The 69,854-nt window shown below is 50.3% G+C and overlaps 1 protein-coding gene across 1 annotated transcript; it reads left to right on the top strand.

Annotated features, from left to right (window-relative positions):
• The first annotated feature begins 9,946 nt into the window (after window positions 1-9,946).
• On the top strand, window positions 9,947-13,013 carry LOC147413645 (acrosin-like). Its single transcript, XM_086478443.1, has 5 exons — window positions 9,947-10,044; window positions 10,936-11,124; window positions 11,463-11,743; window positions 12,022-12,161; window positions 12,654-13,013. Exons 1-5 carry the CDS (start codon window positions 9,947-9,949, stop codon window positions 13,011-13,013), a joined length of 1,068 nt encoding a protein of 355 aa, XP_086334569.1.
• The last annotated feature ends 56,841 nt before the right edge of the window (window positions 13,014-69,854 follow it).

Below are 69,854 nucleotides of genomic sequence, written 5' to 3'. Positions count from 1 at the left end.
ACTCCCTCCAGGTTCATTCTGATCTCGTGCAACAGACTGCTCAAATGAATGGTTTTCCATGTCATTTTAGGGGGCGATAAAGCAAATGAATCTCCAACAACAGCCGCAAAAGGAAGGACTTAGAAACGAAATCCTGAAGATGCGGGAAAATAAGAACCCCAATGTTGTTAACTATTTAGACAGGTAATTAGTGCTGGTACTATCATGTGAATGTTCATTTACGTACTGCAAGCCAAAGATTTAAAAACTTCTGGTCTCTGGCAGAACATAGACCTCTCTATTATTTATCTACTCATGTACAATTTGTGGGAGAAGATTGTGTTTTGTCTGCATTAATCTTTTCTGGCATATATAGTTTGAAGAATATTTTCAAAAGCCTGGATCAGCCATAGCTTACCAAAACAACAGCCTGTAAATTCATTACCTCTGTGTTGTTTTGTTGGGGTTTTTTGGTTGGTTTTTTTTTTTCCCAGTCGATCATATTTTCTGTGTCCTGTGATAAGTGCTGAGAAATCATCGTAGAAATTATTTCTGTTGGGCTGTTCCCACTGTGTTCCATCACTGTGGATGCCAGGAAGACGAGGCTCTTGTTTCCAGAAACATGTCCTTTGCCAGTTTTTAAATTGTTTTCCTGTCTCTGCGTGTATTTTCTGTAAGGTTTTCCAAACTGTGGACCAATTTCTGTCCTCAGTGGTGCACCCCCGCTTACCATGGACATCTGTGAAAGTTGTGTTGCCTTGTTTCTGGAGTTAATCCTGGGATTGATGCGTTAAGATGATGAACCAGATGATGTGCTATGTCCTGGTTGCAGATTTATCTTTGCTGTTAGTAAACTGCATTTTCCCTTGCTTGCCATCTAAGACATCTGATTTTTCACTCTCCTGCCTTTCTCGTTTAGGCTGCACAGATTCTAAGTTCTGTATAGCCTAGAAGGAACGTCTCGTCATTTTATTCTGTCTTCATTTAAAAATGACCTGGAAACAAAAGCCACCGGCAGCCTTTTCCATGAGGTAATTTAGCTGTGCCTGTTCATCTCAGTGCCCTTGTTTTCTTCTTTCAGCCACCTGGTCGGTGACGAGCTCTGGGTGGTGACGGAATACGTGGCCGGAGGCGCTTTAGCCGAAGATGTTACCCGGTTTTGTATGGAGGAAGGGCAGATGGCAGCTGTCTGTAGGGAGGTGAGGGATCCCGCGTGTGCTTCCTCTGCCTCGGACAGGATGGTACTGGTGAACAGGTGGTAAGAACATGAGGGATTTCATCTTGAGAGCTTTGTTTCTGCGTTGCTTTATGATACGGAGAAGAAAGAGCACCTTAAGTGAACTGCCTGCCAGTGTTACTGCACTTACTGTCCTCTGTCATTACACTCTTCAACACTGTTATTGTGTTATCTCTATCTTTTTTTAGTTGTACTCTTCTCAACATCTGCCTGGAGCATGTCTGTACTGCATTCCTTGCCTGTAAAAGCAAACATGCTGGTGGCAGAATTTTAAAAGAACAGCAAAGAAAAACAGAGACTCATTTGTCAGAGTCTCAGCTTAAAAGGATAGCATTCCACCCAAAATGGTGTTTGCTCCTGAAAAATGACTAAGGTGCTCTTTCCAAACATGCTGTAGAGCCTGACCATAAAATCTTTGTCCTGCGACCTCGCACCCAACACTGATCCACTTCACACCGAAGGAAGGGACTTTCTCATTTCTGGCAAACAATACTTTGTCACATGGATGGAGATAGCACACCGATTGCGGCAGCAGCCATCCTGCCTGTGCTTTCAGGGGCTAGTCTGTGACAGTAATGGACATTCCTCTTCCCAAACCTGATATGCCTTCGTTTGGAAAGTTGTTAGTTTAATAGTGTTGAAGCAGCAGCTGTTCCTCTTGACAGCGCAATATTCGGGCATTGCTCGCAGTTCATCTAGAAATTAAATCTTTTAGAGGCATTTCCTTCTCGTGTGATGAAATCAGGTCATTAATTTTTACCCTCATGTTTGTTTTTCTTCTGTCAGTGCCTGCAAGCCCTGGATTTCCTTCATTCAAAGCAAGTGATTCACAGGGACATCAATAGCGACAACATTCTGCTTGGCGTGGATGGGTCTGTCGAATTGGGTGGGTATTCTTGGTCAGGCGCAGCCTTCCCAGGCTGTGGCATGGGGCTGCTTTTGACTGACAGCCAGTTGCCCAGAAGGGATGCCTGTGGCAGTGCGCTGACCTCTGCTGCCAGCTCCGAGCACAGTTCCAACGTGCAGAGAGGCAGAGAAAGGAGAAAGGTGTCAAGAGTGGCTTTGGTTTGTGTGTGGCCCTCCCAGAGGGAGGCAGTTACACTCTAACGGTTCAAGTCAACAAAAGCCACTGCAGGAAACTTGAGGGGGGGTTTAAGTGGCCAATTCAACAATATTTCCGTGGCTACAGCACTGAGCAAACAGAGCACGGCTGCTTTTCCAGATAGATTCCACACTGTGTTCTCGGGCACAGAGTGGGGATTTCTTTTGCTCGCTTTCCTAATCCAAGCTGCCTTTAACACCACTTGTTTTTCTCCTCAGCTGATTTTGGCGTCTGTGCTCGGCTCAGCCCTGAGCAGAGTCGATGGAGCACAGTGGTCGGGTGTCCATACTGGCTGGCACCAGAAGTGGTGACGAAAGAAGCCTACGGCCCCAAGGTGGACATCTGGTTGCTTGGGGTCGTGGCAATAGAGATGGCGGAAGGACAGCCTCCTTACCTTGATGAAGATCCTCTCAGGGTAAGGTGCACATAAAATCAGATGCCAGTGTCTTTCAAATCAATCCCGTTAGTCCCCTGTGAGGGAAAAACCCAGCCGCACCAGCTGGAACCAGTTCCCCCATGGCCCGCTTCTAAAGCTGTCACTGCAGCACAGCAGCATCTCCTGTAGCTTTGGTGACGTCAAGGGGAAGACCTCCAAAGAGAAGTGACTTGTAGCCAGCTCAGAGATGTGCCATCTCTGCCTTCAACGGGGCTTGAAATACCTGGTATGTTTTTTGAACTCTCTTTGAGCTGTATCTCTGAGTGACAGTGATTTTTTCAGCGGCAAGTTTCTCCAGTTGGGGAATTTTTCTGAAAAGCATTCCGGCTGTGTCTGCAGGCAGAGAAGTCTTTTCAAACTGGGGTCAGTGCCGATGGCTTACCTGAGCCTCTCAGGAAGTGTCGCTGCTTGTACAAATGCCCTATTTACTCATTAGCAAATGACTTTCTAAATATGTGTTTTGGCACAGAAACTTGTAGTGAACGAATGTATTTTTAATGTTTTGAAGTATTCCGTTTCATCCTCATTCCTTACAATGAAATGACCAGCTCTTATCCCAAATGAGTGTGTGATAGTGAAGGCATGTACACCAAGATAAAACGTCATGACTGGTAGCTGGAACAAAGTTAGGTGCTGCACAGTGAATTCCTGATAGGGATGCAGGAATGTATGAGGAAATGAATTGTGACCATGTGTATAGATAGATCATTTGTGTTAAGGCTGGAATTAAAATAGAGCATGACGTGTAGCTTTTCTCATAGCAATAAGGCTGTGCTCTCTCTGGTCTATGGCACCCAGACTGTGTGCTGCAGGCTGAGAGAAGCAACAGCAGAAGGGTCAGGACATACCCCCAGGCAGGCTGCTTAAGAAAGGAATATAACAACTACAGCAGTGTCAGTCCTCCGCTCTGTTTGAACAAAGGTTCCTGAGTTCTCTTGGAAGGCTTGTTTTGGTTTGGTAGGTGCCCGGGGTTTTTGGTTCCAGTGCACACAGGAGGAGCGGTGTGCACTGTGCCACCTCCTGAGGGGGGAGAAGAAGTAAAGAGGTTTGGGTTCAGCCTGATGCTGAGTCAGCCGAGTGCACCGCAGCTGGCAGGGTGGCAGTAGGCCTGTGTCCCTGGTTTGGAGGCTGAAAATTCCCAGCTTCCTTAACCTCAAAGGTTGCTTAGGGCTCCTTGAGAAGCCTCAGGTCAACTGTGAGGCAGGGAACTGGATTTTTTTCTCTCTGATCAAATTCATATTCAGCGATTCCTGCCCTTGCCCAGATTACTAGAGATGCTCTTTTTCTCCATACATGCCTCGTCTGCTGTGGGAGTTGAGATCAGCTTGAGCACTTGGAGCTTCACGGTGTCTTCAGGTGCCTGAGGAAAACTGCAGGAGGTTAAAATCAGGCACCTGGAGTTGGTCCCGTCTGTGTTCACTTCCTGGGCTCTTGGGCAGGGGCTGTTGCCCCTGAGCTGGGAACAGTGAACAGCTTGTGATGGACCGCCTGAAGTTCCCCAGCTCCCAGCTGGTTTTATGAAGGTGAATCATCCCCGACAGGGACAGGATCCTTCTGCTGTTGTGTGTGGAATCACAGAGTGCAGCGAGAGCTCTCAGCTGCATCCAGACGGGAGAGCTGATAAGCAAGACCTGTGTTTGCAGGTCAGGTTTTTAGCTGATGGCACACAGTAGCTGTTGGGTTTAATAGTCACATTTAGACCCCATCCAGGGAGTTCTGCGAAGCCTGGAAACCAAAGGATGCTCTTTCACATTTTTGTGAATGCTTGTTTTAATAGTGCAAGGCACGCAGCAGCTTCCGTTACTGACAGGAGTTGAAATACCTACGTGTACTATAAGGGCATTAAAGGATCATTGATCGTAGAGTTAACACCAGTCTGAATGTAGATATGATTGTTGTTTTCCACGTGTGGAGCAAATGCATCCCCTGTTGCTCACGTTCTTTCCAGCCGATGCAGAACTCACAGGAACGAGGCAATTTCCAGCCAAGAGTGTCCTGGATCTTTCTGTGACGGTGTTTGTTTTCTCTCACTGTGATTTCCTTCCAGCAGGCATATGCCTGGGGCCTGAGGGACAAGTATTGGTGCGATAAATGCCCTTTGAAACGCTGGTTGGACCTCCCCAGTTTCAGTTTTAGAAATACCCAACAAACCAAATCCTAGGCATTTCTGTTTGCTTTTTCATTTGTTAACCAGAGTGCATCAGTTTTCTTCAAAACTAGAGCATGTTTTCCAAATGCTGCGGATCTTCTACAGTTTCAGGCTGCTCAATCATCTGTATGTTGTTCTGTCATGTATCGGGGTGCCCTGGATAACTTGAGGGTCTCATTTTCACAGACTGCAGCGGCAGCTGTATGCCAAATCCCTTCTGGTTTCTGGGTACATTAAAGAAATCGATGAGCTTATTGCCCCTTTGCAGCTACTGCAAACACTCATTTCCTTTGGACTGTACTTGCTTTTCTCTGCCAGCTGGATCACAGGAAAGCAAAAGAGACGTGACAAGAAGGTACTTGAGCTTCCCTTAGAGCTTTTTCTGTGGTCGCAGAACTATTTAAAAGGTGCGGTACCCAGCTAAAGATGACTCTCATGATTGGTGTTCTGTGAAGAAAGGAGCAGCTGAAAGAGCTCCCTTTGTCCCGGGACTCCTGTTTCACAGCCAGGCGAACGTGCCGGAATAAAATTCCCAAGGCTGACATGGGTGCTGTGTTCCTTTACCGCAGGAGAAGAGACGTCCCTGGGGCAGCACCATTTAACCGCAGTGAGGACAGGCCCTCCGGCTCACCGCTGCGCCTGGTGCCTGAGGGCAGCTGCAGATGGGTGGGACAAGGCTGATTTTGTGACACTTCTCTTGTGGGAAGAGTAGAGAAACTTCCTTTTATTGTTTTTGCTCTAGGATAGTTCATTTGCCTTTTTAGGCCTGGAAATTTTCCTCTGCGTTTAAGAGGGTAAGAGCAAAGTCCCTTTGGCCACTGTCTCTTTAAATGCCAGTAGCGCAGAGCTGTTCTTGTCATGGCAGACAATTGTATGGAAGACTCCTAGGCCTATTTCTATTATTATTGCTGTATATTTGGGACACATTCTGCAAGTTTAGGTTCGAACAGGTCAAAACATTTGTCTTGCCTTTCTGAAGAACATCTTGCAAAAGCAGAATGAACTCATCTGTCCAGCTTGTCCACGTGTTAGACCTTGGTTCCAAGTGAACCGCCCTGGATAAAGCTCGCCCGATGTTTTGCAAAATTACGTTCTAATTCCTTGGCATGAGGTCTGTCAGGAAGACTTGCTGATCTGGAATTTGGAGACTGCTGAAAGACAGAGTTGCGGGTGGCTCCTGTCTGCCCAGTTATGTGTTTTCTCCATAATATATTTGTGCACGCAGCTAACATGTCTGTGTTGGAAATGAGGCTCCAAATGTTTCCGTTTAGCCAAGGAATAAGCTGATGGTTCTACTTTTTTTTCCTCTAGTTACCATTTTTATCTAAAACAGAGCGAAAATCGGGACTACCTGTCTTTTAAGGAAGCTGTACTTTAGGGAGCAGTGAGCACTGCAGGGATGCATTTTATGTCAGAATCATTTGAAATAACACAGCTGGACCAAGTTCACTCTTTAAAATAGCCGGTAAAGCTGGTGTTGACGCACAAAGAAGCCAAATGTGCTTTTGCTGATGGACTTCCTACTCACTAGGTCAGCCATTGCAATCAGCTGTCGAGACAAGATCACGTTGATGTTGGAGTAGCTTTGGCTGCATCAGGGTTTTTTTGTAGGTATAGAAAAATCATCTCTAACCCTCTGCTAGGGAGGAAAGTGGCACTGGAGGCTGGGCCTTAAAAACTGGGCTCTCTGTGAGCAGTTCTGGGTAAGAAAGAAACAGGTGGAGTCTCGTGTTTCTTGTCTCTCTAGGCGATGGATCTGATAGCGACCAACGGGACACCAGAGCCGCAGAACCGCGAGCAACTGTCTGCTGAGTTTCGGGCCTTTTGGAGCTGCTGCCTGGAGGTGGACGCGGGCAGGCGAGGGTCTGCCAAGGACCTTCTGCAGGTAAAAGGCGAAGCGGCTGCAGGTGAAAGAGCTGCGCTGTGTCATGGTTTTGTCATCAGCTGAACTCGAAGGCATCAGATGGAGCCCCCTCGCGTTAGTCTCCAGTCTCGGTGCTTTTCAGGTGAAAAATCAGTGGGATCATACAGTGGTTTGGGCTGGAAGGGCCCATTAGAGGCCATCTAGTCCAGCCCCCCTGCAGTGAGCAGGGACATCTTTAGCTGCATCAGGTTGCTCAGAGCCGCATCCAGCCTGACCTTGGATGTCTCCAGGGATGGGGCTTCTGCCACCTCTCTGGGCAGCCTGTGCCAGTGTTTCTCCACCCTCAGTGTAATAAATTTCTTCCTCATATCTAGTCCGAATCTGGCCTCTTTAGTTTTAAACCGTTAGCCCCTGTCCTATTGCGACAGGCCCTGCTAAAAAGTCTGTCCCCATCTTTCTTATAGGCCCCCTTTCAGCACTGGAAGGGCGCTAGAAGGTCTCCCCGGAGCCTTCTCTTCTCCAGGCTGAACAACCACAACTCGCTCAGCTTGTGCTCACAGGGGAGGTGTTCCATCCCTCCGGTCATTTTTGTGGCCCTATTTTGTGTTCTGGTAGGACGTTCCGTTTTACAGGGTGGCGAAATAACTGCAGTGGAACGACAGCAGGTGCAGAGGCCTGAGATGGCGTCGGGGACTGGTGTATGCCGAGAGATGAGCAGGGAGGAACGCAGTGAAGTCAGTCCCAGCCAAGCGGTCAGAGGTTTGGCAGTGGGAAGGAAGGGGCTGCGGGTGCTCCCTGTGAGCATCAGAGGGGCCCCGGCCCCGGCTTGTCCCTCCTGCCCCACTCTTAAAGGTTTCTGCTGCTGAGCCCCACTTTTAGAGGTTTCTGCCAGCGAAACGGGGACGGCTGAGCAGGACTTGTCACAGCTCCTTCTGTTGCCTGGCATAGTCGAGTAGATGAAAACTGCCGCAGGTTTGGTGCCAGGTTTTGTGGCAGGCAGGGAGTGGCACCATGTGCCCCTTGGCTGTCCCTGCTGTGAAGGTGCCAGATAGCGCAGGAGGGGCAGGGCATGGGGTGGTAGACACTGCTGTCCCTGCAACCCAGAGCTGAGTGCATCAGCGCTCTGACACTTGTCTCCCTGCTCTTCTCTCGACCTCAGAGGCCTTCAGAAGAACACATGGGCCTAAATATTGCTGGGATAAACATTTCCTAGAGGTACCGGAGTTCCTTGAGGAATGGCTTGTGCCCCTCATCTTTTCTGACCACTAGAAGAGCCCGTGTCTGTAGAAAACAGGAACCTAAGTGAGCATTTTGAGGTTCCTGAGAGGAACAAGGCCCTGGGACAGCAAGCAGCATTCCCAGAGCACTGGCAGGGCAAAATTGCCAGCAAGCTGAAGACACCTTGAGAAATGGATTAATCGAATGATGGGCCATGGTGGCCTGTGATAGCAAGGGACTGGACTTGCAGATGCAGGTGCAGGCGGTCCCCTCAGTCCCATTTCTGCATATGCCTGGTAACCAGCAGGATACTGCTTGAGCCCGTGAGTAACTGAGTTTGGAAAGTAATGGTTCATTTCTGTTTTTTTTTTTTCCTGTGGGCAGCATCCATTTTTAAAGAAAGCCCAGCCTCTGTCCAGCCTGATGCCTGTGTTCGTTGCAGCAAAGGAAGCGATTCGGAACAGCAGCTGCTAGAACTTCAGGGGGGCTTTCTCCCATGCCAGCTCAGCGCAGGAGTGAGAACCAAAACTCTAACTTAACCCCTAACCCTAACCCAACCCAGTCCCTTGAGTAAAAATGTATGGTTTGTCTTCTTCCTGCTTTCTGGCTCCTTCCTTCATTTTTAAGATGAATGACGGCTTAAGACAGAGAGGTAATGACCGAAAATGCTTTGCTGCCTCATCCGTTTCCAAGGTAAAGCAAACTGAGTTGGAAGATTCTCTTCCTTCTCACCCTGTGAATAAGCTGTACATTCACTTTTAAATTGTCACTTGTTTCTTAGAGACGGAAAGTCCCTTTGACGGTTGGTTAATTTTTGGTACGGTTTGGAAATGGAGAAGGGTCTCCTGCATTCCTAAGCTGCCAACTGCACTGCCTTTTCAGTACATACTCGCTGGTATGTGCCCAGTCGTGGTCCTTCTAGAGGAGGAAGAAAGTGAAACTGCATTTCCAACCAACAGGGAATGAGGGGTGGGACAGGCAAGAGCTCCTGTGGAGAGACAGGCTTTCAGCTGTGACCATACAGTGTTTCGTTCTTGACAGTGTGGTTTGTGTCACTAACTGCAATCTTTTTGCCTGGGTGAGAGTCTCCCTGAGCTGAAAGAGCAGAAAGATCAGTCCGTGTGCTCAGAAAGGGCTCGTCTGATGCAAAGCTGCCAGAGGAACGTGAAGTGAGAGCGGGCCCAGCCTTGCTTGGTGCTGAGCCCCAGCAGAGCCCTCGCAGAGCCCAGAGCAGCCTCAGCATCCGCAGAGCCAGGCGGGAAGAAGGCGCTCGGGGAGGCAAGCAGCAGCAGACCGGCCCTGAATGGGTAAGCTTGGCCTGGGGAGGGAGTCGCTGCCTCCCTTTGGTGCATAAGCTCCAAGAGCCCAGGGCCTGTCACCTGAAGTCCCTGCTTGCGCTGAGGGCTCCCGGGTACTTGGGGCTGGTGTGACACCATTGCAAACGTCAGGCAATAGTGGCAGGTTGTGTTTGGAAAGTCAGGCCCTTTTGCTGCTGCCCGTTGCGTGTGTCATTGGTCCAGCCCAGCCGTAGGCTCAGGGATTGGCTACAGGCACTGCTGCTGCTGCCACGGAGGTCGGGGAGAATGGGGTTGTTGGCCTCCACGGCAGCACAGCCGGTTGCTTAAGAAGCGGGTGCTGATAATGCCGTGGGTAGGGGGGCTGGGGGTTCCCTCGTCTGAGCGGGTGGAAGGGAGCTGCCCGCTGTCCTTCTTCTGAAAAAAACAGGACCAGGCTTTGAGAAAGGAACTCTTGCTGACAGACCACTTGGTCCATCAGACAGAACAATAGGCCATGGATCTTGGGAAAACTCAAGGTTTGCAATTCCTATGAGAATTTTGTGAAAAACAAGGCCGAAAACCAAAGCCAAACACCAGGGCCAGACCTGGGAAAGCAAAGGAAGGAAAAACTCCATCACTAACGAGAGAAAAAGAAGGATAAACCACTTCCTTTGCTTGCCGTACATGAGATGCGCGTGGAGGCCCCGGCTGCAGCCGCCGCCTCTGGAGCCCGCGCGGTCCCGGAACTGCCCGCGCAGCTTGCCGACCGTGGCTGAGACCGGGTTGGCTCTTCTGCCCCCAAACAGGCGCGTACTGCCTATAGCGGTGATCTTCCCTGATGTACGTGTTTTGGGAAGGACCTGGTGGCAAATGGCTGTGGAGAGCAGGGTGGCAGTGAACTTCCCAAAGAGGCCGTGATGCCACGCTTGTTTTTTTCCTGCTGGCTGTGAGCAGGCAGCGCTCGGAGGCAGGCGCCGCTGCCTGCCACGAGGCCTGCACGCCCTCGTCCCGCAGGCAGAGTGTTCAGCAGGGGTTTATCAGGGCTGTCTGATCCCAGCTTCCGCCGCCTCTCCTGCTTGGAAAGCCCTCATGTGGCTGACACCCCCACCTCCACCCCCCCTTGAGAGGCCACCGTGCCCCACGCCCAGAAACGGCGGCTCTGTGACATCAGCCCCAGGGCCAAGGGCATCAGAGGCAGCGAGACTGCTGCGGGCAGTACGTCGGCGGCTGCGCTGGAGGCAACCAGACCTCCTTCTTGCAGCTGACGCTGACACGTGCCGCTGGCAGCAATGAAAGTGCTCGCCCTCCTCGTCCTGCTGGCCGTGTGCCGGCCCGCGCACGGCATGTGGGACAGCTGTGGGTAAGTGGGCCGAGGCTCTGGGAGGGAGCTTGGGCAGCCCTTGACGGGCTTCACTGGAGGGGGCCCGCATGTCCCCTGTGGCCACCCCACAGCTTCCCAAACCCCCTGTGGGAGCCACAGCTCCTTGCCAGCACCCAGGCTGCTGGCACAACCCATCTACGGGGCTAAAGTGGACAGAGGGCTGGAGGCACAGACACGGGGTTCCCTGGCCCTGCTGTCCATTCAGCCCCTCGGGGGGAGGGAAGACAGCTGACCTTCAGCCTCAACAGCAGCGCAGCCATCCAGCAGCACACTCACGAGTTTCTTCTTACAGCGGGACCTGCGGGCTCCGGCCCATGGCGGATCCCTCCAGCACGTTGCGCGTCGTGGGTGGCACGGATGCCCAGCCAGGGGCCTGGCCCTGGATCGTCAGCATCCAGAGCCCCTGGGGCCACGTGTGCGGAGGGTCCCTCTTCGGCCCGCAGTGGGTCCTCACAGCAGCCCACTGCTTCAACGCAGCCAGGTAAGGAGGGCCAGGGAAGGGGGCTGTCCCCACAGCACCAGCAGGCGCCCTGTCCGCAGCCCCACGAGCTCCTGCCATCCCGCTGCCTTGCAGTACGCCCGGTGCCGGGGCACTGGCGAGCCCAGCTGAGAGACTGCTCCGCAGAGGGCTGGGCTTGTGCCACTGCTTCCTAGCAGCCTCCAGCTCCACGTTCCTGGTGCCCAAGGCATGCTAGGGCAGTGGCACCCTCCGCAGCGCTGCTTTCCTCCCTGCCTTGGGAAGCAGAAGGCAGGGAACTGCGGGGCTGCTGCAGCATGTGGCTCCGCTCCCTCTGAGCCCTCTCTGCATCTGCCTTCCAGGCGCCTCAGGATGTGGCGCGTGGTGATCGGGGCCACCCACTTGGCTCAGCCGGGCCCTGAGACCCAAGTGCGCAGTATTAATCGGCTGATACGTCACGAACACTACAATTACATCACGGAGAGGAACGACATCGCCTTGCTAGAACTGGACCAGCCTGTCCAGTGCGGCTACTACGTACAGCTGGCCTGCGTGCCCGATGGCTCAGTGAGAGTGTCAGAGCTGACAAACTGCTACGTCAGCGGTTGGGGTGCCACCACGGCAAGATGTGAGTTCCCAAAGAGTACTCGTGTGCCGAGGGCAAGCTCGGCACGCTGGGGAGGCGGGCTGGGCTTCCTGGCAGCGGCGGCGGCGAAAGCCAGAGTTGGGCTGCGGGGACGTACGGCCACGGAGAGATGGGCCCGAGCCATTAGCCAAAGCGAGACGGAAGGGCAAGCCCAGCACAAGGCCTCTGCAGGGGCAAAGGCGAGCCCTAGGGAAGGGCTTTGCCCTCACAGGGGAGGAGAAGTGGGAACAGAAGGGCTGCTCCTGAGAACTCCTTTCTGTGCTTCACAGCTGCAGGATCGACTGCTGTCCTGCAGGAGGCCCAGGTCCTCCTCATCGATGTCAATCTCTGCAACAGCAGCCGCTGGTACAGAGGGGCCATCCACCCCCACAACCTGTGTGCCGGCTATCCGCAGGGCGGCATCGACACCTGCCAGGTAGGAGCGTGCTCCGCGCCAGCCCCCAGCAGCACAGGCAGCCCTGTCGCCAGCGCCCAAATGTCCCCCGGCACGCGCTGCACCTGGCGAGTCGCCCTCCTGCCGCTGGGTCCTCACCGCTGTCGAGGCTTGCCTCCCCTTCCCCGTCTGCAGGACCTTGCCCAGCACCCCTCTTGTCCCGGAGCCCCGGCACTCTGCCCAGAAAGGCCACCCAGTGCTCTTGCCCCAGCCCAGAGGTCCTGATCCCAGTCCTGGAACGTCCCCCTTCCACACCTCCAGAATCAGCGGGCAGAGAGGAGAGAGCGCCCTACCTTGCAGGCCCACCACCCCCTCCAAGACAAGGTCCTGCAGGCTCCAGCACCTGAGCAGAGCCTTTCTGGGCAGTGGGTACAGCTCTGGCAGGTGCCGGGAGAGAGAAGGGGCCAGCCACAGTGCTGACAGGGGCCACCCAACACCACCAGAACCCTCTGACTCTCCTCCGCTCCGCTGCAGGGTGACAGCGGTGGTCCTCTGGTCTGTCAAGACAAACACGCCGACTACTTCTGGCTCGTGGGGGTGACCAGCTGGGGGATAGGCTGCGCGAGAGCCAGGCGGCCCGGAGTCTACACCTCTACGCAGCACTTTTACTACTGGATCCATGTCCAGATGGGACCGCAGCCAGAAGTACGGGCTGCTCCAACGAAGCGGGCATGGAGTCACTTTCTCACCGCCTCCACCCCCGTGCAGAGGCCAAGGCCGATCCCAACACAGTCAGGCACGTTTAGCTCCTGCCCATTCCCACTCCAGAAGCTGGTGGAGTTCTTTACTCGGGTGCAGGAGCTCCTGCAGGCGCTAAGGGGGAAAAAGGCTTGAGCAGCAAGAGGAAGAGGATCCAGTGCAGGCTGCAGAGTAGCACCACCGTTTCCTCCTGGGGCGATGCCCGCTGAGATCCAGAGGCAGCCTCAGTGCCAGTGGCCTGCCCTGTCCTGCCCACGCTCCTCTCAGGGCACACACAACTGCTGCTGTTGACTTAGTTCTTGAAATAAAGTTGACGATTTTCACAGCTAACCCTGCTTCAGTCCAGTCTCCTGTGCAAGGCAAGGACTTCCACGCCCAGCACCTGCAGAACGAGGCTGCAGGCAGACAAGTCGGTCACACGGGCAAGGAGTCACTCCAAAAGCTGAAACCATGCCCGGTCTGAGACGAGGGTGCTCAGAGCCACCGTGGGGTGGAGAAGACTGGCTAGATGGAGGCTAGCAAGAGGAGAGGAGGAAATGATGTGACACGCAGCCAGCGTTGGAGGTATGCCTTAAGGGACGCAAGCCGAAGGTTAGGGCCTGCCGTGAGCCTTCGCTTACTGAACACATTGTGGGAGATGCCTGAGCATGGCAAGAGCTATTGCTGCCTGTAGCAAAGCGAGTGCGAAGCTGACGGGAGTTAGAGTGCCATGAGGAAGAGCCGGATTTCACAGGTAGCTAAGGGGGATTGGTGTGGGAGGTGGCCACACTTGACAGATAACTGAAGGAAGAGCTGGGGTGGTTTTGGGGAGAGCAGTCTGGCAGGGACAGCAGTACCCAGGAAAAAACTGCATCAGTAATGCTGTGGAAGTCCAAGGTGACCCAGCTAACAGCGCCTGAAACACCAAACCTGTGGACGGCTGTGGCAAACCTGGGAGCAAGGGGGAAAAAATACCCGCGGGGAGGTCCCTTGCTTGGGAAGAGACAGGGTCAGAGAAAAGGGGGAGTCAAGGCATTTGAGGGGCATGTATAGGCATGGAAAAACGAGGGGAGGAGGGGGATCAAGGAGCCAGCCACACAGAGGCAAAGTGCTGGGCGATTGGCTTGTTTGACTGAGCCCTGCAGGTGATCACCGCAGTGCGTCCTACCTCCTCTGGGAGAGCGATTCCCACTCCTTTGTGTGTGGCCCTGCTCTGCACCCAGGGCGCAGGTGGGTCCAGAGGCCTGGCTGCCAGCAAGGGCAGAAGGGAACACAGGCCACAGGGACCCAGCGGTGGGAAAGAGCGAGTGTCTCGGGCCAGCTACTGGTGGGAGCGCTGTGTGTGTGTGCAATTCACTAGGGAACCTGAAGCTGGACTAGCTCACGAGCAGAGGAGAGAGACCCTTGCAGTCGTGCGGATGGCCTCTGGTTGCAGCCCACCCGCTTTGTTGAGCTGCCCGGTGGTGCCGATCCTGGGGAAGGCTCAAGAAACAGGGCGGCTGCCTGTACCTGCAGGCGGGCAGTGGAGTGTGCACAGCGGGAGCCAGCGGTGGTTTGTGCGGCTGTTGAACGGGTTTGGGCTTTCAATGTGCCCAGCCCGGTACGCCTGGTTCCTTTCTCCTTGCAGGTTGTATTCAGAGCTTTAATGCTATTTTTTTAAAAAAGCAAAAGCAAAAGCAACCAGCAAACAAAAAACCAGCTGGGCAATTCGACCCGCAACGGGTTGTCTCCCCCGGCCCTGCCCACCCTGCCAGGCGACATTCACCACCACCAGCAGGGTGCAGGAGCGGGCCCGGGGCAGGGCTTTCACAGGCCGCCCCTATTTTGAGGCTCCTGGCCGTGCAGTTCCTGGGCAGTGCTCAAGCAATGGCAGCAGTTGCCCACAGCCAGTATTTTTGGTCTTACTGCCTTTCTCTCAGGCTCTGGCTCCCTGGTTTCCAGCTGTTCCCTTTCTGCCCTGCAGCCTGTTGCGCTGCTTCTCTTCCTCTTCCTCTTCCTCACTCTGGCTCCTCGTCCCCATCTTTTTTAGCCTCCTGCCTGCCTGCCCCAGCCCCTCGTGCTCCCCCTGCTCCCCCACCCCGGAAGCCATGGCTGCTCGGTCCCTCTCTGCCGCCCTGCCCCACACTCCCCCCTCCCGCTGGCCCTCAGGCTCTGGGGGCTGTTTGCCGCCCTGCTCTGGGCCTGTGCCCCGGGGAGGGGCCATGGGGCCCGCGGGGGCGGGGCCGGGCCGGGGGAAGTGTCCCTGCAGGGGCAGGCAGCAGGAAGAAGCCCCGGGGCATGCTGGGAGCTGTAGTCCTGGGGCAGGGGCTGCTGGGCGGCCATGTTGGTGCCGGGAGGTGCAGGCTCTGCTCCAGCCGTGGCCCGGCTGAGGTGAGGGCTGGGGCTGCCCCTCAGGTGAGTGAGGCCCTTGGGCGGGCGAGGGAGTGTCTCCTGCCTGCTGGCTGCCTGGGGGTGGTGGGTGGGAGCTCCAAGCGTCCTGAGAGCTGGGCAGAGGAAGGAGAAGGGAGACAGACCCCCCAGCACAGGCACTGGGCACCCCGACTCCCAGAGCCCCCCTGAGCCACCTCAGCCCCGCTTAACCCCAGCAGCTGCCCCGTCCCCAGCCCCTCCCCTGAGGCCAGTCCCGCAGCCCCAGGCTGCCCCACGGCCTGTCCTGGCAGCAGCGAGCGGGGCCTCGGGCAGGCCCAGGGCTCTGTTAACCCAGGGGCCTTCAGCAGCAGTGCGGGGAAGGAGCGGGGTCTGCAGGAGCGGCTGCAGCAGGAGGGGCTCCGGCCTGGGGCCGGCTGAGACAGTCAGGGTTCTTTCCCTCTGCCAGAGGCCGTGCCAGGGGCTCGGTTGTCTGTTCCTGCCCTGGGGATGTCGTCAGCTGCATCCAGCTCAGGCTGGAGCTGAAGAGATGGGCAAAAGGAAAAGCGGCTGGAGAAGGACATGAAGGGGATCCGGCTGCGAGCTGCCCCCAGCTGCAGACAAGAGACAGCCGGCCTCTCCGCGTGAGGAAGGGTCCCTGTGAGTAGTCCTCAGCAGAGCTGGTCACCAACATGCACCGCGGGGTCTGTGTGCGTAACCAAAGCACGGTACAGCCATGTAGTGTGTGTGTGTGTGTGCGCACGTGAGGCTGTGTATGTAGGAAGCCTCATATTGTAAGAGCTGAGAGAGGCAGAGACAGAAGTGTCTGAACAGTAAGATCCTCCCAGCAGCACCAAGAGCGGGAACTGCAGTGAGTCCTGGGCCCTTGGGGCCGTGTCACCCCTCTTCTGCATCCGGGTCCCTCCCTGTGCCTGTGCCCTCCCTCCTTCCATCACTGGTGTCACTCTTTTGCTTCCCTATACCTTTCTTCTTCTGTCTGTTCTCGTACCTGCTCCCTGTTCGTCCCTCTCTGGTTTCCAAGCCCCTCTCTTGTTCTGCTATTCTACCTGCCCCTTTGGTTTTTCTTGCTCTCCCTCTGTCCTGCTCCCTGCCCCTCTTTGTTCCTTCCTCTGTCTCTGTCCTGCAGCACATGGCTGCTTTTTCGTTCACTGCCTCTTTGTCCCGATCTGCATCCCTCCTTGTTTTTCACAATCTCTCTGGCTTCTTGCCTGACCTGCTTTTCCTTTCTCTGCCTGTACGTCCCACTCCCTGCCCCTGTCCTCCTCTCTCTCCTTCATAGAATCCTAGAATGTATTGGGTTGGAAGGGACCTCTAAAGGCCGTCTAGTCCAAGCCCCCTACAACAAGCAGGGACATCTCTAACGAGGTCGGGTTGCTTAGAGCCCCGTCAGGCCTGACCTTGAATGTTTGCAGGGATGGGGCTTCCGGTACCTCTCTGGGCAACCTGTTCCAGTGACCCACCACCCTCATATTAAAGAACTTTTTCCTCATGTCCAACCTAAATCTACCCTTTTGTAGCTCAAAACCATTACCTCTCGTCCTATCGCTACAAACCCTCGCAAATTGTTCTTCCCCTGCCTTCTTAGAGTGTGGGAGCGTAGCTCGCTGAAAACAGGCATGGAATGCTAGAGGGCCTGCACAGGGAAAACTCTGTTGAACAGTTTGTCTAAACTAATATAGTAGGCCTCAAGGACGCTTCGACCTTGAGGGTCAGAATAGAAGAATTAGAAGCTAACATCCGTATGAGGCGGAATTAATAGTAAAGTGATAGGTAGAAGTAGATGACTGATGTATGTATAGCACAACTAGAGTTTATGAAAAACTGCAAGTCATGATGACTTTGGAAAATTATGCTATATAAGAAAGTGCATCTGCACAATAAAACGAGTTTCCTGATATAACTCATATTGAGTCTTTTGTGGATTCTCCAACTCCCGTCTCCGCAAGTGGCGCCCGAACAGGGACCCGAAGAATGAGCAGGACTCACGTTTGGGGAAATTAAGGAAAAAGCTCACCTCTGCAGCAGAGTTGGAGCTCGGCGGAGAAAAGGAAAAAAGAAAACAGGCGGCCCATCAGGGAAAGCTGGAGAAAACAGGCGGCCCGTCACGGAAAGCTGGAGAAAACAGGCGGCCCATCAGGGAAAGCCGGAAAAAAGAAAACAGGCGGCCCATCAGGGAAAGCTGGGAGGAAAAAAAAAAAAAAAAAAAAAAGAAACTTGACACCACGGTAAGATAATGGAAAAAGAAGTAACTTTATCACTATTGGAAAGCTTTCTGGGAAAGCTGGGTGTAAATATTGGAAAAAAGACTTTAATATCTCTTTATACTTTGGGATATGTAAAAGGACATTTCTCGGACTCAAGCACATTGTTTGATGTGTCCGAGTGGCGTAGATGTGGGGACTCGTTATGGGATGCGGTTATTGATAAGGACCGAACGGCAGAAAGGCTGGGGGCGCCGTGGCGGGAAGTAACTAACTGTTTGAAAAAGTATAAAATGGAACTATTGGTGGCGGCTGCTGCCGTGAGACGACTTAATGCGGTCGAGAGTTCGTCGGTATTTACGAAACCCCAGATGTCTCCCGGGTCTGAGGTCTTCCCGCTTGCGCCGCCATTTCCACACACACCCCCCCCCCCCCCCCCCCCCCGATGGGCAGTACCCTGCAGGGGGGTCGAGCACACCGCCGGAGGAAAAGTGGTGACTCACATGGTTACCAGGCAGGAGGAGAGAAAAGGAAGGTGCGCGCCTCGTCGTGAAACGACTACGGAATCTCACCCCGATCAGACACAGAGCGCGAGTTCGGGGGCTAGTGGGGCCTCCGCGGGGACTGCACCCTCGGAGGAGGAGGTGCGCCATAACGGCGCCGACCCGATCGCAGTAATAAGGGACTCGGCGGAGAACGCAGAAAAACTACAAGAGGGCGTGGGCAAAGGAAAGGGACAAGTACGTGAACCAGTAGAATCCCGCCTTTATCCCCGACGTCACAACAACCCGCCTAGAATCCCGCCTTTATCCCCGATGTCACAACGACCCGCCTACAGGAAGACTCTCTTTCTCCAGGGATCATGTCAAAACAAAAGCAGAAAGAGGAACTGTTTGATGAAGTCCTACAGCAACTCATAAACAAACTATCGGAACTCAATACCGCAGCGGACAGCAACAAGAAGAATCCAGAAAACGCTGCGACTCATAATCCTTTTGCTGTACCGTCATCACTATCAGTGCCTTTGTCGCAAATGCCTGTGCCAACTACTTCATTGTCAAATACACTATTAAATGAACAAGAAGCAGGACGAAGATGGAAAGGAGTTATTCGTGATGCCCTAATTGAAGGAAATTTTCTTCCTTCTGCCTTTCCTATCGTTACAGATCAGGCAGGAGGTAGAAAATGGGAACCATTTGACTGGAAAATCCTTGAAAAAGCGCGTTTAGCAGAATCACAATATGGGCTTCAATCTAATTATACTCAGCAATTATTACAATCTATTTTTACAGCAGGTGTTTTGTTACCACTTGATTCACAACAGATTGCTAACATTCTTTTGTCCCCTTCTCAGCAGCTTATGTTCTCCAAGGCCTGGCAACAACTCTGTGACCAGGAGGCTGCATGACCAAGGCAGCAAGGGGATCCATTGTATGGGGTACAAGCACAAATGCTAACAGGCCAAGGTCCTTTTGAGAGCGTGGTTTTACAACAAGGTTTTATAGGAGAGGTATTACAATTGTCACAGCGGTTAGCTTACCAAGCAATAATTTCAATCAGGGAACCAGGAAAGGTATATTCCTTTGCCACTATTAAGCAGGGTCCACAAGAAAGTTTTCCTTCTTTTATTGATTGTTTATATCAGGTTATTAGAAGTCATCCAGATTTGGATGAGGGAATAAAGGAAAAGGGTTTTAAAATGTTTGCCTTTGAGAATGCTAATGATACAACAAAAAGAGCTTTAAGTACCCTACCCAGAGATGCACAAGTAGCTGATATGCTTAAAGTTATAGAACGCATCAATGGTATCGCGTTCTTACTTGCTGCTGCTGTATACAGTGCTGTTCAACTCCTCATAGATAGAAAGGAGAGAGGCAAGCAAAAGAGATGTTTCAATTACGGGACAATGGGTCACTTTATGAGCCAATGTAAACTCATTTCAGTCCCTCTGTAAATCAAACCTCCGCAGTTACACGGCATACCAAATTCTAATCGCGCTGTAGGAGCCAAGCAGTCCATGCCAAATAAAAACTGAGATCTCAAACACCCTAGCAGCCTTCTTCCACTGGATTCCCAGAGGAGCTTTTCCCACCACTGGAGTTCCAGAGGACAAGAGCTACCTCCCTACCACTGGACCTTCGGAGGAAGACCAGACTCTTTTACCTGATTGCTGCTTCCACAGAACTACATCCATCACTTCAGGAGGACTGCAGCCAGCATCTTATCGGACTGCTACTGCCACCCTAACAGGCTGTCAGGTTGTATTCCTGACTCTGTCAGTGTAAACCAGTGGGTTGTTTGTTTTTTCCCTGCCTTGTGTTATATATATATATATATTAGTAAAGAACTGTTATTCCTATTCCCCATATCTTTGCCTGAAGGCCCGTTAATTTCAAAATTATAATAATTTGGAGGGAAGGGGGTTGCACTTTCCATTTCAAGGGAGGCTCCTGCCTTCCTCCACAGACACCTGTCTTTCAAACCAAGACAGATTTTGGCGCCCAACGTGGGGCCCGAGGGCATCGAGAGAAAAAGGAATAACAGTTCTTGTGCGTTGGATATAGATTCCTCGTTAGGTGGCATCATGTGAGCTAGCTTATCCTGGTTCGTGTGGCATGTGGTGGTGGCTGTATTTCTCCCATTTGCAGGCCCTTGTCTAAACATGGGTCCTATAACTAAGGCTACTGTGACTGTTATCCAGTTTGTTTTATGGATTAATAAGGTGAGGAATTCATGGCTTATTAACATCCTCTGGAAGGCGGGCACATGGATTCAGAGCTATCACACACTGACTATATGTTTTTGGGGTTACTGCTGCCTTCGGAGGCGTGGCGACCTGGCTCAGGAACGGCACAGCGGCCTTCCCCGGGCCGCTTGGGCCATCAGCTCACTCACACCAACGTGGTGGACGGTAAATGGCGTTTATTGCTGGGTGACACGGCATTATATAGCTTAGGTTTATGACCTCATTTACGTCTGCTTACATCATAAACTAGGCACTATTGGCTGTCAGGAGGCGGGGGGCCCTATGTTTCCGTACAGCACGATATCTTCCGGCCGCCAGATCCTAACTATCTACATTTCCCCCCTCCCTATGGATAATTAAATTTGTTAAATATAACAACCATTAAAGAATAAAAACCATCTTAAGATATATATCAATAACTTGGATAGAAAATATAAGGCAATCTAGAAAAGAAGTAATTGGGGGATAATCGGGGGTAACGGGGTGTAATTTGGAATAGCAAGAAAAAACATTCTTAAAGGAGTTGTTGACGTTCTATCAACATGATGTTAACATTCTCTAGCCAGCTCTTAACGAACGACGTTGCTTACGGGGTTTGGCGTAACAGGGTTTGGCGTTGGGGTCAGAAGAATCAAACGCGTTGGGGTTTGGTGTTGGGGTCAGAAGAAGCAAATGTGTTGGGGTTTGGCGTTGGGGTTTGGCGTTGGGGTCAGAAGAAGCAAACGCGTTGGGGTTTGGCGTTGGGGTTTGGCGTTGGGTTTGGCGTTGGGGTTTGGCGTTGGGGTCAGAAGAAGCAAGCGCGTTGGAGATTAGCGTTGGGGTTTGGCGTTGGGGCAGAAGAAGCAAACGCGTTGGGGTTTGGCGTTGGGGTTTGGCGTTGGGGTCAGAAAAAGAAAAACGCGTTGGGGTTTGGCGCTGGGGTTTGCGTTGGGGTCAGAAGACGGAAATGCATTCGGGTTTGGCGTTGGAGTTTGGCGTTGGGGTCAGAAGACTCAAACGCGTTGGGGTTTGGCGTTGGGGTCAGAAGACGCAAACGTGTTGGGGTTTGGCGTTGGGGTTTGGCGCTGGGGTTTGGCGTTGGGGTCAGAAGAAGCAATCGCATTGGGGTTTGGCGTTCGAGTTTGACGTTGGGGTCAGAAGACTCAAACGGTTTGGGGTTTGGCGTTGGGGTTTGGCGTTGGGGTCAGAAGATGCAAACGCGTTGGGGTTTGGCCTTGGGGTTTGGCGTTGGGGTCAGAAGACGCAAAGTCGTTGGGGTTTGGCGTTGGGGTTTGGTGTTGTGTTTTGGCGTTCGGGTTTGGCGCTGGCGTCAGAAGACGCAAACGCGTTGGGGTTTGGCGTTGGGGTTTGGCGTTTGGGTATGGCGTTGCGGTTTGGCGTTGGGGTTTGGCATTGGGTTCAGAAGACACAAACGCCTTGGGGTTTTGCGTTGTCATTTGGACTTGGGGTCAGTAGAAGCAAATGCGTTAAGGTTTGGCGTTGGGGTTTGGCCTTGGGGTTTGGCGTTGGGGTTAGAAAAAGCAAACGCGTTGGGGTTTGGCGCTGGGTTTTGGTGTTGGGGTTGGAAGACGGAAACGCATAGGGGTTTGGCGTTGGAGTTTGGCGTTGGGGTCAGAAGACTCAAACGCCTTGGGTTTTGGCGTTGGGGTTTGGTGTTGGGGTTTGGCGCTGGGGTTTGGCGTTGTGGTCAGAAGTTGCGAACGCTTTGGTGCTTGATGTTGGGGTTTGGTGTTGGGGTCAGAAGATGCAAATGTGTTGGGGTTTGGCGTTGAGGTCAGGAGTCGCAAACGCGTTGGGGTTTGGCGTTGGCGTATGGCGTGGGGTCAGAAGACGCAAACACGTTGAGGTTTGGCACTGGAGTTTCGCGTTGGGGTCAGAAGACGCAAACGCGTTGAGGTTAGGCATTAGGGTTTCGCATTGGGGTCAGAAGAGGCAAACGCGTTGGGGTTTGGCATTGGGGTTTGGCGTTGGGGTTTGGCGCTGGGGTTTGGCGTTTGGTTCAGAAGATGCAAACGCATTGTGGTTTGGCATTGGGGTTTGGCCTTGGGGTTTGGCGTTGGGGTCAGAAGGTTCAAACGGTTTGGGGTTTGGCGCTGGGGTTTGGCGCTGGGGTTTGGCATTGGGGTCAGAAGACGGAAACGCATTGGGGTTTGGCGTTTGAGTTTGGCGGGGTCAGAAGACTGAAACGCTTTCGGGTTTGGCGTTGGGGTTTGGCGTTGTGGTTTGGCGCTGGGGTTTGGCGTTGTGGTCAGAAGTTGCAAACGCGTTGGGGCTTTTTGTTGGGGTTTGGCGTTGGGGTCAGAACATGCAAACGTGTTGGGGTTTGGTGTTGAGGTCAGAAGACGAAAAGGCATTGGGGTTTGGCTTTGGGGTTTTGCGTTGGGGCCAGAAGAAGCAAACACTTTGGGGTTTGGCGCTGGGTTTTGGCGTTGGGTTCGGAAGACACAAATGCGTTGGGGTTTGGCGTTGGTGTCAGAAGACACAAACGCGTTGGGGTTTGGCCTTGGGGTTTGGCGTTGGGGTCAGAAAACGCAAACGTGTTGGGGTTTGGCTTTCGGGTTTGGCGTTGGGGTCAGAAGACGCAATCGCACTGGGGTTTGGCGTTGGGGTTTGGAGTTGGTGTCAGAAGACGCAAACGCGTTTGGGTTTGGCGTTGGGGTCAGGAGACGCAAACACGTTGGGGTTGGCGCTAGATTTTCGTGTTGGGGTCAGAAGACGCAAACGCGTTGATGTTAGGCATTAGGGTTTCGCGTTGGGGTCAGAAGAGGCAAACACGTTGGTGTTTGGCATTGGGGTCTGGCGTTCGGTTTTGGCGCTGGGGTTTGGCGCTGTGGTCAGAAGTTACAAACGCGTAGGGTTTTGGTGTTGGAGTTTGGTGTTGGGGTCAGAAGAAGCAAACGTGTTGGGGTTTGGCTTTGGGGTTTGGCGTTGGGGTCAGAAGACGCAAAGACGTTGGGGTTTGGCGTTGGGGGCTTTGCGTTTGGGTCAGAAGAGGGAAACGCGTTGGGGTTTAGCGTTGGGGGTAGGCGCTGGGTTTTGGCGCTGGGTTTTGGCGTTGGGGTCAGAAGATGCAAAGACGTTGGGGTTTGGCGTTGGGGTTTGGCGTTGGGGTCAGAAGACGCAAACGCGTTGGAGTTTGGCGTTGGGGTTTGGCGTTGGGGTCAGAAGACGCAAACGTGTTGAGTTTTGGCGTTGGGGTTTGGCGTTGGTTTTTGGCGTTGGGGTTTGGCATTGGGGTCAGAAGACGCAAATACTTTTGGGTTCGGCGTTGGCATATGGCGTTGGGGTTAGAAGACGCAAACACGTTGGGGTTTGGCGCTGGAGTTTTGCGTTGGGGTCAGAAGACGCAAACGCGTTGAGGTTAGGCATTAGGGTTTCGCGTTGGGGTCGGAAGAGGCAAACGCGTTGTTGTTTGGCATTGGGGTTTGGTGTTCGGGTTTGGCGCTGGGGTTTGGCGTTGTGTTCGAAGATGCAAACGCGTAGGGTTTTGGCGTTGGGGTTTGGCGTTGGCGTCAGAAGACGCAAACGCGTTGGGGTTTGGCGTTGGGGTTTGGCGTTGGGGTTTGGCGTTGGGGTTTGGCGTTGGTGTTTGGTGTTGGGGTTTGGCGTTGGGGTTTGGCGTTGGAGTCAGAAGAAGAAAACGCGTTGTGGTTTGGCTTTGGTGTTTGGCATTGGTGTTAGGCATTGTATTTTGGCGTTGAGATTTGGTGTTGGGTTCAGAAGACTCAAACACTTTGGGGTTTTGCGTTGTGATTTGGCGTTGGGGTCTGAAGAAGCAAACGCGTCAAGGTTTGGCGTTGGAGTTTGGCGTTGGGATTTGGCATTGGGATCAGAAGATTCAAACGCGTTGGGGTTTGGCGTTGGGGTTAGAAGACACAAACGCGTTGGGGTTTGGCCTTGGGGTTTGGCGTTGGGTTCAGAAAAAGCAAACGCGTTGGGGTTTGGCGCTGGGGTTTGCGTTGGGGTCAGAAGACGGAAATGCATTGGGGTTGTGCGTTGAAGTTTGGCGTTGGGGTCAGAAGACTCAAAAGCGTTGGGGTTTGGCGTTGGGGTCAGAAGAAGCAATCGCATTGGGGTTTGGCGTTCGAGTTTGGCGTTGGGGTCAGAAGACTCAAACGGTTTGGGGTTTGGCGTTGGGGTTTGGCGTTGGGGTCAGAAGATGCAAACGCTTTGGGGTTTGGTATTGGGGTTTGGCGTTGGGGTCAGAAGACGGAAACTCGTTGGGGTTTGGCGTTGGGGTTTGGTGTTGGGTTTTGGCGTTCGGGTTTTGGCGTTCAGGTTTGGCGTTGGCGTCAGAAGACGCAAATGCGTTGGGGTTTGGCGTTGGGTTCAGAAAACACAAACGCGTTGGGGTTTTGCGTTGTGATTTGGCGTTGGGGTCAGAAGAAGCAAATGCGTTAAGGTTTGGCGTTGGGGTTTGGCGTTGGGATTTGGCGTTGGGATCAGAAGATGCAAACGCGTTGGGGTTTGGCGTTGGGGTCAGAAGACACAAACGTGTTGGGGTTTAGCCTTGGGGTTTGGCGTTGGGGATAGAAAAAGCAAACGCGTTGGGGATTGGCGCTGGGGTTTGGCGTTGGGGTCAGAAGACGGAAACGCATTGGCGTTTGGCGTTGGAGTTTGGCGTTGGGGTCAGAAGACTCAAATGCGTTGGGGTTTGGCGTTGGGGTTTGGCGCTGGGGTTTGGCGTTGTGGTCAGAAGTTGCAAATGCGTTCAGGTTTGGCGTTGGGGTTTGGTGTTGGGGTCAGAAGATGCAAACGTGTTGGGGTTTGGCGTTGAGGTCAGAAGACGAAAAGGCGTTGGGGTTAGGCTTTGGGGTTTTGCGTTGGGGTCAGAAGAAGCAAACGCGTTGGGGTTTGGCGCTGGGTTTTGGCATTGGGTTCAGAAGACACAAATGCGTTGGGGTTTGGCATTGGGGTCAGAAGAAGCAAACGCGTTGGGTTTCGGCGCTGGTGTTTGGCGTTGGGGTCAGAAGATGCAATCGTATTGGGGTTTGGCGTTGGGGTTTGGCGTTGGTGTCAGAAGACTCCAACGCTTTGGGGTTTGGCGTTGGGGTTTTGCGTTGGTGTCAGAAGACGCAAACGCTTTTGGGTTTGTCGTGTGGGTTTGGCGTTGGGGTTTGGTGCTAGGGTGTGCAGTGGGGTCAGAAAACGCAAACGCGTTGGGGTTTCGCGCTGGGGTTTGTCGTTGTTGTTTGGCGTTGGGGTTTTACATTGGGGTCAGAAGATGGAAACGCTTTGGGGTTTGGTATTGGGGTTTGGCGTTGAGGTCAGAAGACGCAAACGCGTTGGGGTTTGGCGTTGGGGTTTGGCGTTGGGGTCAGAAGACGCAAACGCTTTGGGGTTTGGCATTGCGGTTTGGCGTTCAGTTTTGGCGATGAAGTCAGAAGACGCAAACGCATTGGGGTTTGGCGTTGGGGTTTGGCGTTGGGGATTGGCGATGGGGTTTGGCGTTGGGGTCAGAAGACGCAAACGCATTGGGGTTTGATATTGGGGTTTGGCGTTGGGGTCAGAAGACGCAAACGCTTTGGGGTTTGTTGTTGGGGTTTGGCGTTGGGGTCAGAAGATGCAAATCCGTTGGTGTTTGGCGTTGGGGTTTAGCATTGGGGTCAGAAGACTCAAACACGTTGGTGTTTGGCGCTGAGGTTTGGCGTTGGGGTTTGGCATTGGGGTCAGAAGACGCTAACGCATTGGGGTTTGGCGCTGGGGTTTGGCATTGGGGTCAGAAGACGCAAACGTGTTGGGGTTTGTTGTTGCGGTTTGGCGTTGGGGTCAGAAGACGCAAACGCATTGGAGTTTGACGTTGGGGTTTGGCGTTTCGGTCAGGAGACGCAAACGCGTTGGGCTTTGGCATTGGGGTTTGGCGTTGGGGTCAGAAGACACAAACGCGTTGAGGTTTGGAGTTGGGGTTTGGCGTTGCGGTTTGGCGCTGGGGTTTGGCATTGGGGTCAGAAGAAGCAAACGCGTTGGTGTTTGGCACTGGGGTTTGGCGTGGGGGTCAGTAGACGCAAACGCGTTGGGGTTTGGCGTTTGGTTTGGCGTTGTTGTCAGAATACGCAAATGCGTTGGGTTTTGGCGTTGGGGTTTGGCGTTGGGGTCAGAAGACGCAAACGCGTTGGGATTTGGTGTTGGGGTTTAGCGTTTGGGTCAGAAGACACAAACGCGTTGGAGTTTGGCGTTGGGGTTTGGCGTTGGGGTCAGAAGACGCAAACGCATTGGGGTTTGGCTTTGGGGTTCGGCGTTGGGGTGAGAAGACGCAAACGCGTTGCTGTTTCGCGTTGGGGTTTGGCTCTGGGTTTTGGCTTTGAGGTCAGAAGACGCAAACACATTGGGGTTTGGCGTTGGGGTCAGAAGATGCATACGAGTTGGGATTTGGCGTTTGGGTTTGGCGTTGTGTTCAGAAGACGCAAATGCTTTGGGGTTTGGCGTTGGGTTTTGGCGTTGGGGTCAGAAGACGCAAACGCGTTGGGGTTTGTTGTTGGGGTTTGGCGTTGGGGTCAGAAGACGCAAAAGCGTTGGGGTTTGGCGTTGGGATTTGGCGTTCGGGTCAGAAGACGCAAACATTTTGACGTTTGGCAATGGGGTTTCGTGTTGGGGTTTGGCGTTGTGATCAGAAGACGCAAAAGTGTTGTGGTTTGGCTTTGGGGTTCACGTTGGGGCCAGAAGAAGCAAATGCTTTGGGGTTTGGCGTTGCGGTTTGGCGTTCAGTTTTGGCGTTGAAGTCAGAAGACGGAAACGCGTTGGGGTTTGGCGTTGGGGTTTGGCGTTGGGGTCAGAAGATGCAAACGCGTTTTGGTTTTGGCGTTGTGGTTTGGCATTGAGGTCAGAAGACGCAAATGCGTTTCGGTTTGGCACTGGGGTCAGGAGGCGCAAACGCGTTGGGGTTTGGCTTTGGGGTCAGAAGACACAAACGCTTTGGGGTTTGGCGTTGTGGTTTGGCGTTGGGGATTGGCGATGGGGTTTGGCATTGCGGTCAGAAGACGCTAACGGGTTGGGTTTGGTGTTGTGGTCAGGAGACGCAAACACGTTGGGGTTTGGCGCTGGAGTTTCGCGTTGGGGTCAGTAGACGCAAACGTGTTGATGTTAGGTATTAGGGTTTCACGTTTGGGTCAGAAGAGGCTAACGCGTTGGTGTTTGGCATTGGAGTTTGGCGTTCGGTTTTGGCGCTGGGGTTTGGCGTTGTGGTCAGAAGATGCAAACGCGTAGGGTTTTGGTGTTGAGGTTTGGCGTTGGGGTCAGAAGAAGGAAACGTGCTGGGGTTTGGCTTTGGGGTTTGGCGTTGGGGTCAGAAGACGCAAAGACGTTGGAGTTTGGCGTTGGGTTTTGCGTTGGGGTCAGAAGAGGGAAACGCGTTGGGGTTTGGCATTGGGGTTTGGCGTTCGGTTTTGGCGCTGGGGTTTGGCGTTGTGGTCAGAAGATGCAAACGCGTAGGGTTTTGGTGTTGAGGTTTGGCGTTGGGGTCAGAAGACGCAAACGCGTTGAGGTTTGGAGTTGGGGTTTGGCGTTGCGGTTTGGCGCTGGGGTTTGGCATTGGGGTCAGTAGACGCAAACGCGTTGATGTTAGGTATTAGGGTTTCACGTTGGGGTCAGAAGAGGCTAACGCGTTGGTGTTTGGCATTGGGGTTTGGCGTTCGGTTTTGGCGCTGGGGTTTGGCGTTGTGGTCAGAAGATGCAAACGCGTAGGGTTTTGGTGTTGAGGTTTGGCGTTGGGGTCAGAAGAAGCAAACGTGCTGGGGTTTGGCTTTGGGGTTTGGCGTTGGGGTCAGAAGATTCAAACGGTTTGGGGTTTGGCGCTGGGGTTTGGCATTGGGGTCAGAAGACGGAAACGCATTGGGGTTTGGCGTTTGAGTTTGGCGGGGTCAGAAGACTGAAACGCTTTCGGGTTTGGCGTTGGGGTTTGGCGTTGTGGTTTGGCGCTGGGGTTTGGCGTTGTGGTCAGAAGTTGCAAACGCGTTGGGGCTTTTTGTTGGGGTTTGGCGTTGGGGTCAGAACATGCAAACGTGTTGGGGTTTGGTGTTGAGGTCAGAAGACGAAAAGGCATTGGGGTTTGGCTTTGGGGTTTTGCGTTGGGGCCAGAAGAAGCAAACACTTTGGGGTTTGGCGCTGGGTTTTGGCGTTGGGTTCGGAAGACACAAATGCGTTGGGGTTTGGCGTTGGTGTCAGAAGACACAAACGCGTTGGGGTTTGGCCTTGGGGTTTGGCGTTGGGGTCAGAAAACGCAAACGTGTTGGGGTTTGGCTTTCGGGTTTGGCGTTGGGGTCAGAAGACGCAATCGCACTGGGGTTTGGCGTTGGGGTTTGGAGTTGGTGTCAGAAGACGCAAACGCGTTTGGGTTTGGCGTTGGGGTCAGGAGACGCAAACACGTTGGGGTTGGCGCTAGATTTTCGTGTTGGGGTCAGAAGACGCAAACGCGTTGATGTTAGGCATTAGGGTTTCGCGTTGGGGTCAGAAGAGGCAAACACGTTGGTGTTTGGCATTGGGGTCTGGCGTTCGGTTTTGGCGCTGGGGTTTGGCGCTGTGGTCAGAAGTTACAAACGCGTAGGGTTTTGGTGTTGGAATTTGGTGTTGGGGTCAGAAGAAGCAAACGTGTTGGGGTTTGGCTTTGGGGTTTGGCGTTGGGGTCAGAAGACGCAAAGACGTTGGGGTTTGGCGTTGGGGGCTTTGCGTTTGGGTCAGAAGAGGGAAACGCGTTGGGGTTTAGCGTTGGGGGTAGGCGCTGGGTTTTGGCGCTGGGTTTTGGCGTTGGGGTCAGAAGATGCAAAGACGTTGGGGTTTGGCGTTGGGGTTTGGCGTTGGGGTCAGAAGACGCAAACGCGTTGGAGTTTGGCGTTGGGGTTTGGCGTTGGGGTCAGAAGACGCAAACGTGTTGAGTTTTGGCGTTGGGGTTTGGCGTTGGTTTTTGGCGTTGGGGTTTGGCATTGGGGTCAGAAGACGCAAATACTTTTGGGTTCGGCGTTGGCATATGGCGTTGGGGTTAGAAGACGCAAACACGTTGGGGTTTGGCGCTGGAGTTTTGCGTTGGGGTCAGAAGACGCAAACGCGTTGAGGTTAGGCATTAGGGTTTCGCGTTGGGGTCGGAAGAGGCAAACGCGTTGTTGTTTGGCATTGGGGTTTGGTGTTCGGGTTTGGCGCTGGGGTTTGGCGTTGTGTTCGAAGATGCAAACGCGTAGGGTTTTGGTGTTGAGGTTTGGCGTTGGGGTCAGAAGACGCAAACGCGTTGAGGTTTGGAGTTGGGGTTTGGCGTTGCGGTTTGGCGCTGGGGTTTGGCATTGGGGTCAGAAGATGCAAACGCGTTGGGGTTTGGCGTTGGGGTTTGGCGTTGGGATCAGAAGTCGCAAATGCGTTTCTTTTTGGCACTGGGGTCAGGAGACGCAAACGCGTTGGGGTTTGGCTTTGGGGTCAGAAGACGCAAACGCTTTGGGGTTTGGCGTTGGGGTTTGGCGTTGGGGTCAGAAGACGCAAACATGTTGAGATTTCGTGTTGGGGTTTGGCGTTGGGTTTTGGCACTGGGGTTTGGCATTGGGGTCAGAAGATGCAAACGCGTTGGGTTCTGGCACTGGGGTTTGGCGTTGGGGTCAGAAGACGCAAACGTGTTGGGGTTTGGCGATGGGGTATGGCGTTGGGGTTTGGCGATGGGGTTTGGCGTTGGGGTCAGAAGACATAAACGTGTTGGGGTTTAGCGTGGGCGTCAGAAGACGCAAACGTGTTGGGTTTTGGCGTTGGGGTTTGGCGTTGGGTTCAGAAGACGCAAGCGCTTTGGGGTTTGGCGTTGGGGTTTGGCGTTGGGGTCAGAAGATGCAAAAGCGTTGTAGTTTGACGTTGGGGTCAGAAGACGCAAACGCGTTGGGATTTGGCGTTGGGGTTTGTCTTTGGGGTCAGAAGACGCAAACGCATTGGGGTTTGGCGTTGGGGTCAGAACAAGCAAACGCGTTGGGGTTTGGCATTGGGGTCAGAAGACGGAAACGCATTGGGGTTTGGCGTTTGAGTTTGGCGGGGTCAGAAGACTGAAACGCTTTCGGGTTTGGCGTTGGGGTTTGGCGTTGTGGTTTGGCGCTGGGGTTTGGCGTTGTGGTCAGAAGTTGCAAACGCGTTGGGGCTTTTTGTTGGGGTTTGGCGTTGGGGTCAGAACATGCAAACGTGTTGGGGTTTGGTGTTGAGGTCAGAAGACGAAAAGGCATTGGGGTTTGGCTTTGGGGTTTTGCGTTGGGGCCAGAAGAAGCAAACACTTTGGGGTTTGGCGCTGGGTTTTGGCGTTGGGTTCGGAAGACACAAATGCGTTGGGGTTTGGCGTTGGTGTCAGAAGACACAAACGCGTTGGGGTTTGGCCTTGGGGTTTGGCGTTGGGGTCAGAAAACGCAAACGTGTTGGGGTTTGGCTTTCGGGTTTGGCGTTGGGGTCAGAAGACGCAATCGCACTGGGGTTTGGCGTTGGGGTTTGGAGTTGGTGTCAGAAGACGCAAACGCGTTTGGGTTTGGCGTTGGGGTCAGGAGACGCAAACACGTTGGGGTTGGCGCTAGATTTTCGTGTTGGGGTCAGAAGACGCAAACGCGTTGATGTTAGGCATTAGGGTTTCGCGTTGGGGTCAGAAGAGGCAAACACGTTGGTGTTTGGCATTGGGGTCTGGCGTTCGGTTTTGGCGCTGGGGTTTGGCGCTGTGGTCAGAAGTTACAAACGCGTAGGGTTTTGGTGTTGGAGTTTGGTGTTGGGGTCAGAAGAAGCAAACGTGTTGGGGTTTGGCTTTGGGGTTTGGCGTTGGGGTCAGAAGACGCAAAGACGTTGGGGTTTGGCGTTGGGGGCTTTGCGTTTGGGTCAGAAGAGGGAAACGCGTTGGGGTTTAGCGTTGGGGGTAGGCGCTGGGTTTTGGCGCTGGGTTTTGGCGTTGGGGTCAGAAGATGCAAAGACGTTGGGGTTTGGCGTTGGGGTTTGGCGTTGGGGTCAGAAGACGCAAACGCGTTGGAGTTTGGCGTTGGGGTTTGGCGTTGGGGTCAGAAGACGCAAACGTGTTGAGTTTTGGCGTTGGGGTTTGGCGTTGGTTTTTGGCGTTGGGGTTTGGCATTGGGGTCAGAAGACGCAAATACTTTTGGGTTCGGCGTTGGCATATGGCGTTGGGGTTAGAAGACGCAAACACGTTGGGGTTTGGCGCTGGAGTTTTGCGTTGGGGTCAGAAGACGCAAACGCGTTGAGGTTAGGCATTAGGGTTTCGCGTTGGGGTCGGAAGAGGCAAACGCGTTGTTGTTTGGCATTGGGGTTTGGTGTTCGGGTTTGGCGCTGGGGTTTGGCGTTGTGTTCGAAGATGCAAACGCGTAGGGTTTTGGTGTTGAGGTTTGGCGTTGGGGTCAGAAGACGCAAACGCGTTGAGGTTTGGAGTTGGGGTTTGGCGTTGCGGTTTGGCGCTGGGGTTTGGCATTGGGGTCAGAAGATGCAAACGCGTTGGGGTTTGGCGTTGGGGTTTGGCGTTGGGATCAGAAGTCGCAAATGCGTTTCTTTTTGGCACTGGGGTCAGGAGACGCAAACGCGTTGGGGTTTGGCTTTGGGGTCAGAAGACGCAAACGCTTTGGGGTTTGGCGTTGGGGTTTGGCGTTGGGGTCAGAAGACGCAAACATGTTGAGATTTCGTGTTGGGGTTTGGCGTTGGGTTTTGGCACTGGGGTTTGGCATTGGGGTCAGAAGATGCAAACGCGTTGGGTTCTGGCACTGGGGTTTGGCGTTGGGGTCAGAAGACGCAAACGTGTTGGGGTTTGGCGATGGGGTATGGCGTTGGGGTTTGGCGATGGGGTTTGGCGTTGGGGTCAGAAGACATAAACGTGTTGGGGTTTAGCGTGGGCGTCAGAAGACGCAAACGTGTTGGGTTTTGGCGTTGGGGTTTGGCGTTGGGTTCAGAAGACGCAAGCGCTTTGGGGTTTGGCGTTGGGGTTTGGCGTTGGGGTCAGAAGATGCAAAAGCGTTGTAGTTTGACGTTGGGGTCAGAAGACGCAAACGCGTTGGGATTTGGCGTTGGGGTTTGTCTTTGGGGTCAGAAGACGCAAACGCATTGGGGTTTGGCGTTGGGGTCAGAACAAGCAAACGCGTTGGGGTTTGGCATTGGGGTCAGAAGACGCTAATGCGTTGAGGTTTGGCATTGGAGTTTGGCGTTGGGGTTTGGCGATGGGGTTTGGCGTTGGGGTCAGAAGACGCAAACGCGTTGGCTTTTGGCGTTGGAGTTTGGCGTCGGGGTCAGAAGATGTAAACGCGTTGGGGTATGGCGTTGGGCTTTGGCGTTGTTGTCAGAAGACGCAAACATGTTGAGGTTTGGTGTTGGGGTTTGGCGTTGGGATTTGGCGCTGCGTTTTGGCATTGGGGTCAGAAGACGCAAACGCGTTGGGGTTTGGCGTTGGGGTCAGACAAGGCAAACGCTTTGGGGTTTGGTGTTGGGGTTTGGCGTTGGGGTCAGAAGACGCAAACGCGTTGGGGTTTTTTGTTGGGGTTTGTCGTTGAGGTTTGGCGTTGGGGTCAGAAGACGCAAACGCATTGGGGTTTGACGTTGTGGTTTGGCGTTTGGGTCAGAAGACGGAAACGCGTTGGGGTTTGTCGTTGGGGTTTGGCGTTGAAGTTTGACGTTGAGGTTTGGCGTTGGGTTTTGGCGTTGGGGCTTGGCGTTGGGGCTTGGCGTTGGGGTCAGAAGACGCAAAGGCGTTGGTTTTTGCCATTGGGGTTTGGCGTTGGGGTTTGGCGATGGGGTTTGTCGTTGGGGTGAGAAGACGCAAACGCATTGTGGTTTGGCGTTGGAGTTTGGCGTTGGGGTCCGAAGACGCAAACGCGTTGGGGTTTGGCGTTGGGGTTTGGCGTTGGGTCAGAAGATGCAAACGCGTTCGGGTTTGGTGTTGGGGTTTGGCGTTGTGGTCAGAAGACACAAACGCTTTGGGGTTTGGCGTTGGGTTTTGTCCTTGGGGTCAGAAGACGCAAATGAGTTGGGGATTGGTGTTGGGGTTTGCTGTTGGGGTTTGGCATTGGGGTCAGAAGACGCAAACGCATTGGGGTTTGGCTTTGGGGTTTGGCGTTGGCGTCAGAAGACACAAACGCTTTGGGGTTTGGCTTAGTGGTTTGGTGTTGGGGTCAGAAGACGCAAATGCGTTGGGGTTCGGCGTTGGGTTTGGCGTTGGGGTGTGGCGTTGGCGTCAGTAGACAAAAACACTTTGGGGTTTGACTTTGGGGTTTGGCGTTGGGGTCAGAAGACGCAAACGCGTTGGGGTTTGGCGTTGGGGTTTGGCATTGGGATCAGAAGATGCAAACGCGTTGGGGTTTGGCGTTGGAGTTTGGCGTTGGAGTCAAAAGACGCAAAAGCTTTGGATTTTGGCGTTTGGTTTTGGCGTTGGGGTTTGGCGTTGGGGTCAGAAGACGCAAACGCGTTGGGGTGTGGCGTTGGGGTTTGGCCTTGGGGTTAGAAGACGCAAACATTTTGGGATTTGGGTTTTGCGTTGGGGTCGGAAGACGCAAACGCATTGGGGTTTGGCGTTGGGCTTTGGCGTTGGGGTCAGAAGACACAAACGCGTTGGGTTTTGGCGTTGGGGTTTGGCTTTGGAGTTTGGCGTTGGGCTCAGAAAACGCAAACGCGTTAGGTTTTGGCGTTGGGGTTTGGCGTTGCGGTCTGGCGTTGGGTTTAGGCATTGGGGTCAGAAGACGCAAAAGCGTTGGGTTTTGGCTTTTGGGTTTGGCGTTGGGGTCAGAAGAAGCAAATGCGTTGGAGTTTGGCATTGGGGTCAGAAGAAGCAAATGCGTTGGGGTTTGGCGTTGGGGTCTGGCTTTGGGGTTTGGCATTGGGTTCAGAAGACGCAAACGCCTTGGGGTTTGGCGGTGGGTTTTGGCGGTGGGGTCAGAAGACGCAAACGCGTTGGTGTTTGGCTTTGGGGTTTGTCGTTGAGGTTTACTGTTGGGGTTTGGCCTTGGGGTCAGGAGACGCAAACGCGTTGGTGTTTAGCATTGAGGTTTGGCGTTGGGGTTCGAAGACGCAAACGCATTGGGTTTGGCGTTGGGGTTTGGCGATGTGGTTTGGCGTTGGGGTCATGAGCCGCAAGAGCGTTGGAGTTTGGCGTTGGGGTCAGAAGAAGCAAATGCGCTGGGCTTTGGCGTTGGGTTTTGGCATTGAGGTCAGAAGAAGCAAACGCGTTGGGGTTTGGCGTTGGGGTCAGAAGAAGAAAACGCCTTGGGGTTTTGCTTTTTGTTTTTCGTTGTTTCACATTGGAGTTTGGCGTTGAGTTCAGAAGAAGCAAACGCGTTGGGGTTTGGCCTTGTGGTTTGGCATTGGATTTTGCCTTTTGGGTCAGAAGAACAAACTCATTGGGCTTTAGCGTTGGGGTTTGGCGTTGGGGTCAAAGACGCAAACGCGTTGGGGTTTGGCGTTGGAGTTTGGCGTTGGGGTCAGAAGACGCAAACGCGTTGGGGTTTTGCGTTGGGCTTTGGCGTTGGGCTCAGAAGACGCAAACGCTTTGGGGTTTGGCGTTGGGCTTTGGCGTTGGGGTTTGTCTCTGGGGTTAGAAGACGCAAGCTTGTTGTGGTTTGGTTTTGGGGTCAGAAGATGCAAACATGTTGGGGTTTTTTTTGGGGGGGTTTGGCGTTGGGGTCAGAAGACGCAAAGGCTTTGGTTTTTGCCGTTGGGGTTTGGTGTTGGGGTTTGGCGTTGGGGTTTGGCTTTCGGTTTTGGCGTTGGGGTTTGGTGTTGGGGTTTGGCATTGGGGTCAGAAGAAGCAAATGCATCGGGTTTGGCATTGGGTTTTGGCGTTGGGTTTTGGCGGTGGGGTTTGGCGTTGGGTTTTGGCGTTGGGTTCAGAAGACGAAAACGCATTTGGGTTTGGCGTTGGGGTTTATCGTTCGGCTTTGGCCTTGGGATTTCGCGTTGGGGATTGGCGTTTTGGTTTGTCGTTGGGTCAGAACACGCAAACGTGTTGGGGTTTGACGTTGTTGTTTGGCATTGGGGTTTGGCGTTGGAGTTTGACGTTGGGGTTTGGCTTTGGGATCAGGAGATGGAAAAGCGTTGGGGTTTGGCGTTGGGGTCAGAAGACGGAAACGCATTGGGGTTTGGCGTTGGGCTTTGGCGTTGTTGTCAGAAGACGCAAATGTTTTGAGGTTTGGTGTTGGGGTTTGGCGTTGGGATTTGGCGCTGCGTTTTGGCATTGGGGTCAGAAGACGGAAACGCGTTGGGGTTTGGCGTTGGGGTCAGAGAAGGCAAACGCTTTGGGGTTTGGTGTTGGGGTTTGGCGTTGGGGTCAGAAGACGCAAACGCGTTGGGGTTTTTTGTTGGGGTTTGGCGTTGGGGTTTGGCTTTGGAGTTTGGCGTTGGGCTCAGAAAACGCAAACGCGTTAGGTTTTGGCGTTGGGGTTTGGCGTTGCGGTCTGGCGTTGGGTTTAGGCATTGGGGTCAGGAAAAGGAATCGCGTTGGTGTTTGGCGTTTTGTTTTGCGTTGGAGTTTGTCGTTGGGGTTTGGCATTTGGGTTTCGCTATTTGGCTTGGCATTTGTTTTTGGCGTTTGGGTTTGGCTTTTATCTCAGAAGAAACAAACAGTTTTCGGTTTGGCGTTTGGGTTTGGCATTTGGATTTGGCGTTTGGGTTTGGCGTTTGGGTTTGGCTTTTAGCTCATAAGAAGAAAACATGTTTGTGTTTGTCATTTGGGTTTGGCTTTTGGGTTTGGCTTTTAGCTCAGAAGAAGCAAACAGGTTTTGGTTCGGAGTTTGGGTTTGGCTTTTAGCCCAGAAGAACCAAACAGGTTTGGGTTCGGCGTTTGGGTTTGGATCTGACCTGCCTGTTTCTGAGTGAGCTTTTTGGTTCGGCTTTTAACTCAGAAGAAGCAAACAGATTTGGGTTCAGCCTGATGCTGAGTAAGCTGAGTGCACCGCAGCTGGCAGGGTGGCAGTAGGCCTGTGTCCCTGGTTTGGAGGCTGAAAATTCCCAGCTTCCTTAACCTCAGCTGTTGATTAGGGCTCCTCAAGAAGCCTCAGGTCAACTGTGAGGAAGGGAACTGGATTTCTTACCCCTGATCAAATTCACATTCAGCGATTCCTGCCCTTGCCCAGATTACTAGAGATGCTCTTTTTCTCCATACATGCCTCATCTGCTGTGGGAGTTGGGATCAGCTTGAGCACTTGGAGCTTCAAGGCATCTTCAGGTGTCTGAGGAAAACTGCAGGAGGTTAAAATCAGGCCTCTGGAGTTGGTCCCGTCTGTGTTCACTTCTTGGAGTCTTGGGCAGAGGCTGTTGTCTCTGAGCTGGGAACAGTGAACAGCTTGTGATGGACCGCCTGAAGTTCCTCAGCTCCCAGCTGGTTTTATGAAGGTGAATCATCCCCGACAGGGACAGGATCCTTCTGCTGTTGTGTGTGGAATCACAGAGTGCAGCGAGAGCTCTCAGCTGCATCCAGACAGGAGAGCTGATAAGCAAGACCTGTGTTTGCAGGTCAGGTTTTTAGCTGATGGCACACAGTAGGTGTTGGGTTTAATAGTCACATTTAGACCCCATCCAGGGAGTTCTGCGAAGCCTGGAAACCAAAGGATGCTCTTTCACATTTTTGTGATTTCTTGTTTTAATAGTGCAAGGAACGCAGCAGCTTCCGTTACTGACCTGAATTGAAATACCAAAATATACTATAAGGCATTAAAGGATCATTGATGGTAGAGTTAACACCAGCCTGAATGTCGATGTGTTTATTGTTTTCCATGTGCAGAGCAAACGCATCCCCTGTCGCTCAGGTTCTTCCCAGCCGATGCAGAACTCCCAGGAATAAATCATTTTCCAGCCAAGAGTGTCCTGGATATTTCTGTGACAGTGTTTGTTTTCTTTCACTGTGATTTCCTTCCAGCAGGCGTATGCCTGGGGCCTGAGGGACAAGTATTGGTGCGATAAATATCCTTTGAAATGCCGGTTGGACCTCCCCAGTTTCAGTTTTAAGAAAACCCAACAAACCAAATCCTAGGCATTTCTGTTTGCTTTTTCATTTATTAACCACAGTGCATCGGTGTTCCTCAAAACTGTATCAATTTTCCAAATGCTGTGGATCTTCTACAGTTTCAGGCTGCTAAATCATCTGTATGTTGTTCTGTCATGTATGTGGGAGCCCTGGATAACTTGAGGGTCTCATTTTCACAGACTGCAGCTGCAGCTGTATGCCAAATCCCTTCTGGTTTCTGGGTACATTAAAGAAATTGAGGAGCTTATTGCCCCTTTGCAGCTACTGCAAACACTCATTTCCTTTGGACTGTACTTGCTTTTCTCTGCCAGCTGGATCACAGGAAAGCAAAAGAGACGTGACAAGAAGGTATTTGAGCTTCCCCTAGAGCTTTTGCTGTGGTCATAGAACTATTTAAAAGGTGCAGTACCCAGCTACAGATGACTCTGTTGATTGGTGTTCTGTGAAGAAAGGAGCAGCTGAAAGAGCTCCATTTGTCCCGGCACTCCTGTTTCAAAGCCAGGTGAATGGAGCCAGAATAAAATTCCCAAGGCTGACATGGGTGCTATGTTCCTTTACCGCAGGAGAAGGGGCGTCCCTGGGGCAGCACCATTTAACCGCAGTGAGGACAGGCCCTCCGGCTCACCGCTGCGCCCGGTGCCTGAGGGCAGCTGCAGATGGGTGGGACAAGGCTGATTTTGTGGCACTTCTCTTGTGGGAAGAGTAGAGAAACTTTCTTTTATTGTTTTTACTCTAGGATAGTTCACTTGCCTTTTTAGGCCTGGAAATTTTCCTCTGCGTTTAAGAGGATAAGAGCAAAGTCCCTTCGGCCACTGTCTCTTTCAATGCCAGTAGCGCAGAGCTGTTCTTGTCTTGGCAGATATTTTTATGGAAGACTCCTAGACCTATTTCTATTATTATTGCTGTATAATGTTTTGCAAAATTACGTTCTAATTCCTTGGCATGAGGTCTGTCAGGAAGACTTGCTGATCTGGAATTTGGAGACTGCTGAAAGACAGAGTTGCGGGTGGCTCCTGTCTGCCCAGTTATGTGTTTTCTCCATAATATATTTGTGCACGCGGCTAACATGTCTGTGTTGAAAATGAGGTTCCAAATGTTTCTGTTTAGCCAAGGAATAAGCTGATGGATCTACTTTTTTTTTTCCTCTAGTTACCATTTTTATCTAGAACAGAGGGAAAATCTGGACTGCCTTTGTTTTAAGGAAGCTGTACTTTAGGGAGCAGTGAGCACTGCAGGGATGCATTTTATGTCAGAATCCTTTGAAATAACACAGCTGGACCAAGTTCACTCTTTAAAATAGCTGGTAAAGCTGGTGTCGATGCACAGAGAAGCCAAATGTGCTTTTGCTGATGGAGTTCCTACTAACTAGGTCAGCCACTGCAATCAGCTGTCAAGGCAAGATCACGTTGATGTTGGAGTAGCTTTGGCTGCATCAGGGTTTTTTTTTGTAGGTATAGAAAAATCAAGTCTAACCCTCTGCCAGGGAGGAAAGTGGCACTGGAGGCTGGGCCTTAAAAACTGGGCTCTCTGTGAGCAGTTCTGGGTAAGAAAGAAACAGTTTCTTGTCTCTCTAGGCGATGGATCTGATAGCGACCAACGGGACACCAGAGCCGCAGAACCCCGAGCAACTGTCCGCTGAGTTTCAGGCCTTTTGGAGCTGCTGCCTGGAGGTGGACGTGGGCAGGCGAGGGTCTGCCAAGGACCTTCTGCAGGTAAAAGGCGAAGCGGCTGCAGGTGAAAGAGCTGCGCTGTGTCATGGTTTTGTCATCAGCTGAACTCGAAGGCATCAGATGGAGCCCCCTCATACAGCCTGGTCTGTACTTGCAGGCCGGTAACGGGCTTTGGTACCGAATGGAAGGGGCCTCAACAGCCCTTCCTGACACCAAACCGGTGCTCAGTCCACGCGCTTACATACTGTTTTGTATCAGGTGATAACAACTACAGGTCGCTGGACAGGGTGGGACCTGCACCTCTGAGCACACTGACATATCTGGTGCCCACGTGGAGCGGACAGCAGAAGTGACCCTGGACTGCTCTTCCGGACCCGCCTGGGTATAGCCCGCGGGCATCTGGAGAACCAGCGTGCCTGTGAGGTCAGACATACTGCATTTGGCTCCCTAGGAAAAGCACAAAATATTTCAGCCACATATTTCAGCCATTAACTTTGAAGTGCACTGCAGTTAGACAGATCACTGTCCTCGGAGGCTCACCATCTGCTCCAGCCTTTCAGGCTCTTTCACCAGTGGGTTCCTGAAGCCACACTTGAGAAGATAGGCCTTGTTTTCCTTCATTTCTTAACCCAGAAAGCAAACAGGGTATGTAACTCTCCCTCTCATCTCAAAGACAAAGATGTTTTAAAATATATTCACGTAAGAGCTCTATCCTAGAAGCACGACAGGTGAGCTACTAGAGACATGACACCTCCCAAAACGGGTCCATCCACCCTTCTCCGCTTCTGCTTCTTCCCCACACACGGAGAACGAGGAAACACAAGAGCGTGCAGACTCGGTAACTCAATGGCACCGGGTGTACGCCGGAGGGGCTTGGTGGAGCGTGGGGCCTGACAGGTCTCTGAGGTGACAGAGCCCTGCCCTGCTGTGCTGTGCCACGCCAGCTGTGGGCAACACTCTGTCAGCGGCTGCAGCAGCAGCAGCAGCCGGTAGCAGCATAGTGTGAGCGTGTGGGGCCCGGGTCCTTACCCGCCTCCTTCTCCTCCTCCTGGTGGTCCTGCAAGCCCGCAGGCTGCTCCAAGACAAGCACAGGAAGCAGGTAGGCAGGCAGAGGGCCAGCACCCAGCCCCGAGGAGTGCGGTGTGGCATCCAGTGCGCCTCAGTGGGGCGGCGGCAGGGCCAAGGCTAAGGCTGGGTCTGGGAGAGCAGCTGGGCCGGGCCGGGCAAGCCAGGCAGGCACCGCGGTGCGGGCAGAGGGGTCAGACACCCTGCGGGGAGCTGTAGAGGGGCTGTGGCTGCTTTGGGGGCATTTTCTGGTGGGAGCGGATGTGCAAGTTAAGAAACCCAGCATTAAGTCTCTGTGGGGACACCCGGCCCCGTGCCACTCTGCCCTGCCCCAGGGCAGCCTGCCCCCACTGTGTGCCAGGGCGGGTGAGCACGTGGCACCGTGGGAGCCAGACAACAGCCCACGGCAGCGTTTCTCCCCGGGCTGGCTGCAGCCGTGCCCAGGGCCGTGGCTCTGCCACTCCCTGGCTGGATCCCGGCTGTCATCCTCGGGGCCACTGCAGAGGGGCACGCTCAGGAGAAGTCTGCTCAGGAAAACAGGAGCATTTCTGCTCCAGTCCTGCAGTCCTGCTCCCCTCGGATGAACTGCAGGTCCCCAGCCTGCAGGAACAGGCAGGGGTAGCGCTGCTGCCGCCTGTCACAGTCCCTTGTTGCTTTTTCCTTCAGTTCCAGGGGTGGGCTTCCTCTGTGTGTGTGCAAACTTCTCTGAGCTCTGCTGGATTGCAGGTGATGGCCTTGGCCTGGCTTATCGAGCTTCTCAGCTGGAGCCTGACTATGAGCCTTGGGAGTTCCAGGGAGCTGACAGCTCCATGCCACTGCAGGCAGCCGGTAACTATCTGCAAGAGGCACCTGAGCAGAAGGCGAGAGGAGCGCTCTGGAGCAGTCCTGTCTCTGAGCTGCGTTCGCTGGCATTCAGACCTGAAGCAGCACATTGAAACATTTCACAGGAGCTGCTCTGTCCTGTGTTCATTCACGGACACCAGTGCAGGCGAGGGCTGTCCAGCTTCCCGACTGGGTTCCAGGGCTGAGCTGCAGAGAGGTCGCGCAGGTGCATCATGGCCTTGTCCTTAAACCTTCGGGAGCTGCCAGCTCCAAGCCCAAAGTCAGCCAGGCGCCTCTGCGGGCGTGAGAACGCAGCCCCGCTCACCTGTGCCGTGTCTTGACGTGAACCCTTTCTATGTTCTGCTGTTCAGTTATGGCCACGTGGGTCAGAACACGTGACGTTAACTTCTCGTGGGTGTTTGGTTGCAGATGCGGCCACCGGGAGGGCTTTTCCAACTCCTCAGCTGGATCCCAGGCTGATTCCTAGCTGGCATCCCAGGGGTGAGTAGTCCAGCTTTGCTGACTTTACAGAGTAAGAATGCATTTTCAGTATTTTATTCGTGTGACATTTACCGTCTTACTTTCTGTTAATGTTGTCAAAGAAGGAAGTAGAAAGCTAGAATAGGGAGCTATTCCCAAAAAACCTCCCAAGTTCCAAAGGAAATCCCAATAGCTTCGGAGAAAGCAGCACCCGGTCAGTGTGTTTCCCTCTGGTAACTGTCCGACTTTGGAAGCTGAGGTTCAGATCCATGCGTGGACGTGCTGTAGCCTGCACAGCAGGAAGGGATCAGTCAGAGACTCGCTGCAGAGACGCTTAATTTCATGCCTTGCGTGGGCTAGTGAGCCACAGAGATGGCCCAGCACAGCATCTGCTACCAGTTGTGGTTCCAGCTGAGTCCCAGGGGCAGCTGCTGCACCAGTTGCACTGGTCAGAGGTGCTTTGTGCAGATGCTGGTATCCAGATGTCAGGAACCAGATGGTTTGGCCATCATGATGATATCATCAATGTATTGCAGGTGTTCTGGAGCTTCACCTGTTGCAGTGTAGTCTGAATCAGTCCATGGCAAATGGTGGGACTGTGTTTCCACCCCGGGGCAGTTGATTCCAGGTGTACTGGACACCCCTCCAAGTGAAAGCAGATGGTGCCCTGCACTCTGCTGCCAAAGGGATTGAGAAAAATGCATGAACGATACCAGTTGTGGCGTACCCCTTGGCTGCCTTTGACTCCAATTGGTATTGGAAGTTCTAGCATGGCTGGCACAGCAGCACTCAGTGGTGGCATGACTTCATTCAGGCCACGATAGTCTACTGTTAGTCTCCACTCTCCATTAGATTTTCACACTGGCCACGTGGGGCTGTTAAATGGTGAGCGAGTTGTGCCGATCACCCCTTGACTCTCCAGTTGATGAATCAGCTCATGGGTGGGAATCAGAGAGTCTTGGTCGGTGCAATATTGCTGCCGATGTACTGTTGCGGTAGCGATTGGCACCCTTTATTCTTCAACCTTCAGCAGCTCCACCACAGAAGGGTCCTCCGAGAGACCGGGCAAGGTGGACAACTATTCAACTTCCTCCGTCTCCAAGGCAGCTATACCAAAGGCCCACGGGTACTCTCTTGGGTCCTTGAAATACCCTCTCCTGAGGTAGTCTCTGCCAAGGATGTGCGGAGCCTCTGGGCCAGTTACAATGGGGTGTTTATGCCACTCATTCCCAGTTAGACTCAGGTCAGCTTCCAGTACAGTTAGCTGTTGGGATGCCCCTGTCACTCCAGAAAGACAAATGGGTTCTGCCCCTCTATAGCTTGATGGCATTAGGGTACAGTGTGCACCAGCGTCTACTGGAGCCTTAGAGTCCTGCAGGTCTGACGTGCCAGGCCATCGGACCTATGCAGTCCAGTAAACCCGGTTGTCTCTTTCCTCCCCTTGGTTGGAGGCAGGGCCCCTCTAATCCTCATCAGAATCACTCCTTGTGAAAATTACTTAGAAGGTCCAGAGACCTTCTCTTCCCCTTGAGGGTACTGAGCAGCGCTGAGAAGGGCTCGGTAGGCATGGGCCAGGCCCCAGCATATTGCAGTGATTTGTGTCTCTCTGGAGTTGCCAGAGTGACAGCATACCTTTTCCAAGTGTTTTACTAGTTTTTCGGGATTCTGTATTTGTTCAGGGGTGAAATTCCAAAACACTGAGGGTAACCACTGTCCCAGGCACTTGCCCGTACTCTCCCACACATCCTGCCACTCATAATTATCCAGCCTCAGGGCAGATCTCTGGGTGGTGTTCTTAGCAAAAGTTTGTTTAACCATGAACAACATGGTTGTTAACCTGGGACACATTCAGGAGATAGAGAAAGAAGAACATGCTGGCTTGGGCATCCCAGGGATATTTGGAATTCTCAAAAGCTGCTATAATGAGCCTGAATGTGGAAGGAGCGGTGGAAGAGTGGGAGAAAGTGACCTCCTTTGTCCCTCCTGTGGCCTGGGTGCCAGTGCGATGAGTAACAAATGCCATGAGAAGATGCCTGGGGGATGGGCATGACAGCAATGCCACATACAAATACCAGCTTAACCTCGTGGCCAGTGATGCAATCAGATCCTAAGTCGACATCAGCGGGTGCAGCAAGATGCTAGTCCTGATCCCCCTCCCAGAGGTCCCGACCATCAGCGCAGGGAGCACAGAGTGCATGTACGAGTTGACACAGCACCGCCGCGTGAGCAGACGAACCAGCGTGACCAGCGGTGATTTAACTGCTGTCACAGAGGGGTGTGACAGACCTTTCAACATGCTCTGGCCAGATCTGCCGTTATCTCAACCTCTCGTGCCCCATGTTGGGCACCAAAAAGGACCGTCGTGGTTTGGCCCCCGCTGGTAGCAGGCACCACGCGGCCACTCACTCACCCCTCCCACTGTGGCGGGGTGGGGAGGAGAATGGGGAGAAAAGGGTCAAACCCCGCGGGTTGAGATAAGAACGGTTTTAATGGAACAGCACGAAGAGAGAAGAAACAACGGTAACAACAACAATACTAATGAGATAATACATACAGCGAGTGACGTGGGACGCAACGGCTCACCGCCCGGATCTTGTCAGGGCTGCGTGTACTTGAAGGGTTCAGACCTCTGGTGTCTTGCCCTGACAGCTGGACTGAAGAAGCGGGTGAGGCTGCGGGAATTATCTGTGGGCACTAGATGACTCCTTCGGCCTGCTGGTAGGTAAAGCTGAGGAAAGCTGTGGAAGTGAAGAGCTGGTGTGGGAAGGAGAGGGCTGTTCTTAGTCTGTACTGAATGAGAGGCACCAAAATACATGGTTGATGTGTCTTGCAACTGAAGGAAGTGTTAACGTGGTTTGTAGTTTGAGTTGAAGTAGCTACAGGGAAGTATACCTTTACAGATCACAAGTTGGTGAGGTTTGTTAATATGTCCTTTGAAAGCATTTGCAAAACAAAGGTCTAGACCTCCCTAAGGTCAGGGTGGATTTACTGAGGCAATGAACGTGTGAAGAAGCTAATTTTACAGGTTGTACTACTGGGTGACTAGATTGCAAATGATGCCTGGTTTTATGTCGAGCTCTGCTGTTAGAACTCTTCTTTTGCGAGCTTACGAAGCAAGAAGACTCACAAAAGACCCCACCCAAATCAGCAGCAACATAACACTATCTTTGCCACTGCTTTGCGTCTTGTAGGTGGATGAATGGATGAATCCTGTTAGGCTGGAAAAAATTTCAACAGACTCTACTGAAATTAAGGCCCAGGCAGAATTTCCACAAACTCCCTACGGATTTCCCTGCGTACTCAGAGGGTCCACTCGCCCTGAGATGCTCGGGAGTAAATAGTCTTCCTGTCGTTTAGAGACAGCGTAAATGATGCTTCAGTTTCATAACCATGTGTTTGCCAGTGTCTGTACTAAGCATGTGGTCACTTTATCAAGGTATTTAGACAATGAGGTGGTCCCGCTGTTGCTCCATGTGTTTCTCTGACATCCATTTTTATTTCTGAGATGTAATAATGAATCCTTAGTTGCCATTAAATGTGACCACTTCCTGGTGCAAAGTATGTGCTGGGTAAAACGGCGGTGCCCAAGGCTGATGGTATTTCTTTTTCATAATTGTTTTCATCAGCCAAGAATCCCATAGAGATTTGGCCCTGAACTATGGCTTGACCTGTGAAGATTTTATATTACTCTTGGAAGCATTCAAACATTACAGCTTCAGTGTTCATGGTGAGCATAGTGCTAGTCCTGGTTTTAAACTTAATACACAATAAGAGTGTCTATCTTTGAAGTAAGGGTCAGGTGTATCAGCCTTTCTGCTTCTATCATGTTGTGGCCCAGAGAAGTTGTGAGTGCCCTCCCTGGCAGTGTTCAAGACTAGGTTGGATGGGACTTTGAGCAGTCTGGTCTAGTGGAAGGTGCCCCTGCCCATGGCAGTGGGGTTGGAACTAGATGATCTTTAAGGTCCTTTCAACCCAAACCATTTTATGTTTGGAAATTTTCTTCAGCTGTAGTTTTGCTTTTTCTCTCTTAGATACTTAAGACCTGTTGATACGTTCAAAACCCCTTCTGAGTTAGCTCCCAAAAATGCAATTCTGGATTAAGGTGAGTGTTTGCAAACCAGGACTAGAATTTTCTTGACCCAAACCTATGTCCCTGAAGAGGAAGGAAAAGACTGAAAATGTAGCTGAAGGCACACTTGGATGAAAATTGTCAGAGAGTACTGCAAATCTATATATTCATAGCAAGTTTATGTAATCTGTGTGTAAAACTTGGTACCATGCTATAGTTTTAATGTTGTGTTCTTGAGATGAAACAGCAAGAGCAACTAAGATTATTTTTTACCTTTAAAAAACCAGCTTTGTTCTAGCACTCTTGTAAGTCTGTTTTTAAATACGTCTTTGTGGACTTGTGGTCATACCTAGAGTATCTTTCTTTCCTTAATTTAAATGCAGTGCCTCCCATTTTGAGACAAAATGGGACTGGAGAGGGGTTGTTGAGAAGGGAGCCTCTCTATGAGAGTCCCTGCTTGCACAGGGCCAATTCCAGCCACTGAAAAAAAACCCACAACACAGGCATCCAAGAGCAGTGGTTACTTACTGATGTGTCCCTCTTTTTAATGAAGCTGGACAAGGAGGCTTTTTCAACTTTGTGGGTTTTTGTCCCCATGCATGTGACTTAGGTTTTTAAACATTCCTCTGCACTTAGGAGTTTTGTCATCTTTTGCTCTGAAGGAAAGCAGAAACCACTGGATTCCAAGAATTTGCAACATGCTAATGGAATAATCATACCATGTAACTTGCCATGTCTGTGTGCCTGAGACGAACATAGAATATAATTTGGAGGTATGAAAGGCTGCTTCCCCAAGTACCATGCAGCGAGCTAGAAAGCTGTCTGACCTGACAGCGTGGTGGAGGTGATTCTCTTTCCATTCCCAGGGGGGCTTTTCAGCCTTCCAAGTGTATTCCATGGGCTGAGGAGGATCGTTAAGAGGATCAGCGTTCGGGACCCATTTCCTCAGTCATCTGCAAGGCACCTGAAGAAATGACTCATCCAACAGCGCTTTAACGTTCTTGGCCCTAACCTGTAACTGCGGGGTGCCAAATGTTCGCTTTTGCAATACATAGTTACAATTTGTGAAGAGGGGGACTCCTTTTCCCCAGTTGATTCAACCTCAGATTGAACACACACTCCCTTTGAAAATCTAGTTCCTCCGATCTCCTTTTTTTGGTGTTTAAATTTCCGTGTTTCCTTTCAGATCCTAAGAAAGAGCAAATCCCACTTGCAGGTTGGTGGGGTTTATTTATGGGTTTCGTGTGTGTGTATGTTTGGGGTTTTTTGTTTGGTTGGCTTTTTGTTTGGATGGTTGTTGTTGTTGTCATTTACTGTCTCTGTCTTACCTAGAGCAGTTTGCCTGTCTTCAGCATTCCATGCAGGCCTGTAAGATGCAGGGGTTTTTGTTTGTTTGCTTTCCTCTAGCAAACCATGTGGCTTCCACGATACCAAAGAAATCCAAATTGGAGTGGCTTGAGTTTGTTCTTGGTGAGAACCCCTTTAATAAACTCCAATGATCAACTTCTCTTTATGGTATGAATCCAACCTTCTTACATGATTTTTGTCTGTCCCACCTTATCTTGCAAGCAGGAATCATCAGGAATCAAATATTTCATTGGTCAAAAGGTGGGGAGGGGCGAAGTTACGGCGTTAATCCCACTCAATCTGCATATTGCGGTCACTAGAGGTCAGACTTGTACTTCACTGGATAAAGTAGTAACTGCAAGCTAGTAATTAGAGCTGAAGAAGCAGAAATAGTTGCTAAATGAAAACAAACATTTTTTTATGCTTTTTTGAAATAAAGCAAATAGAAACATTACCATTTTCATTTTACTTAAAGATGCTTCATTGTGGATTTCATTGTTGCTGTGTTTTCTGAATTGCTTCACTGCTCTGAAATTTGCTTGCTCTCAATTATTTGAAATAACATTGACAGGATTGGTGGGCAAGCTTGATTCCCTTCCATATCCCCCTTTGTATGTACATTACCTCATAGAAACCGTGTCTTTGCATATGTTCTGTGCTCAAAGTCTACTAAGTCCACTATATATTCCATTCAGTGAACTAACAAAAGAATATTGAGATAGAAACGAGTTGCCTGATATTTGAGGCCAAAATCACCGTTATTGCACTACATCTCTGTAATTCTTTTCCCAGTATGGAGCTTGAAAACTGTTCTACCATGCAGGTGGGAAGTGTTTTGCACTGGTATGAAGAGAGTTGACATGCACCAGCAGAGGCATGACACCGGAAATAGTTTACAATTAATGGCTTTAGTCATTTTCTTTTAAATGACATTGAGATTAATGAAAAGCAACCCTCTCTCAATCTTAGAATTTCATGCCTACTTACTTGTCTTGGTTGTGCTTTCCCTTTTAAATCCCCCCATAGCAGATATGTTAATGAAATACAGTAACGGAATTGATTTGCTCAACATTGTCTTGTGGATCATAAACATAACTCTGTTTTATTGCTTGTTATCTCAGATTTCAAAACCAGCGAGAGAACATCTGGGATGTACCTACATTGTAGTAAAAGGCTCATTTAGTAATGGTGTTAGCAGTTGGATTAGTTGATAGAGACATTAAGTGTGCTGAGGCCTAGCATAAGAGAGCTGGGGGGGTGTGGATTATCAGCTATTTGTAATAAAATTCCTTTTCATACACAAGAATTTATAAAAATAGCCTTCAAAGAGGTGTTGCTATTAACAGCTCCTCTTTTCATGAGTTCATGCTATCTAATGACTGATTTAAAGATTCAGCTCTTCAAATTATGTTCGTTTAAATTCTTGATTTTAAAATTCTTGACTTTAATTAAAGTAACCGTCCGATGGTTCTCTTATTTGAAACCCAAAAAATACCTTGCAAGTCCTTGAAGCTTCAGAGTTAGACACCAAACTGCGGAGTTCATAATGACTTTTATTTGAAACCATACAATTGTTGACTCAGTCCTGGAATCTCCTCTGGTCTTAAGACGTTCTCTCTGTGAGATTATATCTTCTACCTACCTTATAAATAGTTCAAGTATCTTGATAGATGAAAAACACCGAAAGGGCCTTTCTTTATCTTTCTTTTTCCCTGAGCTCCCTCTGTATTGGTGCCTCTTCATTGTCAGCTGTTCTGGTGTGAAGGCTGGTAAACATCCCCCTGGGCAAGCCCTGGGCAAAGAGCAGTGACCTCGGTTATGCACAGCCGTACCCCTCCATTTGGCAAAGACCTGTTGTGAGATGCAGTGTTCAGCAGAGCCGAAGCGAAGGCCATGTACGCTGCTTACACATGAGATTTAAAATGCAGTAGGATTTCCTCCTTTTCATACAAAGAACTCTTTCAACATCCTCTGTTTTCTGGTTTTGTTTCTTAGCTGAATCATTTCTGCAGCTTGGGTGGTCAGACACTAAATTTGTGTGGCTCTTCGATAAGGGCTAAGAGGTGAGATGAGTAACAGTTAAGAAGAATATATGCAAACAGAAGATATTTTCTCACCTCTTCTCACTTACAAGCATGTTACCAGCTGCCTGTAACAACAGCAGGTACAGCACACTCAGATCAAAATTATGATACGTGAAGGTGATACTGGACTGCAGCATTGTGCTTGGCTGAGCAGAGCTGCCGCGGCAGCCTTCAGGAGGTGTTTGCTGGAGAGGTTGGTTGCTGCAAGACATATCATGAAGACACCTTCCTTTGAACAAACACTTGAGAAGTCACAAAGGCTTTTGAAGACTAGTTGACACTTGTATTTCAAGTTGTCTTTTCTGGGTCTCCTTGTCTCTCTTTCTACCTCCGACCCCCTGCCTTCCCTTTTTGCTCTGCTTTGCGGTTCCTGGACTGCTCAGCTCTTGCTTTTCTGATGGTTGTGTTCACTCGCCTTGCTCTGACTGCCCTCTCTCTAGCCACAAGAAGCTGGATGTATGCTTCTCTCCTCCTTATTGAAGACTTTGCTTTAATGTTTTGCTTAATTTCTTTTTCTAGTTTCGTGAATATTTCTGAGGAGTGATGAAACTTGGGTGAATCACAGCTGAAAATAAAAGAACAGTTTCTTTTCTTACCTGTTTAATGCACTATTAAGAAATGATGCTCAGGGAAACAAGCAATATCACTACATTAAGGTGTTCTAGTATCATCAGATGATTAACTTTCATTTGCAGTAAACATTTCATGCTCTAGGTTAACATTTTTTCCATGCAAAATGTGTTGGACTATGGATTATGCTGATGATCCACAGCTGCTTGCGATGGAGGCCTTTTTGAGAACGCTTGGAGAATTAAAGAGAACTGGCTAAGTGGAATTAAAATTGGCCTTATTCTGGTGGACAGTTATCTGTTTATAGTGCCCAGAAGCTTTTCATTGAACAGTGATGTATTGTATATGTGGTACTAAATAAGTATCAGGTACTGCAGCAAGATTACAGAGCTATTTTAGGCTGGGGAGGACATTAAAACGAACAGTTTTGGTATGTTGGAATTTGATGTACACACCTTCAGGACCTGTCTTGCCAAGCTTCAGGTGTGTGTGCACAGGCATCTTCCTGGTCTCAGTAAGTTCATGACCACTGTGCAGGTCCTTGTTTCATGGTTCCTGTGTTCCCACACGGGTAACCAGGAGCTCTTGCTGTTCTCTCCCAGCAGTTGTTGCGTAGCAGTAGCAGTACGTACAGCAATGCTGTGACTCTGCTGTGTCCACCTGACAGGCAAGCATGTGCACTGTCAACCACCTCTTTCCTCTGCAGAACATTTCCTCACTTCTGGGAGCAGGTCCCATACGCGGGCTTGGAAGAGCTTGGCAAGGCAAAGAGGCTGGTCCCCAGTAGTTCAGAGTGGTCTGAAAGGGCCCAGGAGCACACCTAAGGAAGGAAATAACCACTGGTTTTTTTCAACTATCTTATCACAGCCATGTTTGCAAACTTGTGCAAGCTGTGTAAACATCCAAGTGAAAGCAGCTTCTGCTCATATGGATAATGTTAGGAAACATTATGCCTTATGCCAAGCTTTGTCGTAATGAGAAATTCAGTTGCATGACTTTATTTGAGAGCATAAGCTGAATTAACCTAGGAAAGTCAGGTTTTTCCTTTTGAAATGCATAATCTGTTGGATATCACCAGATCAGCCCTTTCAGCGCTCACCCTGTTCCACCCAAAGGGAAAGCTGTGTAGAAAGAAGGAGGAAAATTTCTTTTGAAACTCAGGATAAACCCATTCTCTTCTCAGCCCTATCTCCCTCTCTCTCTCTTCATCTAGCATGGAGCAGGTGGCAGAAACCTGTCCTAATTCTGGTGGATGCATGGGCGTGTCAGGTATTCAGGTGAGATGCCTCTGTGTTATTTTCTCCCCCCTGGCCACCCCTGTCCCCTCACTTCTTAGAATTAAAGTCTCTTAGGAGTTAGGAGGCAAGACTTGGGATCCATCAGGAGGTGACAGTGAAAAGCACTTCCCATACCTGTATCACCCTCTGATTTTCAGACAGAGTCCATGTGGATAAGCCCCTGACAAATTGGAGGGGGATTGCGTTTTCGGTTTGTGTAATTCTGAACTATAGCCAGGATCATAACATCGAATGTGATTAGCTGGGATAGTTCTCAGATCTCTAGCACCTTTAGGAGCCTTTTCCAATTTGGAAGCTGGTTACTGTTTTGTGTAGCTTTGTGTATCAGATACTCTTTAAGCTGTGAGGTCCTTAGGCAAAGGGTTATGTTGCTCGAGTGTTTGGAATACTTTGGTATCGTACAGCTCCTGAAAAAGCTTTTTACTAGGGGATGAAGTTTGTTGCGTCAGTGGCTCTGTGTGAGCTGGTAAATGAAAGTGAAGCTGGTTGCTGTGAGCTGTAGGGATACACCTGCAGGTTTGCTCGCAGTTCCCACTTGCTTGACAGCACTTGTTAAACTTGGTCCTTTCAAAAGGACATTTGAAGAGTTGGCAGGTGCTAAGCAAACGGGGAAGCAGCATCCTGACGAGCACTGGGAGCGGCCATTCTGTTTTCATTTACTTGGGTCTCCGTGGTGCTTCTGTTTCCCATGGAGATGGTGGCCTCCTGGGTCCTGGGGGTTCCTGAGCCCATGTCCTCAGGCTTGGGTGGGTACCTCCAGCCTGTAGCTCTTCCAGACTATAACATCTTCACCAGGAATAATCTCTTTGCTAGAGGTTAGGTGAATACTTCAAAATCTTGAAGTATTTCATCTCTAGTTAGCGTTGGTTTGAGCAGCAGTTGCCATTTATCAAGGAGTCCTGGTAGGAAGAAGGTGGGTAAATTTTACTGCTGTCAAGCCAGAGGTAATAGTTTATAGAGCTCAGGGGATGCAAGTTGTTTATTGATAACATGGGGCAGATCGTCTACATACTGTGAATCAGTGTAGTCAGCTGAAGAAAGGGCCTTGCTGAGGTTGTGACCTGTGACTTAAAGTAGGTAACAAGATTGAAGAGTGTGGTGGTTAGCTGTGGCATCTAGTACTACTGCACTGTTCCGGAAGATGCCTGCTTCCTCATTTTCCTCCAACTCAAGCTGATATTTCTATCTTTAATCCCATTTTAGATTAAGCCTCCGTGAATCCAGTATTGTATTTCCTTCATGCAGTAATTGAGGAGTACAGGGTACATGTTGAGCTCCAGGCAATCCTTGTTTGCTTTTGACTCTGGGCAGCAGCTTTGTTGGGTTAGAATCATAGACTGGTTTGGGTGGAAGGGACCTCAAGATCATCTAGTTCCAACCCCCTGCCATGGCAGGGACACCTCCCACTAGACCAGGCTGCTCAAGGCTGCATCCAGTCTGGCCTTGAACACTGCCAGGGATGGAGCAGCCACAGATTCCTTAGGCAACCTGTGCCAGTGTCTCACCACTCTTAGGGTGAAGAACTTCTTCCTTGTATCTGGTCTAAACCTGTCCTCTCCCAACGTCTATGGTGGTTGACATAACTCTATGTTAGAGTGAGTTGGATAACCAGTGTCTGGCCAGCATCTGATTCTGTGTCTGAGCCTTTTAACGGTGTGTTCAGTTGTGAACACTGAGGTTGGGTAATGTCACTGCAAGCCTGTATCTCAAACTGGGGCTGTAGTGGGATAGCCCACTGCAGTCACTTGCCAGCTACTGCTGTGACCCCCTTTGTGTTGTCAGAGATGCATGAAGAGATGGCCATTACGTGTTGGGTGCATGACCAGGTGTGTGGTGGGACACACCATGCACATTGTTTTCACACATGGAGGTCTCTCTGTGGTCACGGCGGTCTTTGGAATGTGGACACCTGGTGAGTGTTGTGGTGTGAACATCAGTCTGGCACTGATGGGATGGACCTTGCAGCAGACCATGGTTGAGGATATGGTTCAGCAGACAGTTTTGATAACTGAGTACCTGCAGCTTCCGCAGGGAATACTCTTGTCCCAGTGGTGAGGTAAAGTGGGTATATTCCACAAACCTCCTCCACTGAATCTTCTGCATTCATATCTCCTATCGTTTGCCTTTCATAAGCCAAGAATGTGCTTGACCTGCTTTTGCTGTAGGCTGAAGTGCTGTACAGCTCAGCTACTCAAATTGCAGTAACTTAGTCCTGTTTCTAAGCTCATAAATCTGTTTAACCTAAATCGAAGTAGTGAATGATTTGCCTTGTGAGGCTTCAGCTTCGTGGTTTCTTTCATCTGAAATCAGTCTGGGTTTTGTGACACACTGGCAGCCACATATGTCATGGATGTAAATTCTAACATTATAATTATTCAGGTTGGAAAAGACCTTTGGGATCATCGAGTCCAACCATCAACCCTACTGTACCAAGGACACCCCTAAACCATATCTCCAAGCACCACATCTAAACGACCTTTAAACACATTGAGGGATGGTGACTCGACCTCCTCCCTGGGCAACCTATTCCAATGTCTGGCAACCCTTTCAGTGAACAATTTTTTCCTAATGTCAAGCCTAAACCTACCCTGGTGCAGCTTGAGCCTGTTTCCTCTTGTTCTGTCATTAATTACCCATGAGAAGAGACCAGCACCTGCCTCTCTACAATGTCCTCTCAGGCAGTTGTAGAGAGCAGTAAGGTCTCCCCTCAGCCTCCTTCACTTAAGACTAAACAGCCCCAGTTCCCTCAGCAGCTCTTCATAAGACTTGTTCTCTAGGCCCTTCACCAGCTTTGTTGCCCTTCTCTGTGCTCTCTCCAGCACCTCAATGACCTTCTTGTATTGAGGTGCCCAGAACTGGACACAGCGCTCGAGGTGTGGCCTCACCAGTGCCTAGTAGACAGGGACAATCACCTCCCTCCTCCTGCTGGCCACACTATTCCTAATACAAGCCAGGATGCCGTTGGCTTTTTTGGCCACCTGGGCACACTGCTGACTCATTTTCAGCTGCCTGTGATTCAGTATCAACATTCAGTACAGCTTTATTCCCCTGGCACCCTCTGAGCTTCGTGGTGTTGAGGAAGCAGCCTAAGCTAACTGAGAATCAACAGCTCTGAGACTGAAATAAGAATTGGAGGCTGCTGAGTTGGTTTTGATTTACTAATGTGAGTTCCTGTGTAAAGAAGGGCTTGTTCTTGTACATGTAATGTAACTTCCATGGCCTAAACAAGCAGGAAATTTTAGAAGCCTGCAGAGTTCAATTTCTGTAACAGCCTGTGAAAAGTTATGTGACAGAGGTGATCTGGGGAAAGCAAAATGTCAAATATCAAACACTCACTGAGGGATGTAACTGGCTTCTAATTTGATGTAGGGCTTATGTACAGCGTGTCGTGTCACTGATCTCTAGCAGGCTGCAGCACAAATGGTCTTACATGTCTTTGTGACACATGGAATTCCAGTTTTGATGTGCTTTGCATGTTTCACGCCATGTCTGCCTGGCATGCAGTGCAGGTCTGATGCCTGTTTGGGCACACTGCATTGCATGTGCGTGTTTAGACATTTTTCTGGATGTCTAGTCAGCTTCATTCCTTATTCTTGGAGAATAAGAGGACATTTGAGGTAGGAGACAGAAGACCTGAACTAATTGTTCCCATTATGAGAGTGATATGATAAATCACCAACCTGAGCTGAGTATCAAAGTTTTGGGCCTGTGTAAGATCACCAGTTGGGTTAGTGTAAAAAACAAACCTCTTGACATGGCACTGTGGATTTTTGGCTTTATCTGGTGTGAGGAATGCTTAGAATACGCTTTATTACGGACTTTAACGTGCCAGAATTTTCTCATTGTAAGAAGTGATTAAGTTGTATTGAAAAAGCTCTAAATCATGAACTGACATTTGTGCCTTGTTTTGTTTCTATAGACAAGATGGATAAGATTTTTTTCTCTTTTAATTTTTTAGTCCTGAAATCAGCTGTCTTATGGCTCAGATTCAGTCCATCTGAATGCTTAAACTTAGGCATCTACTTACCATTGCAGGAGCCAGAGTCGCATAATAAAATAACAGTAATGATAGAAATAACAAACTTTTTAAAATTTAAAGAGGGGGGAAAGTTATTTTTAAATGCCAAATTGAAATAAAAGAGAAAATAGCCACTAGATGACACTTGAAACCTGTGTAATGAGATAGTACATCTGTTTTCAAAATCATTACAAATTTTGATAGACCCAAAAGGATTTTAAGTGGATCTGCATAGTTCTGAGAGATGGTGGTGTTTCCAAAAACAGAGTCAATGTTCCTTCAGCTGTATCTCCTTCTTCTGTGATCAAATTAAACCCTGCACTAAGGAATCTAATCTACATTAAAAGCTCATTCCTGATGCTTAAAATGCTGCCTTCAGAAAAAAAGAGAAATACAGGTATTACTGATCTATGTGGAAAATGTTTCAGGGTCTGTATGTGAGTGCTTCCTCAGTTCTGGACCCCTGTTTTCATTGCTGTCATGCAACTATTCAGTCTGTCAAAATTTCTCCCTTACTTTAACCTGCTAAAAGTCAGTGGGTTTTGGATTGTGCTGCTGCTGTGCTCTATACTGCTCTGCAGACAAGCGCTCGTCTCCTGTCTGAGAGGTGGATGCATTTCACAGCCTGCTCTGTGTTCTGGAGGAGAAGCGTGCTATTGAGAAATGGCTCTGGGGGGAAGCCCTGCAAAGCACTGACTCTGCCTCCCTGCATTTGAGATTTTGGACGTTTGTTCTGCTCAGCCTCCCAGGGTTCTTGGCACTCTCTCCTGTTGTGGCAGCAGACATAGGAGCAAAAAGAACCGCTGCTTTGGAGCAAAAGGATGACAAGGCTTTCTGGCTGGGTGGGTCCTGCCTCCTTCACCTAGGAGCAGGGCTAGGTTTAGTAGCGCAGGTGTCCCAGTGTATCCATCCCCAGGGTGACTGACCTCGTGTGGGGGGATTGGCGCTGCTCTCCGGTGCCCATCTCCTTGGCATTGCCACTGGTGTCTGGAAAGGCAGCTCTCACTCCAAGAAGCAGCTGTCTTCTGTGCTTTATGACCCGGAATTTTGACTGGAGTCTCGTTAACGTTTCAGTGCAGTAAGTGTAGCTGTGGCCTGTGACTTGCTGGGTTTCTTGTTCCTGCCTCTGCAGCTGCTGAAGGCTGCAGTGAGCCCTGCAATAGCAGGTGGCCTATTTTGCTTAAGACATGAGTCTTCAGCCAACTGCTTTTTTTCAAGTGACTGTGGAAGAAAGCCACACAATCTGAAAAAAAAAGTCAATGCAAAAGGGTTATGACTGGCTACTTCAGACTCTTTAGATTGCGTCCTTCTGTGGTGAGCAGTGTTCCCCTCAGCTGCACCAGTGAGCTGCTCTGCAGACAGTTGCATGCAATCATTTGGGCAGGTTGGCTGGTGTTCTGTTTCCATGGTGCATGCTGCTTGTGGTTGGGGTTTTGTTTTAAGTTTACTTTTAAAAGGGTGAGCCTTTGGTGTAAACTTCCCTTTGCCTCCCTGCCTGCCCCACCCTTGCCTACTCCCCCTGGGCTGGCACCTGGAACCCCCAGGGCTGGGTTCCAAAGCCACTTTAGAAGTAAGCACCTCCAACCCCTTCCCCTGCTGCCCAGGCTTGGCCTCTGCTCTGTGTCCTCCCTCTCCTCCAACCTCGAGCTCACAGGGAGCCTGCTCTGAGTAAGCCTCAAGCACCTCATTGGCTTTCCTCTGGGCCTGCGAAGGTCTCCTGTGAGGGCATGGCTCAGCAGAGCTGCTGAACGCCAGCGTGGCTTCTCCTCTTCCCTGTCATTTCCCTCTTCCCAAAACACTGGGTGGGGGCTCGATATGGCTGAAGAGGTGACCCGGGTGTGCAGGAGCCCCAAAGCAGCCAACGTGCTCAGCCCCTCACCCATGGGTTGGGGACAGCAGGAGCAGTGCCTGGCTGGCCGATGGGACCTGTCCCCCCGCACCCCAGCAGCTGCACCAGCTGGCGCCCAGCCGTGCCCCTCGCTGTGCCCGGGAGCACTGCCAGCCTGGGGGGCAGCCAGCCGGTGGGGTGCCCTGCCCTGGGCTGCCCTGCAGCCCTTGCCTGCCTGCTCCTCCCTGCCTGCCTGCCTGGGGCCAGCACCCCAGCTGCTCCCTTTCGGCCCCGCTGTATCCAGTGCGGGCACCAGTGCCATGATGCGGTTACTGGCCATTGCATTGCAGCCCCGGCACGGGTCACCTTTGGCACTGGGTAGCGGCCGCATTTCTGCTGCCTCCTCCTCCTTTTCCCCGACCCATTGCCCACGGCGTGCCAATCCCTCCTGCTCCCACACTGCTGTGCCATTTGGGCAGGCTTGTTTCCCATGCCACCTCCTTCCCTTCCGTACTTAATGCTCACCTACTGCGGAGCTGCTGGGCTGGGGGACGTGTACCGTGTTGGAGTGGTGTCGGTGTTTTGTTTTGATGTGGAAGCGGTGTGTTTCTGCCAAGCAGCAACTCCATTGCCTGAGCAGAGCGAGCGTTTCCTGCAGGGTCGGTGGCTTGCCATCTCATCTGCGAGAGGTTCCTTAAAGCTTGGTTCAAAGTAGAGCCAAACCTGCTGTGCCCAGCCTCAGCAACTCCATTGGGAAAGTGCTGGGCACTTTGTTATTTTTACAAAATGAATAATTAGTGTTTGAGGTCCTGACTTTTTTCAGGGATTAGGTGTATTTAGGATAAAGCATAGTAGAAAATAAAGGCTTAACCATATCCTAAACCATATCTCACTTTATAAAGGTTATTTCTGTAGGTCCAGGAGCCGACTCCCACAAGGCTGGGAGCTGGTACCTTCCAGCACTGACAGGTTTAAGATAAATGTACTGATTTGTTTTACCTGATAAGTGGCTGTCGGCATTCAGACTGGGGAACAACCATTCAAATGAAGGGAAAAAGACGGCAAACAGCAACATAATGAAAGACTTCAGAGAACTGGGGCGGTGGTTGTATTTATAAAGCTTGTCCGAAGTCCTGTCCTACTTGTGTTCAGGACATTTTGAGTCCTTTTTAAAAATACTTTTTTAGTTACATATTTGCAATGTCATGCACCACTTAGTTTTCATAATGAGATTAATTTTTTCTATGTTTAGCCTATGGAGTAGGGACAATGACCCATGATGACCTGGGCAGTTTGTCCAGCAGTGACATTGCCCTGCGTGCCCCAGCCACGGGGGTCCTGGGGCTCTGGGTGACCCCTGGCAGACACTTCCCTTCTGCTGCTCCTGTGCCGCTGCCTGCAAGTGAGTGCTCCCACAGGCTCGGCCTCCGGTTGCCTTCCCCTCAGCAGAGCCACCCACTTGTGCTCTGCGTTAAGGATGTGGAAAATAAGGCTAATTGCTGATGTCTTTTTTTTTTATTCAAAGCCCGTTATTTTGTCTCTGTCAAGCTAAATGATGAGCTTTCACAGAGCTTTTCTTTTATTTTTCTTTGCCCTATTTCTTCATTCTTTTCTTTTCCTTTGCCCTTTTTTTACTCTTTTTGCTTCCGTCATCTTTCCCTGACTTTCTACTGCTTTCTCTTTCCTTTCTTTTTTTTTTTTTTTTATTTTTTTGAGTGTATTTTCTAGATTACAGCTGCCAAGTAGTTTGCCCTACTGACAACAAGCACTTGCTGGCAGCCTGATGATGGTACACTCTTACCTTGGTTTTCCAGTACCATACCTAACGTGGCACTCACAAATTTGGGTTAAATACGGAATTCAGGTCCAGTCATCTGTGTGTGTTCTCTGGCAGGGGCGTAAGGAAGACCCGATAGTCGAGATCTATGCTAAGTTTTGTCTTTTTAATTTCCTGATCGCTGTGCTCGTGCACTGTAACAATAGGATCCATTTCCTAAGTGTGTCTTTTGAGGGCAATTTTGTAGCAGGCAGGATTTGCCTGTCTGCCACTTATTTCAATGAGGACATTCCTGAAGGCTGAAGAAATCCCTACAAGGTAAAATATTGTTTTCTTATATTTCTTCATGTTGTCTTCTTTAAAAGAAGAGAAATAGAAAGAAAAACAAAAAAGAAATCTTTGTTTTAAATCAGCTATCATTAAAAGACTTTGCAGTAGATTACGTATCTTCTCCTGAGTTTTCAAGCTTTATTTTTTTTGTATTATGGTTAAGTCTTATGGAAAGATTCATGTTCATTGAGTACAGTTGCCTGAAATGGTGACACAAGCACATCTGGGCAGAGTATTCCTTGCACAGAATAAGCAAGCTTTTTCTATGCATTGAATGGATGAGGTGTTCTTGTTCGGTTCTTGTGCCATCCTGTGCACTCGCTGTCTGTGTGGTTTCCATTTTAAAAGCAGATTTGGAGAGAGCCAGCACTTGAAACGCCCTTTAGATTATTAGGTACGAAAGATTCACTTAAAATAATTTTAAAAGTGCTGTTGACATCCTTTTGATCTTGGGGCTTAATTTTACGTGTTAGAGAACAAAGAAAGCAAGCAACTCAGATCTGAGTTTTAAGTCAGTTTAAAATAATTTCTGAAGATGGAAGAGCATGTCATTAAAAATTAAGTGAGACCTGTTGCTGTGTTGCCAAGCATTTCATGTCGTGACAGTCTGTCCCAAACCTCTGCTAGCAAACAGGGCTCCACCACTTCCTCCATTAAACCGTCACATTGCTGAAAATTAGAAAGCTCATTAATGGCTTTCGGCTGTGCAACAATAAAGAATATATTCACTGACTAGTTAGTAATTAGCATCAACCAGTTCTTGTTCTTCATTATAGAAATATTCTGGTTCAGTTATTCCAGAATGAAAAGAAATTTATTTTAAAAAAACTTGTTGCATTATGTAGGTGTATTTTACTGTCAGCAATCTCCTTTTGCATTTATTTGAAAATTCAAATACCTCTTCAGCCCACTAGACCTGTGAGCACATGAACTCATGTCCCAGTTGCCTGCTTCTTTGTTGGAACAGCTCAGGTCTCTGCCTCGGTCACCCCTAGTACACCAAGCCATTGGTGCCGTAGTTTGGTCCCCTTTTCTCTCTTTGGTATTTGTTTTTATAAGGTAGTAGAGAATTAGATCGTGTAAAACGGAGCAGAAGGTGTGGGAAATCCACTTGAAACTTTCCCTTTGTTCCTTTGTACCGGTTATCTACATGGAGTCAGCTGAGGGCCCAGCTGGACTCCAGGAAATGGGGTTTTAAGGTAACAGGAAACCAGAAATTCATTTCCACTGTCCTCATGGAGGTGAGATGAGCGTTGCTGAAGTTCAGACATTCTTCCACAGAGAACCTTCCCACAGGGAAGTCAAAACCACTGTAGTCAAAATTCACATCTCCAGGGTTCTGCTTCTGCAGGTCTTGGATTTCTTTCTAGCCTGTATCACTGTGTGCCTTACAGCGCCTGGTTGCTTTTGAAGAGCTTTGTAAGGATTTCTGTGTCTGTGGATGTAGTTTGGGCAATGCCTGGTGAGTGCAGCTGGTTCAGCACAACCACTAGCAGCATTCTTGGTGACAGGTCAACTGTGGGGTGAGATAGTCCCAAAACAAGGACCGTAGAAGTCAGTCTGCTGTCTGTTATCAGGTTTTGTAAATAACAGAGGATGATAGGAGGAAAACAAAACTTAATGTTCATGAAGGTAATCAAACACTTGTTTTTAATGAACACTCAAAAAAGAGAAGACCTGCATACAGTTGTCTCATTGAAATAGAAACATATGCTGTAAAAAACCTGAACAATTATTCTTCTCCCCTGCTCCACCCCATCATCCAGCTCTTTTCTTAAGGAATCTATTTTTTTGTCTCTGAATCCCTATTAGGTGTACGTATTTCTGAGTCATCCAATAAAACTGTCATTCTTTGGTTAATGTTTCAAGGACTAGAAAGGAAATAATACAGCCAGCACACACACACACACACAAAAAAAAGAAATGGAATTGTTAATTTTTTTTACTGGTGTAATATCTCTCTTCTATTTGATCTGTATCTGCACCGAAGGGAGGTGTAGAACATCGCCCTGAAGGTATCTCTTGCTGTCAGTGGATCATGAATGTCAGCCTTGACAAGCATCCTCTGGTGATGTTATAAAGCATCTATGGCTTCCTGTAAGCAAAGCTGTCCGTACTTTTGTCTTGTCTTGTTGGAGTATTCCTACTTTTTCCATAGCATCTCTCGCTTGTCATCCTTACGCTGAGAAATGTCTTGTAAAATTTTATTAGCTTGTTTTAATTGTCTGCCCTCCTGCTAACTTTTAAAAGCCATTGTGTCTTCCTTAAAAGATACATGGTATTTTTACTCGTACTTTAGAAGAAAAGACTTTTTTTGTGATATGGTTCATAAATTCCAGTTATTGCAGACTTTGCACTGTGGGTGTCGTGTATCCTTGTCTACATTGAGCCTGTACCCGGGGCTAAGCTGTAACAGTCACTCTGTCAGCTGGTGAACCCTCACCAGCCAGGGAGGGGAATTGGGAAAAAGGAGAGCAGACCTGGGGTAGAAGTGCAGCAGATTTAGTGAAAACACCACCAATACCACCAGAGACGTGCTTAGCCAAGGGAATATGCAGCTGTCCCCATTGGCCAGAGGGCAGTCCTGAGGAGAAGCCAGAGGAACCCCACAGGAGCTACCTCTCCTCAGCAAACCTTCCCCCTTTAGAATGACCATGCCATCATGGTGTGGGCTACCCCTGGAGATAACTCAGGTCAGCTGCCCTGGCTGCCCTGGAACTGCCTAGCGTGGCTGGGCTGTGATTCTGCCCCAGCCAAACCGGGACAAGCTTCTATACTTTTAAGCCCCAAATCCTGCAAAGACTGTGACTTTCCAGGGAACTATTTAACAGCCAAGCTTAAACGCATGCTTCAGTTCTGGTACAGTCCAGGTCCAGCTCTCTTCCCAAAAGCCTGCTGGTAGGGTGCTTGCCAGCACTCAGGGATCCCTGAGAGGGAGAGCAGGAGTCGGTATTTTGGCTTGCTTCTGTCTGCCAGCTTCCCATCTCCCATACAAAACAAGCAACTAACATGGTATTGATGATGTGTTGAGGGGGAAAAAAATCAGGTAGATAAAGAGAATCTGAAAAGTCCTCTAAATGGATTCCACTGATGTTTTGCCATTCAAAAAGTAAATAATGCCAGTAAAATTTGTGCTGTTATATAATCATATGTGCATTCACGTGCCCACGGAGTGCCTTGTCTAAGTAGTTATGCTATGTCTTGCCAAAACCTTCCATATACAAAAAAAATGAATGAAAGTGTCCATGTTAGCTGCTTTTGCATTTGATTGGATTTAATTTTTTTGATGGGACAGCTTCTCTCATAGTTATATAATAGTATGTGAATATATCAACAATTGTGACAGACATGCCCATGAAGCGTGGTAGCAATATGGTAGATGAAGCAATCCAAAGGAAAACAAGTTCATCACACTGTGTCAGCATCCCTTTTTTAAGAGGAAAAGTCCTATGTAATGTAATAGAGAATTAGAGCATTTTTCATTATGCCAATCCTACATTTGACTGAGAGAGGCATCAGCAACAAGTGAATACCAAAAGTCTCTCAAATGCAGGTAAAAACTTAGGAGAACTTGAATAAGCAAAAATGGAGGAAAAAGATTTGGAAACACAGATTTATTAAAATATGGGGGCTGAAATATTTCACCTGTTCATGTTCTGAATGACCCCCTATTTTACAGGAGAGAAGAGAGAGCACAGAGGATAGATTATGTAGCTCGATATACTTAAAGGGTGGGGGGCTTCCAGGCCATGCTGCAAAGGTCAAGTTTGAAGTCAGTCTGTGGCCTCAGTCCTTCCATCAGTGGGGCTAAATCCTGAGGATTTTTGTTGTTGACCATTGCAGATTCACTCCGAAGTTGAAGCAAAGAGTGACCGTGTGTCTTCCTGTAGTAAGTGGTGCCTGTGTAACAGCCAGGATCTGACTTACTCTGTGTCTCGGATCTCCTAAATGTGTGTTCAGCCTAGAGGATGATGACCCATCTTGCTAAAAAGCCTCTTTAGAGTAGAACTGCTGCTTCAGGGTGATGACTCAGGTTAAATGGATCACAGTTTAAGAAAACAAGCTACTGAACACCACTTGAATTCTTGGAGCTGTGTGGGAGGTGCGTGAGGACACTGACACGATCAATGTGATCTAACAAGTGAACCTTTATTTCCGTGTTTCCAGTGCAATTTATAACCCTCGACCACACCCAATAAATACTGATTGGCTTCATCGCAAATAACAGCCCATAGTCCAACCCGATTGGCCATATTGCGAGTCGTGTTCAAGTCACATTCACAGATGTTCATACCCATCTTCTTCAAGAAATTAAAACTGCGTCATTAATGGCGGCTGTCTCTTCTCCTGCACCTGTAAGATGTTGATGCCCCCTGCACCGGAAGTTGTTTATGCTTTCAGCAGTTCCGGTACGTCCCAGCTCGGATTCTCTGGAAAGGCTGGATTGTTCACATGTCCCTTATTTCATAAATGTCCTCCCACACAGCCCCCTTCTTTTTTTTTGAACAATCCAGACTTGTTTTACAGCCCGCTCGATCATTGAGCTTATGTACCGTAGGATACAAGGTAGCATCAGCAGTACTATTAATATCATGATAACAATAAGGATACCATACTTTACCCAGTGTAGTAACCATTCACTTATACCCCAAGAACTCAACCACGCGTCCAGCGGAGAACAATCAATGCCAATCTTTTTGATATTCTTTTGCAGATTTTATATATGCTTGTGAAATGATCAGAAAGATTCATGCAACACAATCCCTCAAAATCTTCACACCCATGACCTAATACCAATAACAAGAAATTTATAGCAGCTCTATTCTGTAATACTGCATGTCTAACACTATCTACATCTTCCAGCAATTCTGTTAGTATGCTTGAGGTCAGATTAATTTTCTTAGCAGTCCAGCATGCTAAATGCGATAGTTCACGCAAGGCATTGCCCCCAACAGCTCCTGGCAAAAATAATGATAAAGCAATTCTAGAAGCCCTTCCCAGAATGAACCCATTCCTTTGCTGTGTATTAACATTGGTGGCTCCTCACTGTTACCTGCTAGACTTAAAAAATTCAAAACATACAATGCTTTCATCAGTTGATCATTAGGCAACCAACCCTGGGTTCCCCTTTTTTGTTTTAACAATGTTGCTTTTAGTGTCTGGTGAGAGTGCTCAACAATTGCCTGACAGTAGGAGAGTGAGGTATACCTGTACGATAGTTAATACCCCAAAGATTGCAAAAACGTGCAAAGCGAAGCGAAGCATAAGCAGGTGCGTTGTTTGTCTTAATTTCAAGTGGAATGCCTAAAACAGCAAAGCATGCATAAAGCTGTTGCTCAACATGTCGTGTAGTTTCACCAGTCTGTGCGGTACCTGTCCCACGTGTCTTTCTTTTTTTTTTTTTTTTTTTTTGTGAAAAGCGGCAAAGTGCGGTTAACAAAATATCTTCTATATAATGATAACAATAACACTGTGTCTCACTCACTCACACATTCAAATATTGATAACCAGTTTTACACTATCACACAAGGAGCTCCTTTACACCATTCACACAAAAGACATAAGAAGATGCTTGCAAATATGATCACTACAATAGCAACTATAGCATTAAGCAGACTAACCCCATTCACGTAGTTAAATATCAGTGCGAGTGGTGAAAATACACGTTGACATCAATGCCGATCGGTGCACAGTGTGAACATTTAGCAAATTACAGAAACAGACCAGAAAGAATACCTTTTTCCGTAGATGGACCGTGTCTGCCCCTGCAGCGAGCCAGATGAGTCAGGGAGCCCCTCCGAGAAAGGGTCCCGAGGCGCACCTAGGGAGTCCCGGTCCTCAGCGGCTCCTGCAGCCGGACAGAGATTGTCGCCTCTGGGTTGTCAACTGAATCTGAGAAAACTCAATAACAACTACATGTTATCAAGCAGGTATTTTCCATTCTCCATTGCACTTCAAGAAATCTGTCAAAGGCTTTTATATGTTTTATGCATATCCCCCTTTTTCCATCATCTTTTTTAATTAGATTATCTTTACAAGCAACTTGAGCTCTTTCATAATGAACACTGCTTTTCAAATTACACAACTTTATAGGCAACCTGTAAATGAATCCTGAATTTCTTTGCCTGCTTTAGATAAAATGTCTCATATTTTACAGCCAGTTAACATGATGAATAAAAATAGCATTATGAAGCTTTATCTTTGAACAGACACAGATCATAAGACAGTTTAAAAAAAAGTTTTAAAACAAGGACCTGCTTTGACCCTATTGCAATGACTGAAAAATTAAGCACTTTTTAATCCTGCCTGGCAAGCACAAACCTACAGTGCGATTAGAATTTGGTACGCCGTGTAACTGCGGAGGTTTGATTTACAGAGGGACTGAAATGAGTTTACATTGGCTCATAAGGTGACCCATTGTCCCGTAATTGAAGCATCTCTTTTGCTTTCCTCTCTCCTTTCTATCTATGAGGAGTTGAACAGCACTGTATACAGCAGCAGCAAGTAAGAACGCGATACCATTGATGCGTTCTATAACTTTAAGCATATCAGCTACTTGTGCATCTCTGGGTAGGGTACTTAAAGCTCTTTTTGTTGTATCATTAGCATTCTTAAAGGCAAACATTTTAAAAACCTTTTCCTTTATTCCCTCATCCAAATCTGGATGACTTCTAATAACCTGATATAAACAATCAATAAAAGAAGGAAAACTTTCTTGTGGACCCTGCTTAATAGTGGCAAAGGAATATACCTTTCCTGGTTCCCTGATTGAAATTATTGCTTGGTAAGCTAACCGCTGTGACAATTGTAATACCTCTCCTATAAAACCTTGTTGTAAAACCACGCTCTCAAAAGGACCTTGTCCTGTTAGCATTTGTGCTTGTACCCCATACAATGGATCCCCTTGCTGCCTTGGTCATGCAGCCTCCTGGTCACAGAGTTGTTGCCAGGCCTTGGAGAACATAAGCTGCTGAGAAGGGGACAAAAGAATGTTAGCAATCTGTTGTGAATCAAGTGGTAACAAAACACCTGCTGTAAAAATAGATTGTAATAATTGCTGAGTATAATTAGATTGAAGCCCATATTGTGATTCTGCTAAACGTGCTTTTTCAAGGATTTTCCAGTCAAATGGTTCCCATTTTCTACCTCCTGCCTGATCTGTAACGATAGGAAAGGCAGAAGGAAGAAAATTTCCTTCAATTAGGGCATCACGAATAACTCCTTTCCATCTTCGTCCTGCTTCTTGTTCATTTAATAGTGTATTTGACAATGAAGTAGTTGGCACAGGCATTTGCGACAAAGGCACTGATAGTGATGACGGTACAGCAAAAGGATTATGAGTCGCAGCGTTTTCTGGATTCTTCTTGTTGCTGTCCGCTGCGGTATTGAGTTCCGATAGTTTGTTTATGAGTTGCTGTAGGACTTCATCAAACAGTTCCTCTTTCTGCTTTTGTTTTGACATGATCCCTGGAGAAAGAGAGTCTTCCTGTAGGCGGGTCGTTGTGACATCGGGGATAAAGGCGGGATTCTAGGCGGGTTGTTGTGACGTCGGGGATAAAGGCGGGATTCTACTGGTTCACGTACTTGTCCCTTTCCTTTGCCCACGCCCTCTTGTAGTTTTTCTGCGTTCTCCGCCGAGTCCCTTGTTACTGCGATCGGGTCGGCGCCGTTATGGCGCACCTCCTCCTCCGAGGGTGCAGTCCCCGCGGAGGCCCCACTAGCCCCCGAACTCGCGCTCTGTGTCTGATCGGGGTGAGATTCCGTAGTCGTTTCACAACGAGGCGCGCACCTTCCTTTTCTCTCCTCCTGCCTGGTAACCATGTGAGTCACCGCTTTTCCTCCGGCGGTGTGCTCGACCCCCCTGCAGGGTACTGCCCATCGGGGGGGGGGGGTGGGGGGGTGGGGGGTGGAAATGGCGGCGCAAGCGGGAAGACCTCAGACCCGGGAGACATCTGGGGTTTCGTAAATACCGACGAACTCTCGACTGCATTAAGTCGTCTCACGGCAGCAGCCGCCACCAATAGTTCCATTTTATACTTTTTCAAACAGTTAGTTACTTCCCGCCACGGCGCCCCCAGCCTTTCTGCCGTTCGGTCCTTATCAATAACCGCATCCCATAATGAGTCCCCACATCTACGCCACTCGGACACATCAAACAATGTGCTTGAGTCCGAGAAATGTCCTTTTACATATCCCAAAGTATAAAGAGATATTAAAGTCTTTTTTCCAATATTTACACCCAGCTTTCCCAGAAAGCTTTCCAATAGTGATAAAGTTACTTCTTTTTCCATTATCTTACCGTGGTGTCAAGTTTCTTTTTTTTTTTTTTTTTTTTCCTCCCAGCTTTCCCTGATGGGCCGCCTGTTTTCTCCAGCTTTCCGTGACGGGCCGCCTGTTTTCTCCAGCTTTCCCTGATGGGCCGCCTGTTTTCTTTTTTCCGGCTTTCCCTGATGGGCCGCCTGTTTTCTCCAGCTTTCCGTGACGGGCCGCCTGTTTTCTCCAGCTTTCCCTGATGGGCCGCCTGTTTTCTTTTTTCCTTTTCTCCGCCGAGCTCCAACTCTGCTGCAGAGGTGAGCTTTTTCCTTAATTTCCCCAAACGTGAGTCCTGCTCATTCTTCGGGTCCCTGTTTGGGCGCCACTTGCGGAGACGGGAGTTGGAGAATCCACAAAAGACTCAATATGAGTTATATCAGGAAACTCATTTTATTGTGCAGATGCACTTTCTTATATAGCATAATTTTCCAAAGTCATCATGACTTGCAGTTTTTCATAAACTCTAGTTGTGCTATACATACATCAGTCATCTACTTCTACCTATCACTTTACTATTAATACTGATGCGTTCCGCCTCATACGGATGTTAGCTTCTAATTCTTCTATTCTGACCCTCAAGGTCGAAGCGTCCTTGAGGCCTACTATATTAGTTTAGACAAACTGTTCAACAGAGTTTTCCCTGTGCAGGCCCTCTAGCATTCCATGCCTGTTTTCAGCGAGCTACGCTCCCACACTCTAAGAAGGCAGGGGAAGAACAATTTGCGAGGGTTTGTAGCGATAGGACGAGAGGTAATGGTTTTGAGCTACAAAAGGGTAGATTTAGGTTGGACATTAGGAAAAAGTTCTTTAATATGAGGGTGGTGGGTCACTGGAACAGGTTGCCCAGAGAGGTACCGGAAGCCCCATCCCTGCAAACATTCAAGGTCAGGCCTGATGGGGCTCTAAGCAACCCGACCTCGTTAGAGATGTCCCTGCTTGTTGTAGGGGGCTTGGACTAGACGGCCTTTAGAGGTCCCTTCCAACCCAATACATTCTAGGATTCTATGAAGGAGAGAGAGGAGGACAGGGGCAGGGAGTGGGACGTACAGGCAGAGAAAGGAAAAGCAGGTCAGGCAAGAAGCCAGAGAGATTGTGAAAAACAAGGAGGGATGCAGATCGGGACAAAGAGGCAGTGAACGAAAAAGCAGCCATGTGCTGCAGGACAGAGACAGAGGAAGGAACAAAGAGGGGCAGGGAGCAGGACAGAGGGAGAGCAAGAAAAACCAAAGGGGCAGGTAGAATAGCAGAACAAGAGAGGGGCTTTGAAACCAGAGAGGGACGAACAGGGAGCAGGGTACGAGAACAGACAGAAGAAGAAAGGTACAGGGAAGCAAATGAGTGACGCCAGTGATGGAAGGAGGGAGGGCACAGGCACAGGGAGGGACCCGGATGCAGAAGAGGGGTGACACGGCCCCAAGGGCCCAGGACTCACTGCAGTTCCCGCTCTTGGTGCTGCTGGGAGGATCTTACTGTTCAGACACTTCTGTCTCTGCCTCTCTCAGCTCTTACAATATGAGGCTTCCTACATACACAGCCTCACGTGCACACACACACACACTACATGGCTGTACCGTGCTTTGGTTACGCACACAGACCCCACGGTGCATGTTGCCCGGCTCCGGCTTGGAGCTCCCACCCACCACCCCCAGGCAGCCAGCAGGCAGGAGACACTCCCTCGCCCGCCCAAGGGCCTCACTCACCTGAGGGGCAGCCCCAGCCCTCACCTCAGCCGGGCCACGGCTGGAGCAGAGCCTGCACCTCCCGGCACCAACATGGCCGCCCAGCAGCCCCTGCCCCAGGACTACAGCTCCCAGCACGCCCCGGGGCTTCTTCCTGCTGCCTGCCCCTGCAGGGACACTTCCCCCGGCCCGGCCCCGCCCCCGCGGGCCCCATGGCCCCTCCCCGGGGCACAGGCCCAGAGCAGGGCGGCAAACAGCCCCCAGAGCCTGAGGGCCAGCGGGAGGGGGGAGTGTGGGGCAGGGCGGCAGAGAGGGACCGAGCAGCCATGGCTTCCGGGGTGGGGGAGCAGGGGGAGCACGAGGGGCTGGGGCAGGCAGGCAGGAGGCTAAAAAAGATGGGGACGAGGAGCCAGAGTGAGGAAGAGGAAGAGGAAGAGAAGCAGCGCAACAGGCTGCAGGGCAGAAAGGGAACAGCTGGAAACCAGGGAGCCAGAGCCTGAGAGAAAGGCAGTAAGACCAAAAATACCGGCTGTGGGCAACTGCTGCCATTGATTGAGCACTGCCCAGGAACTGCACGGCCAGGAGCCTCAAAATAGGGGCGGCCTGTGAAAGCCCTGCCCCAGGCCCGCTCCTGCACCCTGCTGGTGGTGGTGAATGTCGCCTGGCAGGGTGGGCAGGGCCGGGGGAGACAACCCGTTGCGGGGTCGAATTGCCCAGCTGGTTTTTTGTTTGCTGGTTGCTTTTGCTTTTGCTTTTTTTAAAAAATAGCATTAAAGCTCTGAATACAACCTGCAAGGAGAAAGGAACCAGGCGTACCGGGCCGGGCACATTGAAAGCCCAAACCCGTTCAACAGCCGCACAAACCACCGCTGGCTCCCGCTGTGCACACTTCAGTGCCCGCCTGCAGGTACAGGCAGCCGCCCTGTTTCTTGAGCCTTCCCCAGGATCGGCACCACCGGGCAGCTCAACAAAGCGGGTGGGCTGCAACCACAGGCCATCCGCACGACTGCAAGGGTCTCTCTCCTCTGCTCGTGAGCTAGTCCAGCTTCAGGTGCCCTAGTGAATTGCACACACACACAGCGCTCCCACCAGTAGCTGGCCCGAGACACACGCTCTTTCCCACCGCTGGGTCCCTGTGGCCTGTGTTCCCTTCTGCCCTTGCCGGCAGCCAGGCCTCTGGACCCACCCGCGCCCCGGATGCAGAGCGGGGCCGCACACAAAAGGAGTGGGAATCGCTCTCCCAGAGGAGGTAGGATGCACTGCAGTGATAACCTGCAGGGCTCAGTCAAACAAGCCAACCGACCAGCAGTTTACCTCTGTGTGACTGGCTCCTTGATCCCCCCTGCCCTCCTTTTTCCATGCCTATACATGCCCCTCAAATTCCTTGATGCCCCCCTTTCTCC

This window comes from Leptosomus discolor, chromosome 26 (genome assembly GCF_034619465.1).
Source record: "Leptosomus discolor isolate bLepDis1 chromosome 26, bLepDis1.hap2, whole genome shotgun sequence".
NCBI classification, from domain to species: domain Eukaryota; kingdom Metazoa; phylum Chordata; class Aves; order Leptosomiformes; family Leptosomidae; genus Leptosomus; species Leptosomus discolor.
Note: the sequence above shows the minus strand (reverse complement) of the source record. Positions and strands in the feature narration are given on the sequence as shown.

Coding starts and splice junctions, on each gene's coding strand:
- LOC147413645 (XM_086478443.1), top strand. CDS start 9,947: ATGAGATGCGCGTGGAGGCCCCGGCTGCAGCCGCCGCCTCTGGAGCCC. Junction 11,744..12,021: donor AAGATGTGAGTTCCCAAAGA/GTACTCGTGTGC, acceptor TCACAGCTGCAG/GATCGACTGCTGTCCTGCAG. Junction 12,162..12,653: donor GCGGCATCGACACCTGCCAG/GTAGGAGCGTGC, acceptor GCTCCGCTGCAG/GGTGACAGCGGTGGTCCTCT.